Source organism: Nuphar pumila, chromosome 11 (assembly GCF_984573655.1).
Source record: "Nuphar pumila chromosome 11, dmNupPumi1.hap1.1, whole genome shotgun sequence".
Lineage (NCBI taxonomy): Eukaryota > Viridiplantae > Streptophyta > Magnoliopsida > Nymphaeales > Nymphaeaceae > Nuphar > Nuphar pumila.
Window position 1 is genome coordinate 38,583,500 of NC_143259.1, and position 72,089 is coordinate 38,655,588.

Genomic DNA, 72,089 nt, shown 5'->3' on the forward strand with positions numbered 1-72,089 from the left:
TTGCTTGTAGAGCTTTCCATGTTCGCTATTGCGAGACGGGATGTTGATTTACTTACTAAGACAGTGGTTGGTCTCATCCCTGCTTTACTTTTCTTTTTCAAGGTACCAATGGTTAGGTGCAGTTTGGTAGCAATGGATGCGAGGATCTAGTATCTCTAGAGCTGAATCATGGACCCTTCTAGTCTTAGGACCGTTGTGCATTTTGAGACTTCCATGTATTGTGAATTTTGTAATTTTATAACAGAACTGTGTATAGATGAATTCTATTTTTAATGAAAAGAAAATTACTAATTGGTTTTGAATCTTGAGTTTAGTTTAGAGTTGACAATGCTTTATGTTGAAATCGATTTTTACAAACCAAGTCTTCTTTCATTGTGTTTTCTTTTCAAAATCATTTAAAAAAAATCTTCACAGATTTTAGAGCGTCATAGTTAGTGGTATCAGAGTGAAAGTTCTTATAATAGTCCATTATCTGATGTAGAAGCTCGAGATTCGTATGCAACCAATTGCCTAACCCGATTAGCATGGGAGTATTTACTATGAGATATGAATGTGATTGATGTTTGCTTGATACATGCATGCATAGATTGTTTATTTTTATGCATGTAGCTCGGTGATCCCTGTAGTGATTAGAATAACTTATGCATTTTTAGATGTTGAGATACCCGAGTGATTAGATGAGTCAAAGAGATTTTATCATGGAGGCCCTCTCGACCTTGACTCAGTCCATGCAGACGTAGACGTCACAGAGGATGGCATATAAGAAGTTCATAGACATAGATCCTCCATCATTTATAGGTACTTCTGATATGGAGTGAGTTGAGTTTTGGATCCAGAAGATTGAGAGTGTGTTTCAAATTCTCAGTGTGCCTGAGGAGAAGAAGACCTTGTTTGGGTCTTATTATTTGATCGATGATGCCACGAAACAGTGTAAGACCACCAAGGAGATTCGCTTCACTAGAGTCGCCCTTATCCCATGGGAGGAGTTTAGAGTAGCCTTCTTGGAGACCTACTTTACTGACTTTGATATGGATAAGGATCCCAAGAGTTTTTAGAGGTGAAACATGGTAGCTCTACTCTGTTGGAGTACATGAGTCGATTTTGACACCTAGAGCATTATTGTCTGAATATGTTTTCGATGGATAAGGCTTGAGCATTGAAGTTCACTCGAGGGCTTTATGATGGGATCCATAACAAGGTTCTTGCTGGACAACTTGAGACTTTACTTGATGTGATTGACACAACAAATATCTTGGATGAGGACTAGAGGTCCTCAAATAAAAGTCAAACTAGAGCAGATCCACCACCATCAGCATTAGGAACTAAAAGAATTCCCATAAATCCTTCAAGAAGCATTTCCAGAAGAACCAGTAGAGGAAGGACCAGAGGCCAACCCAGTACTAGAGGCAACAGAGGTTCATGGGCAAACAACAACAACAACAGAGGGAGCCTGCTGGGAGATGTCATATGGGATGACCTTATCCCTGTGAGACTGGCGCATGTTTGCATTATGGCCAAAAGGTCCACTATATTCAGTTTTGTTCGCAGAGGTTGGCTTCACCATAACCCCTATAGCTGTATCCTATACCATAGCAGATTCAACATCAACCGACTTAGAAGCAGCCACAAACTCAGCAACATAAGAGGACTGCGGGTCGTGTTTACGTAGCTACTGCTGATGAGGCAGGCCCGAGTCACCAAGTCATCAAATGTACTTTGACTATTGTTGATTTTTTTGCACAAGTCTTGTTTGATTTCGGTGCAACCCACTCGTTTTTGTCAAGTGAGTTTGCTAAGATGTTAGACATACTGACAGTAGAGATGGATAGTTGTGTGGCGATAACCATACCACTAGGAGGGAAGGCCTATTGTGTGTTACAACTTCCGAGGGTTGTTTCGATTAAGGGTCTAGTGTTTCTGGCAAACCTTATCCTCCTTGAGATGATTGGCTTTGATGCCATTTTCGGGATGGATTGGCTTTGGAACACTTCATCAGTTTGAAGTGTCGTGGGCGTAGAGTCCTGTTGGAGAAACCTGGCCAGCCCATAGTGGAGTTTTGCACAGTTCAACCTTCCAGTGATGGGTGAGTGATCTCTTCATTGAAGGCTTCGAGGTTTGTGCATTATGGATGTTAGATGTTTCTTACTAGCATAGTTGCCTTGGACCACGTGGACGTTTCGACATGGAGGTTGTTCGGGAGTTCACAAAAGTTTTTCTAGAAGTTTTTCCAAGATTACCACCACTAAAAAATATGGAGTTTTTCATCAATTTGGTGGCGGATACAACTCATATATCTAAAGCACTATATCGTATGACACTAGTCGAGTTAGTAGAGTAGAAGAGGCAACTAGAGGAGTTGTTGGACCAAGGTTTTATTTAGCTGAGTGTATCATCATGGGGTGCTCTTATTCTTTTCATCAAGAAGAAAGATGGCTCATTACAATTGTGCATCAACTATAAAATGCTCAATCAAGTAACAATTAAGAACAAATATTTGTTACCGAGAATCAAGGATCTTTTCGATCAGCTTAAGACTGACAAAGTATTCTTGAAGATAGATTTGAGGATGAGTTATCATCAGTTAAGGATCAGAGCGAAGGATATGCTGAAGATGACTTTTCGGACTCGATATGGGCACTACAAGATATTGGTGATGCCATTCGGGTTGAGGAACACACCTGTAGTTTTTATGGATCTAATGAAATGTGTTTTTACCAGTATCTAGATTAATTCGTGATCATGTTCGTAGACAATATTTTGGTGTATTCTGATGATGAGGAGCAACATAGATCTCATCTTCGCATTATGTTGAAGACGCAATAGAATAGGCTTTATGCTAAGTTATCAAAGTGTAATTTTTGGCATGACTGTGTGATGTTTTTGGGTCATGTTATTTTTTAGATTGGTATCAAGGTAGATCCAGTGAAGGTTGGAGCAATAATGGCTTGGAAGCATCTGAAGAGTGTCACTGAAGTTCGTAACTTCTTGAGCTTAGCAGGCTACTATAGGCGATTCATACAAAACTTTATCATAATAGTAGTCTCGATAATGAAGTTGTTGAGGAAGCGAGTCAAGTATGTGTTGACTCCGTAGTATGATGAAAGCTTCAGGATTCTTTGAGAGAAGCTCACTTTAGGATCCCCATTTCACTTCGCAATTTTGCAAGCAGTTGCAAAGTGTGGTTGGTACGAAGCTGAGGTTCAGTATCATTTTTCATCCTCAGATGGATGGTCAGTTAGAAAGGGTTATTCAGACCTTAAAGGACATGCTTCATGTGTCTGTTTTGGAGTAGTTCGAAGAGTGGGATAAGCATGTTAAGCTAACAAAGTTTGCATATAGCAACTATCATGCGATTATTCAAATGACCCCATATGAAGCTTTGTACAGGAGACCTTGCCAATCCCCGAATTGTTAAAGTTAGTGAGCAAGCTCTGGAGTCACCAGAGATCATTCTGCATTACCCGGATCAGGTATAGATGATTTGTCAGAGGTTGTTGATAGCATAAAGTTGATAAAAAGTTATGTTGACAAGACACACAAAGATTTAGTTTTTGCGATAGGAGTTCACATCTTCGTGAGGATCTCTCTAACTTAGAGTATTTTTCTATTTTGGTAGAAAGGGCAAGTTGAGCCCTAGATATGTCAGACCTTTTGAGGTTCTTGAGAGGATTGATGCATAAGCTTATTGAGCGGCTTTACCACCATATTTCATGTTAGTTCACGTTGTGTTTCATATTTCGATGTTGTGAAAGTATGTCAACAATCCCTCTCATTTGATCTGATATAAGGATAGCGTGGTGCAAGAGGATTTGACAGTGGAAGTGAGCTCTGTTAAGATTATAGATCATCGAGATAAGATCATGAGAAACAAGGTGGTTCCTTTAGTCAAAGTGAGATGGCAATACAATGGTATTGAAGAATGCACTTGAGAGCCAGAAGCAGATATGTGAAGTCATTACCCTTATTTGTTTGCTTAAATTTTGAGGATAAAGTTTTTTAGTAGGCTAGAATTAATGTAATATTTGGCAATTTCTTGACTTTTTAAATTTTTTTTAAATGGTAATATAGATGGATTTTTCGTGCATTGATGTGTCTAGTTATATTCTTATGAAATTTTCAAGAAGAACTGTCTTTGATCCATCAAAATCGGAGTTGAAATGAGTTTGAAGCACGCCCAACAAGTTTTAGGGGTATTTTGGTCAATTTTAGGATGTTTTGAGGGTATTTTCATCTCGAAGGACATAGGTGTCCAACCTTGAGTTGATTGAGTCAATCAACTGCATGAAGGGATATATTTGGCATTGTTTGCATATCATTATTGTGATTTTGTCTGGAAAAAAGGTAGAAAATGAGCCATTTTTGCAAGAAATTCTTTTTAAGGGAAAAATGATCATTTTCATTGGCAGCTACCGCCCAACTCAACCAACTCCAATAGCTCAGATCTTCCAGGGTCAACTAGGTCTTGCCACATGGCAAGGTCCCTTTTTTGGTTGATTGTCTTTTGGTTAGGTCAACTAGGTGGGGACCTAGTTAACCCAACTACTGGGCTAACTAAGAGCCCAAGCCCCTTCGTCATAAGGATTTAGTTGGAACCCAACCGGGTCTAGACCACTTAGATCAAGTCTTGCCCAGACCCATACCTTGAATTTTTGGAAAACTATTTAAGCTCAAGAAGGGGACGAGTTTTTCTTTTTTTTCTCTTGTGCTCTCTCTCTCTTTAGTTGAATGATCCACCTGTTCCACCCTTGCCCTGTGCTTGAGTTGTACCTATATTGGAGGTTTGCCACAACTGGAATGTCGCATATAGGTATTCTAGTCTGTGTTTGGGCAGTATTTAGTGTGGACAACTCTTTAGTTTGTGTGTGTGGGAGCCGTGTATAGATACATTAGGAGTGTTTAAGTTGTATTCTTTGTGGACTTATTCTTGTCGAATAAATGTTTCGAGGTAGGTGCTCAATTTCCCATTTCATAGGTAGTGAGCATGCTAGGACTACAAGTAGTTTTGTAGTGTTTTTTATGGAAAAGCATACTTTTAATGTTCTAATGTGATCTTGTGAAAATAGCATGCTTAGGATCATGTTTAGAATGCTTTAAATATGTTGAAAATTCAATTATTGATGATGTTATGGTGTTTATTAAACTATTTTTTGATTTTAAATACCCCAAAATGTGTTGTGGTTGAGTTTCAATCAAGTTGGGTGCTTCAAACCCCAAGATTTCAGAATTCAGAAAGGGTAAAACCAAACTAGAAAGTTTCAGGGGTCGACTCTTGATGTTCAACGGATGACTCCTATGAAAACTGTGAGTTCTGTTGACCCAAGGGCCTACTTCTGCAGGTCAGGAGTTGACTCATATAGTTTGTGCTCTATACAATACTTTGAGAGACGACTCATCCGGGTAGTGAGCTAACTCCTCAGTGCGTGAGTCGACTAATGAACCATGTGTGTCGACTCAAATATGTGCATTTAGCATAATTTGGTCTGAGGTTCAACTCCTAAACCAAGAGAGTTGACTTATAGGCATTGTTATGCTATGTTTAGCTCAAAATTGACTCTTGTGCTTGGAAGAGTCGACTCTTGAGTGGCTTTTGCGATGAATATGGTGGACAATATGTGATTTTTGGGACGGTTTGACTTAAGTTTTAGTGGAACCAACCCAAAGCAATTGTGCATTAGTTGGTTGGACCAATATTGTATCTTTTGATTTGCACTCATATTTTTCATGGATTTTCAATTTAACTATGTATTTTTGACAAGTCTTTCCTCAAGTTATGCATTAAGAACAAAAAATATGTTTTTATAACTATTGAAAAAAGTGTATATGAAAATCTGTATCAGTTTCTATTACATAAAGTATTCATAAACTGGTTTTCTGTAATGGTTCTTTGAACTAAAATTTTCAATAGCTCCTTGTGGTCCAAAGTGTTTACAAATCTATTTTTTGTACATAAGAGATAACAAAAATTTTTGTAGCCGTTTTTATTACAATGTGTGTTTGAAAAATTGGTTTTTATACTCAATATATAAAATAAAATTCTATTTTAACTTAATGGTTGTTTCAAAGAGTGTTTTATTTGAAACCAAAACTGTTGTTTTTAAGGAAAACTCATGTTCTAAAGATAAAATTTTCAAAAGCTGAATGTGCAACATATTTCATGTGATAATGAATGTTTAAGCATATTTTTTGGTTTTACATGCTTCTAGTGGTGTTAATGTTTTGGCTTTTGGGTAAAATCTGGCTAGAAATGATATGTGTTTGTTTTAAAAATGAAATCTAGTTGAAAATTTGTTAGAGATAAAATCTTGGGTTGAAATATGCATATGTGCTAGTTTGAGTAGCTCAAGTTAGTATCCATGTTATGTTTGCTTAAATTAATGTTTTATGTGTCAGATTTCATGAACCATGTATTTTTTGGTTGCTCATTTTTGTTACTTTGTATGTTGGAATGCTGCTTGTTGGGTTAAACCACCTTTTGATGGTGTTTTATAGCTCATACATGGATTTTTGGGAGCTACCCAAATTTTCAAAGGAGAGGAGTTAACCCCTGCTACTTTATAAAGGTTGGGCAGACTTGAGGGTCGACTCCTGCTTCTGGGTATTGACTCCTCTCTAGACAGAATCAACCCATGTTTTTAAAACAAGAGTTGATTCTTATTTCTGAAGAGTCAACCTACTTCTAAATGAGTCAACCCTTGTTTAGAGAAGTGGACTCTTCAATTTAGAAGAGTCGACTCTCTTTCCTTTCAAAAGAAGAGTTGAACCCCCTTTTCTCTTTTGAGTTGACTCTTTTCAAAAGAGTCGACTCTTACTCACTATTGAGTCAACCCTTACTCACTGCAGGATAAACCCTTATAGAGAGTTGACCTTTCGTAGTGAGAGAGTCAATTCACTCTGTGAAGAGTTGACCCCTGTAACCTACGAGTTGATTCCTAAAAGCAAAGTCGATTCATGAATGTGATATATGTTCTGTTATGCCTATAAGTCAACTCTGAAAACTAGGAGAGTTAACTAACGAGGGGACTTGAGTTTTGTTTGGCCTCTGAGTTAACTCTTGTACTCTAAAGAATAGACTTATGTGCCCTAGAATGTGTTATATTGATGTTTTGAGCTCAGGTAAAGTGAATTGTCTCGAGAACAGGTTGGCAGACCTGTGATTACTGTATTTTTAAGCTTTATACACTGATATATATTGGATAGTCCAAGGAGAGACCCAATTTGTGTTGAAATACATATGTATGTTAGCATGCATGCATGAGATGGTTGTACACGTTTAAGTTCGTGCTCTTTTCCTTTCAGTTTAGCTGATAATAGTAGTTGTAAGTACATGACAATGACATCATGTGGTTTAAGCATGCATGGTCGTGTTTGGTACTGACAATAACATTATGAAATTATATTGATGTTTCTCAATCTCTCTCTCTCTCTCTCTCTCTCTCTCTCTCTCTCTCTCTCTCTCTCTCTCTCTCTCTCTCTCTCTCTCTCAGCTAAGGTAAGTTTAAGAGAAGGTTTGGGTTTAAGGTAAAGGTTGTTTTGACTTACTATGGCTCAACAGACGTATTGGGAAGTGTCTACCATTAGGTTGCAAGTATGGTAGGTCTTCTTGGGGAAGGTTGGTTCGGGAAAGGGTCGTTGCTTGATTGAGTCCACCATTCAACCTTTGGGAGCATACAACAGCCAAGGGTCCGAGAAGAGTGACTAGGGTAACTTAGAGAGAGAGTGGGCCACACCCAATAGAGAGAGAAGAGAGGAGAGAGAGAGAGAGAGAGAGAGAGAGAGAGAGAGAGAGAGAGAGAGAGAGAGAATATTCACTTCATATTAGCATGATTCAAATAGGATTTTACAAGCCTATATATAGGCTCAAGAGAAGGTAGTAACTTCACTTCACAAGTTACAACAAAGGTAAATGCAAATCTAAAACTAGTTAACACCTCCTAGACCTAAAACTAAAATTAAGTACACCTTAGGACATAGGCTATGCTTAGAAAAAGAATCTTTGACTTGGCCAAAATTAACCAAGTTATTTCTAACCACTCTCTACCATTGTTAGACTCTCCCACATGTCCTTCCATGCTCAAAAAATAGGAAAAGTCACCCTCTAGGTGAGCCCTACAAGGGCTGGTCAGTTCTGGGGTGGGTTGGTGGATCTGGGTTCTATTTATGCCTCCAATGCTGAAATGAGGTGGTACCCTGGCCAAAGGTCCCACTTAACTGAGGTGACTACAGTGCTGATGTGACATCTTGATTATGAGTCCCACATAGATCTGATGGGGTCACACCTCGTGAGTCCCACAGCTGAATGGATCTTGAAGCTTGGATATAGAGCAACATCAGTTGGATCCACTATGAGATCTTGAGGCAACGGATACACATCAGGGTCTTCAAGAATTGAGTCCACGTCACAAAGCCCTCTTGTTTTTGCATCACATGAACCTTTTTATCTTAGATTGCTAACCTGTTTTAGCAAATTCCATAAAAGCGTTACTTTTTCAAACTTTTAGCTATTCCCTACATGTAAACATCAATCGTGATAGCCCACATCACTCATGATGAGCCCACAATGGCTCCACACATCTGGTAACAGTGCCTTGTAAATGTCACCAAGTTGATGGGACATCACAAGGTCGAAACCCATAGGTGGCATCCCTTGCAGCAAGGTTGAAACTGGGGGTAATCCCCAGTGGGCAGGGAGGGACCTCAATGGTTTACCAATAGGAGGCCAGACAATGTGTGATCAGTGATGGGATGGTGTTTTCCTTGAATTATAAAAAAAAAATCACTTCGTGATGTTTTTCCAAATGAATGATGGTAGCAGCCCAAAATTGACTCCAAACATAGAAAATTGAACTAGGCAGTTAATAATCACCTTGTCAGGCACAGGCTTCCGACCTTATTTTTGCCGGACCATCAATGAATGAGATAATGACCAACACTTTGGAAATAATGAAAACAACAATGAAGAACAAGGTAATTCAGCAAAGGAGCCATCAGTCTTCACTGCTCTCATCCTTGCCAACAATTGCAGGCTAAATCAAAACAATCTGAAGTGCATATGGCTAATCAAACATCAGTCTTCTCATAACAAGGGTCTTAACAATGCCAACAGTTACAATGGCAGTTATGATGATCAAAGATTTTTTTATAACTAACCAAGGAAACTGTTTTTTATTGATTTAGAGAAGGCATACGATAGAGTACCTAGGGACGTTCTCTGGTGGACAATGATGAAGAAAGGTGTTTCTCTCAAGTACATTAGTATAATTAAAGATATGTATGAAGGAGTAGTAACCAATGTCCGCACTTGTGGAGGGGTGACAACCAATTTTCCGATAACGGTTGGGTTACATCAAGGATCTGCTTTAAGCCCTTTCCTATTTGCGATAGTGATGGATGAGCTTACGAGATCAATTCAAGAAAATGTACCGTGGTGTATGTTGTTTGCTGATGATATTGTTTTGATTGATGAGTCTAGAGCTGGGGTTAATGCTAAGTTAGAATTATGGAGACAGACATTGGAAGCTAGAGGTTTTAAGTTGAGTAAGAGTAAGACTGAATATATGGAATGTCGGTTTAGTAAGCAACGAAGTAGGGATGGGAGTGTAGTGAAGCTTGGTGAGCAAGATATACCGGTGAATGATTATTTCAAATATTTGGGATCCATCATTCAAAAGTATGGAGAAATTGATGGAGATGTAAATCATAGGATAAAGGTTGGGTGGATGAAATGGAAAAGTGCTACTGGAGTGCTGTGCGATCGTAGAATGCCATTGCGGTTGAAGGAAAAGTTTTATAGGACGACTATTAAACCCGCTTTACTATATGGTACGGAATGTTGGGCTGCCAAGAGACATCATATTCAAAAAATGAGTGTAGCTGAGATGCGGATGCTTAGATGGATGTGTGGAAATACAATAAAAGATAAGATTCGGAACGAAGAGATACGTAAGAAGGTAGGTGTTGCACCCATTGAAAATAAGATGCGAGAGAATCGTTTACGGTGGTTTGGACATATTTGACGAAGGCCTAATGATGCTCCAGTTAGAAGGTTGGAGAAATGGGAAAATATATTAGTTAAAAGAGGTCGGGGTAGGCCTAGGAAGACTTGGATGGAGATGATAGGAAAGGATATGAATGCTTTGAACCTCACCGAGGACATGGCGTTGGATAGAAATGATTGGAGGAAAAGGATTCATGTGGAAGACCCAAAATGAATTTCTTTTTTGGTTCATATCGCTGACCCCAATTGTTTTGGGATGAAGGCGTAGTTGTTGTTGTTGTAACCAAGGAAACTGTTTTTTAATCTTTCCACTATGGTGCTAAACTCTCCACGACAGCAGAAGGAATATATGATTATGATCAGCACGAGTTAGCAATTGGAACCACACAATCTCTCTACAAATTCCGATAAAACCAAATAGGATTGACCTCCAAAATCAACTCATCTGCAACCCTCCAATAAAATTGCCAAATATCATAAACCATGTCTTTCGAATGACTAATTCATGATATAGAAAGAGGACGACAATTACCAACACCCGACTCTCAAGCACGAGATCTGCTTCATGCAAACCCCGATGCATAGAGAGGTTGCCAAGAAAAAACATACTAAATACAAAACCGTCCCTTTTATCTCTAAAACAAAAGGGAGAAAACTGAGTAAAGATCCTAAAGAAGACTAGCATCAATGAATGCTAAAAACACAAACATTACAATATAAAAAATTTTAATCCTACAAAAGGACGCAACCCCTTAACCAAACTCAAATGCCGCATGAAGGGAGCTATTTGCAGGAGAAGCAGCACCAAGAGATACAGAAGCCTTTCTTTAAAAATTGGAAACCTCTGCTTAGAATGGAACGTAGGAAGCCATAATTGGTCACTAGTGAGCACCATTTCTCGGATTAGGGATGTACTTCAGCTGGCTGGTTTTTGCAAAGATTGATTGTGATCTGGGTTTTGATGCACCGCTTGTACCACTGTTCTGCTCAGCACTGTCCAACCGGTTTTCAGTTGTGGCAATGACAAGGACGCTCCTCCCATCATGGTTGAAACCCCCATGGTTGTCCTTGGACTCAGAGTTCTCTGGATCAATGGTTGGGGATGGTTCTGCAGATGCGATCTGGGGATACACTGATGCCAGGGATACCTCCAAGCCAGGGGATATCACAACCGTCACATGATCACCAGATACTGCTTCCTTCCATCCTGCAAAAAGGGGAATGACAATCTTACAAACCTTGACTTTGTTCTGGTAATCTACATGTGATAAACCTGAAGATGACCATCAGTCTATGGCTTTAGAAAATTATAGACTTCAAAAAGAAAGTTACTAGCTGCAATTAACCATGGACCAACCAAAGCCAATCCACTCATCACACCATTATGCACCAAGTTGGTTACAATTGGATAGATCTAACTTGGAACTGGCTTAGGAAATGGGAACGACAATAAGCATAAACTATTTAGCTGTATGGTACAGAACCTATCTGAAATAGTGTGAATATATTGGTCCACGCAGCCAACACTTCTTGCCGGATGACCTAAAAAGACATTTTATATGAGAGGCATTGTTCTGCCAGTGCTCAAATCCAAATTTCCAAGTAGGTTCATGTTATTATATTTAACTGCTTCAATGTCATACCACTGAACCACTTTTAGGATGAAACTTGCGATCAATCACTAAAGAAAATAGATAGATCCATCACTTTGTGTTAAGTACCCAACCTTCTTTACCCTTAGCTCCACGCTTAATTCCTATAACTTTTCATGGTAAACTCATGGCTTTGCAAAGCATTTTGACCATATGGACGAGTTCACATGCATCTGTGTGTTCATGTGTATAACTCTGTCACAAAGGCACGAAGATACGAGGATGCCGGACACAGATTCCACTTGCAAGTTCAAATTTTTTTTGAAAAAATATGACACAAGGACAGAATTTTTTTAGTTTTTAATCAATAAAAAACTATTTTTTGATATTTTAATATTAAAATTGATTTTTATTGAAATAATACTTAAAATTATTAAAATATTACCAGTACAAGTCGATATCGGTGTCTGTGTCCGCTTGTGTCATGGGGGACACACCACCAAAATGGCGTACCCCAACGGCATAGGTTTTCCTTGAGAAATAAAGGATCAAGCCATCAACAGCTTGATGTGTCATGTTAGATGATTCTGGAAGAGAACTAGGATGGAGATGAGTATCCTTACTCTGGTTGAGGAAAATCTCAGCAGCACGGCTTGAGAATAACGTCACACCAATCTGGTTTACAGCATCTGCCTCCTCCACTTTCTCCAAAGAATTTTCACACCCATCAAATCTGTCTCCTTCAGTTTCAGGCTGTCTATAACAGTTCCCAATTGCTCCACTACTGTCTACTATCTTGTCCGAAACAGCAGTTTGGTTTGTCTCCCCTCTGTCACAGGGCAAACCATTACTTTGTTCTGCAGTGGAACCTCCCCCTTCATTCCTGGAGCCTCCAACCGTCCCCACTGGCCTCCAGAGCTTCACTTTGGAATTGTTGACAGAGGTCTGACCAAAATCTGGCTTACTCAACTTCTCAGAGATGGGATTCCTCTTTGTAGCTTGTTCATTAGCAGTTGGTCGTGCAAACAACTGATTGTTATTGGTACAACCTCGGTGATGTGTTTGAACAGCTACAGTAGTATCAACATCATCATCCCTAGCCCCATTACTTTCAGAAATTGCTACAGAGATGGAGCCAATCAGAACCTCACAATTCTTGCTTTGCTCCAATTGTTCACGTACTTCTCTCTTTCCTTTATTATCGAAATCCTCTCTCTCTCCTTCCATCTTCGATTTCCTGGTCCACACCTTATGACTGTTTGTTTGTGAAGCAATCTTTTGATCCTTCAAGCTGCCATGTTTCTGGTTCATAACTGATTTAGAAACAGTCTCTGGACCTGAAGTAAACCCATTTGGCATATATCTTGATTGCCTAATGGCTTGGCGACGATCCATATTTGAATGCTGCTTTCCAAAAGCATATGGTGCCTTATGATCCATGCTATGAGAATCAGATGGACCCTCATATGCTTTGTGATCTGTGTTATGAGAATCAGATGGATCCACACTTATTGGGCCATCCAAGTGGCTTCCGCCTATATCACAGGATGCTGCAAGGTATCCAGCATTTGCTCCATTATTCTCACCATCTACATCTGTTGACAAGGCAGGTTCTAGTGGACAGATGGAATCACACGTGGACTCTGGGCATTCAAGGTCTACTATACTAGGAACTGCCAAGGATGGTGTTTCCACAAGAGGAGATGAATCATTAGACAGATTCAGCAAAACATCCTTATTTGCTGTGCCTTCATCAGCTAGATCCCTCACTTTCTGCTCTTTGTGCTTCAGTTTCTTCAGCCTTTTCTTCTCCAAGAGCTCAGCTTGCCTATAAAATGTAAAAGGATCGAAAATCATTGCATACAAAAATGGCAAATTTACTGACATGGGAAAAGACAAGCATACAGACCTAAAATGTCTACCAATAGGTTGCATGGAAGCACTTTCTAATTTTTTCCACAAATGTGGCAGAAAAATGTTGCAGTACATGTATGCACACATGCACATATGTTGCCAGTGAAAAAGAAATTTAATAGATACAAGCACGAAAGGACATGTGATTAACCTAACAAGGTAACCTGAAGCTAAATGAGATCTATCACGGTTAACTGTAGTTGATAGAACATGCCAAGACTGAGCTGATCTTTTACCAAAATGAATTAGATTTTTGTCAAATGATACAAGAAGCCACACATAGCAGTCTGTACCTTTTTTGAGCAGCTTCTTCTTCTTCAACAAGAAGTTTCTGACATCTTAGAGCTTCAGCATCTTTGTCAGCCAGCCATGCCACAACCTGCAAAAACAAAAACACTGTAAAAACTAGTCTGTCAAAGACCCTGGTGAGGTCAAGATATTCTTTGACTGGATAAACAGACCAATATTAGAGCACCAAGAATAACAGTAGCTGTGCTCTATCAAAGCAAGACCAAATCAAGTCCCTAGATGGAGGATAAAGAAAGTTACTTGCAAATCAGTAGGCTAGGAGTCAACAATCATCAAAACAAAACAACTAGTGTCCAGGTTATTAGAGTGATAACATATGCTATGCAACTAATTTAACTTGCCAAGAAAAAGGAAGTAAACATGATTATTCAGATTCACAGATAGCAAAGAATCTAATACCTACCAGCTTCTGTTCAACAAGGAAGCTGGTGCATGCAACAATATTCCTTGTCTCCGTTCCAATCTTTGCAGCTTCCCCATCAAACACAAACCTATGCATTGAAACAGCTGTACCAGCACATAAGAAGGTCCGTTCACTGGCATCATCAAGTATGACAAACAACTCCTTTGAAGAAATGGGCAGCCTAGAAGGCCTGGCTTGAATGATATCCTGTACGCAAGGATAACAACAGATAAGATCCTTATCAAATACACACCAAGTTGCAATTGCAAGGAGTATAAAATAGAAAGAGCAGTGAGGAAAAAACAGAAGGAAAATGCAGAGAAAAAAGGATGATAAGAGAAAAGGAATGCAGCTCTACCAGAAGTGCAGCACCAGCTTTTATGTAGGATTGTGGAAGAGAAGTGAAACCAGGTTTTCGAACAAATGCTGTCAATGTTTTTATGATCGACGACCCGGGCACCTCCTACACGATACCAAGTATGTCATCGCATGACATATATCAGTAGGTGATAGATGCTGTAGAGCAAACTGATTATTAAAAACATTTCCATAACAAGAAAATGAAAACTACAATGTGAGTTTTGGATTTTCGCATGACTATCAAGTTGCTACATTATAGCCGACCCCAATTGTTTTGGGATGAAGGCGTAGTTGTTGTTGTTGTTGTTGTTGTATCAAGTTGCAACATTCTGTCCCAAAATTTTATATTCCTGCAGGTCAACATGACATGACCGTGCTAATGCATAAGTCAAGCCAACCATGAACCAGAGAGAGCCAGTATCTCCCCAGTGAGTTAACTGAATAATAACAACAGCAGCAGCAACAACAACAAGGAAATAAAAATCTCCTCAGAGAGTTAAACTGAATAATAACAGATGCAGCAACAACAACAACAAAAGAACAGAAAAAAACAAAAAAACCTGTGTGCAGATAGTTGCACAAGTATGCCCTGTTTTATCTATCTATCTTCTAAAAACCGAAAAGAGCACAAAAATAAAATAAGAACAAAAATGCAATTTATTCTGGGAAAGACCAAAGGTGATCAAAGATAAAGAACTCTTTTGAACATGTATTTATTAGGCAAACTTTGACAATGAAACAAGAAAAAAAGACAACAGAACCATCACCTCCAGTGCCATATTCTTGAATGACATAATTTCTGTTGCTTCTTCCAAAGATAGCTGGAAATAAGCAAATCAATAAATCAAGGTCGAGATAGAAATCACACAAAATATGGTTTCATACAACACATTCACAAACAGATACCTTATCCCAGAATGCACCCAAGTAATCTCTGTTCTTTGATGAGTCCTACAACAAGTAAGATGAGAATCAGACAGTTATGCAAAGAAAGATAACAAAGATGATGATAAGCACAATTGTAACTATTTGCACATTGCAACCACCACATTAATTGTTTGAGAAAGGCCAAAGACCAACAGTGGTTGCATCAAATGCATAAAATATTAACTTCAAAAACCATAAGCACTGTCGATAGAATATGAAAATTTTCATATGGCATACTGCAAAAGCAGAAGGAATTCCTTTAATCATGATGACAAGATGCAATTTTAAGTGACAAGTGAAGCAACATTAGAATGTAGCATGTAACCAATCAGACAAAAGTGCTTTTTGAAGGTTGATTGATTAAGTAACTGGTTCAGCATAATACCTTTTGGACAGCAAAGTTAAAACCAACACAAATTCAGAACAATACTTTAAAAGCCAGGATGAGTCTAAAGGTAAAATACTTAAATCATTTTTCTGATACTTGTGGTCTAAATCTTAAGAGTAGAAAATATTTCCATTACAGATAGTCACAGAGTTCGGCTTGTGAAAGAGCACTATTGTTTTATTGGTAAGTAACAAAGGCCAAGACCCCAAGTTTAGTTTGACAGAGACAAACCTTATCAATGTTCAAAGAACGACGATGTATACGGATGTGCCTTCTATAGTTGATTGGTGAACAGAACTCCCGTGAACACTTATCACATTTTTGCATCTGCACTTTTGAAGGTAATGACAAGGGCCATCCAGGAAAATCTGCCATAAAGCACCCACATTCAGCACCAGCTAAATACCTTTGCTTCAATATGAAGCAAAACCTATTTACATCTACCAAGGTACCTGATATATGATAGTGACATACATTTTTCACTCTCACCGTTCGCCTTTCCAGTTGCCAAGGCAACAATTTCGGGAAGTTTGTGATGATGGATATGTTCAGGAGGAAGTTTTGTCCCTTTTAGAGGTGATCCCGTTCCCTTTGAGTGGATGGAGTCCTTAAACCCATTCATTTCAGATGAGAGCAAGCTGATGCCATTGCAGTGTTCCTGTGTCCAGTCCTTCCCATCAACCTCATTCACAGCCTTTGAAGCCTTAGAGAGCTTGTTAGTTCCTTGTTGATCCAGAGCATGCAGTAACTGAATCCACTGAACATGATTATCACCAGCCCTTGAAAATGATATAAATGGCTCCTTCCCGATTGCTTGCTTGATAATATTGTCAAAAGGGTCCTGTCCTTCCTTCTCAGGTTTGCAAACCTTCTGGTCGGGCTTCATCATGTCCGAAGAGGATCTTGGATTTGCTAATGGCATCACCACTATGACAAGCAGTGCATTTACAAAAGTCTCCTGCATCAGGGGAAAAAAAGATTTGGTAATTGGTACCATGGATTATAATCACTGCATATTCTAAAGGCAATTAAACCTGCATCCTCTACTATTTTTTAACATTTATTAGGGAAAGAATGAACCTTTTCATATTTTGAGTTCTGTTCTAACTGATAGTGTTTAGACAAAAGTAGTTTTCAGCCTTGGAAATCTTTCACAGAGTGGACCAAATCAAGGTTTGACAAGTTTGTGCCCTAATCAATTCTCGAGTCAAGATTGCAATATAGCTGTCACTAAATTTTAATCGAGCAACTTTACTTGTAATATGCATGGAGCACACACTGCAAAGGTTAAGGATCAAGTTCTTCCTTATACACAGGGATACACATGGGCTAGATGGGTAAGGAGCCCATCAGGCATCGAAGAAAAGTATGCCAAATGAGCTCAGGCCTAGTCCCTTTCAGCTGGCCCATGGCCAAAACACAAGTGCATCTACATGTATTATCAGTCTAGGTCTATTCAACACTTTTTCACATCCAAGCTTCAACACGCATCAGACAGCACCTTACTTGCACGTGGAGCCAAATTTTGGACCTGAGCCTGGTTTCCAAGTACATAACCTGTTGCCCCCACTAGTTATAACACCCATGCCTTTTATGATACTGTTAATGTTATTCCCACAAAAAATTGCTAAGACTGCATCTTATTGAGCTAAAGTAGGAGTTTATTTTCCATATTTAGGCAAGAACAGCTATCCTTTGCAAAACCTTCACAGTTTTATCAATGAGTGGAAAAAACTTAGCAGGCCTTTCCATGGTATTTACGAGGTTGACATCTTTCTTTCTTCTTATGCTTGCCAGAGCACTTTTCTTGGTCCAAACTCCAAGCAGTCCAACCTCCACACACCGTCACCAACAAGCAAGTTCCATTGTGACCTTCCCATGCCATAAATATGCACAGCATTAGGATTGCTTTCTTAGTGTTACTCTAGAGATTGAATTAACATGTTTCTATAAAGACTAGTTCAGCATTCTAGAGAAGTACTAGATGAAGAATGTGCAATTAACAATCAGACCAAATTTGATCTTTTTTCCATGGCCACTAAATCTGTAACTTTAATATTAGAAAGCATATTGTTTGAACCTATGTCGCATGGGTGTGGATGCGGGTGCGGGGATGCGGCACTTTAAAAAAACATGGGTGTGGGGGTGCGGCAAAAAAATCGGACCCGGGTCAGATTCGGATCCGACCCGGATCCAAACCCGTGCTTATTTAAAGCATGCAGGGTAGGGTTCTCATTCGAGAAACCCTCCCCCACGCGGAAGCAGATCAGGTCATGCTGAACATGAGCGTCATCGTGGCCGTTTGTTCGCATTTTGGATGAATGCCACGTGGTTTGTTGACTTTTTAGCTTTTTAAAATGCAAATCGGATGGCCACGATGTCGGCTTAAGCAAAAACGCTCACGTTCAGCATGACCTGATCTGCTTCCCCCTCCCCCACACTGCTCACTCTCTCTCCTCGCTCGCCTTCTCCCCCCGCCGCAAGCTCCCTCTCTCTCGTTCGTTTTCCGGCCACCTGACGCCGGCAAGCCCCACGTCTGGCGAGCCACCCGACGCCGGTCCTTCTTGTGCCAGCGATGCGCCCTTCGGCCCCCTATCAAGTGAGCTCCCTCTCTCGCCTCTCTCTTTCCTCGTTGTCTTCTTCTTCAGGCGAGCCTCCCTCGACATCGTGATTTTCATTTTTTTTACATAGGGTCGGGTTGACCACACCAGGTGCCGCACCTGCACGCGCACCTGCGTCGCGTCGAAGCGGGTGCGGCACCTGGTTAGCTGAATCCCTGTGACATAGGTTTGAACATGTCTTGCAAGAAATCTGGCACCAGGCCGATGTATGTAAATTAACATATCATCAAGTTTTATGGATCTGTTTGAATTGTTTGTCTGGTGTACCATTGTCTTCATACTGCCAAATAAAAAGGGCATAAAATCATTGCAGTATTAGTGTCCATATAAAGTGACCTACATTTTACAATTTTGCTTTCTTTTACTGCACCTGAGAGAGATAGCATTGTAAAATGCGATCTTTTAAAGAAGCTTTGTTTTGCAATATGAGAAAAGGAGGGACCTGAAGTTTGGTATATTCTTTTTATACAGTACCGTTCTCAAGGATATTTTCAGAATTACTTAACAGAAGATATACTTATAAAATTCCTAGCTTTAAAAATTTTCTATAGTAATTGGTTGCACTATTTCTACAATCAGGATGAATAGCTAAAAGTCATCAAAAGAATGAATGAATAAAGAATTACAAGTTCAAAGGTATTGGATATGTCTAATTAATATAAATGGTGACAAGCGGCTTTTGAATACAACAAGGTAGACCTCATTTAATCGCTTTTTTAGTCAGCCTCCCCTAACTTAAATTTGCTTAGATCAATTTTCTTTTTCTCACATTTTTTTGGGGATGGCACTATGGCAAAGGGCTGCTGTTGTGCATTGCTCTCTCTCTCTCTCTCTCTCTCTCTCTCTCTCTCTCTCTCTATATATATATATATATATATATATATATATATATATATATATCAACAAACAACAACAACAACTACGCCTTCATCCCAAAACAATTGGGGTCAGCGATATGAACCAAAAAAGAAATTCATTTTGGGTCTTCCACATGAATCATTTTCCTCCAATCATTTCTATCCAACGCCATGTCCTCGGTGAGGTTCAAAGCATTCATATCCTTTCCTATCATCTCCATCCAAGTCTTCCTAGGCCTACCCCGACCTCTTTTAACTAATATATTTTCCCATTTCTCCAACCTTCTAACTGGAGCATCATTAGGCCTTCGCCGAATATGTCCAAACCACCGTAAACGATTCTCTCGCATCTTATTTTCAATGGGTGCAACACCTACCTTCTTACGTATCTCTTCGTTCTGAATCTTATCTTTTATTGTATTTCCACACATCCATCTAAGCATCCGCATCTCAGCTACACTCATTTTTTGAATATGATGTCTCTTGGCAGCCCAACATTCCGTACCATATAGTAAAGCGGGTCTAATAGTCGTCCGATAAAACTTTCCCTTCAACCGCAATGGCATTCTACGATCGCACAGCACTCCAGTAGCACTTTTCCATATCATCCACCCAACCTTTATCCTATGATTTACATCTCCATCAATTTCTCCATATTTTTGAATGATGGATCCCAAATATTTGAAATAATCATTCACCGTTATATCTTGCTCACCAAGCTTCACTACACTCCCATCACTACTTCGTTGCTTACTAAACCGACATTCCATATATTCAGTCTTACTCTTACTCAACTTAAAACCTCTAGCTTCCAATGTCTGTCTCCATAATTCTAACTTAGCATTAACCCCAGCTCTAGACTCATCAATCAAAACAATATCATCAGCAAACAACATACACCACGGTACATTTTCTTGAATTGATCTCGTAAGCTCATCCATCACTATCGCAAATAGGAAAGGGCTTAAAGCAGATCCTTGATGTAACCCAACCGTTATCGGAAAATTGGTTGTCACCCCTCCACAAGTGCGGACATTGGTTACTACTCCATATATATATTCTTACAATCGATTGTACCTATAGTCTACTTAATTAAAACATTTTTTTAGCAAATCCAACCTCAGATGTGATCAAGATGATCCATTTAGTAGGAAGTGACTTATGGATTTCCAGAATCGTGTGTACTGTAATGAAATGGTGGTCTTCAACAAATGCACAAATAACTCACAAACAAGTGTCTATTGGAGACACTGCAAGCATGACCCTTGAAAGGGTATAAAGGGAAGAACACTTGAAAAATAAATAATACTTTATTCACGAACAAAATGCTTAAGAAGCATGGTAATTTACATTGAAGGGGTTCACCCCTATATATACAAAACAATGGGAGAGAGAGGAGAGCTCATTTTGAGCTCTCCAAAAAGAGACGTTGGATTCCAACGTCTCTTAATATAGCTGTTGGACTATAGTCCAACAGCATTTATTATTATAGCTGTTGGACTATAGTCCAACAGCATTTATTATAGTTGTTGGACTACAGTCCAACAGCTACTTGCACAGTCAAGTTCCAACAGGAACTTGACTGGATCAAAATATCTAGTTTCTATTGAACTAGATGCTAAAAAAGAAAATAAAAAAATAGAAAAAGAAAATAATAAAAGAAAATATAATAATATTAAATAATATATATATATATATTGCAGTTTACATTTTAACACTCCCCTTCAAACTTACGGTACAATGAGCGAAAGTTTGTCTAAGAGGAAGTGAAATCTGGGAGCAGCGAGAGGCTTGGTGAAGAAGTCTGCTAATTGATATTCTGATGTAACATATGGCAGATCAATGGTTCCATGTAAGTATTCCTCTCTGACATAGTGACAGTCCATCTCAATGTGTTTAGTGCGCTCATGGAATGTCCGGTTGCTTGCAATGTAGATCGCACTTTTGTTGTCACAGCACATCTTTGAAGCTTGTGTTGCTTTAGCTCCCATATCTGCTAGCAATCGTCTGAGCCAAACAACCTCCATAGTGGTGGTTGTCATGGCTCTGTATTCAGCTTCGGTGGAGGAAAGAGAGACTTTTTGCTGCTTCTTGCACCTCCACGAAATTAAGGTTTCACCTAGGAACACACAAAAACCAGTAGTTGAGTGTCTATTATTGGGATCACCTCCCCAGTCAGCATCAGTATATGCAATTAAATTTGATGAAGATGAAGCAGACAAGAAGAGTCCTCATGAAAGAGAGGATTTTAAGTATCTAATAATACGCAAAATCGCTCCCATGTGCACAGAGGTGGGAGCATGCTGAAACTGACTAACTGTATGAACCGCATGAGTTATATCTGGCCTAGTAATGAAAAGATAAGAAAGAGCTCCAACAAGTTGTCTATAAGGAGTAGGATCATCAAGAAGTTCTCCATCATCAATTTTCATTTTAACATTGACAACTTCTGGAGTGTCTACTTTCTTATCATCTGTAATTTCAGACCTGGAAACGATATCAAGAGCAAATTTAGATTGAGATATCAAATACCCCCGAGGGGAATAAGCAACTTCAATGCCTAAAAAATATCTTAATAAACCTAAGTCAGTCATTTCAAAGTGAGTTTTAAGAAGAGATTTGATATTTGCAACTCCCTGTTTGTCGCCTCCGGTGATGATCATATCGTCCACATAGAGAAGAAGAATAATGATGCCTGCATCAGATTTCTTAACAAACAAAGCAGTGTCAGTTAAACAAGGTTGAAAACCAATATCAAGCATAACATGACTAAATCGGTCATACCAGGCTTTTGGAGCCTGTTTAAGACCATAAAAAGCTTTTTCTAGACGAAGAGCTTTACCCTTAGGGATACTAATACCAGGTGGGGCTTCCATGTATACTTCTTCAACGAGATTCTCATTCAGGAAAGCATTTTTGACATCTAATTGAAAGATAGGCCATGTTCTAATGGAGGCCAAGGCTATTAAAGTTCTAACAGTGGTCATACGGGCCACAGGAGCAAATGTTTCTTCATAATCGATGCCATACTCTTGGGCATATCCTTTTGCTACTAAACGGGCCTTATATCTTTCCAGGGTCCCATCACTTTTGGTTTTGACTTTGTATACCCACCTACAACCTATAGGTTTCTTACCCGGAGGAATATCTTGTATCGTCCAAGTATTGGCCTTTTCTAGTGCATCCAATTCTATTTTCATGGCTTCTATCCATTCTATATGATTTTTTGCTTGAGAATAGGATGATGGTTCAACATATGATTGTATTAATGTAATGGCGGCCCTATACGTGGGTGAAAAAGATTCATAAGACACAAATTTTTCTGGAGGTTTAGAGATTCTAGACGTTCTTCTAGGTGGGACTTCAGAGTATTTTTGTAATGCACATGGAAGATTTTGCTCTCTACGTCTTGAATATTGTAGACTAACATCCCTATGGATTTGCTCTTCATTATCATCATTTTCAACAACAATAGGACTTTGATCATTGTCAAGGTCACATCCAACATCACATTCATTGGATTTTGAAGTTGGATCAATTAAAAACGAGTATTCAGTGACATCCTTAGATTTTTCAAATTCAAAGAAGCTTTCTTTTTCCAAAAAAAATACATTTCTTGACACATATAATTTGTCATTTTGAAAATCGAAACACCTGTAGCCTTTTTGATTATCAGCATATCCTAAAAAGGCACATGGGATTGCACGAGGAGAGAGTTTATCATTTCTGTTGGTGAAAACAAAACATTTGCATCCAAAGACTCTTAATCTAGAATAATCTGGAGTTAAATTAACAAGCTTTTCTATTGGAGTTGTATTCTTTAATGAGGAAGATGGCATCCTATTAATGAGGTAGGTGGCAGTTAGGACCGCTTCAGCCCAAAAACTTTTTGGAACTTGATTTGCAATTAGCAATGTCCTAGTAGTTTCCATAATGTGCCAATGTTTGCGTTCGGCTAGGCCATTCTGTTGTGGAGTGTGTGGACATGATCTTTGATGTGTAATACCATGTAAATTGAGATAGTCTTTGAATTCGTTGGACATAAATTCTCCCCCTGAATCAGTGCGAAAAACAGAAATATCATTTTGAAACTTATTTTTAACCATTTTATGAAATATTTGGAAGTTAGCAAAGACATCAGATTTATTTTTAAGAAAATAAATCCAAGTATGTCTAGAAAAGTCATCAACAAAAATGACATAATATGTATAACCACCTTTGGAAATAACTGGTGCGGGGCCCCAAACATCCGAATGTATTAACTCAAGTGATCGTGAGGAAACAAAAGTTCTACTAAGAAATGGTAACCTTTTCATTTTGCCAAGAATGCAGTCTTTACAAGAAAAATTTTCAGAATTACAAAATTTTTCCAAACTTGGAAAATATTGAATTTTAGACATATGAGGATGGCCAAGCCTTTTGTGCCATAAATCCAATTCTAATTTCTGAATATTATAACAAAATGCATTCTTGGGTAATTCCAAAAAGTCCAGGTAATAAAGTTCTCCTTCTCTATGGCCTTCCCCAATCAGCTTCCCTGACTGGCGATCCTGTACCCAACAACCATGAGAAGAGAAGGAGATATTACATCCATAATCAGATATTTGCGAGACAGATAAGAGATTCAAATTAAGTTTAGGGATATATCTAACTTCTGGGATAAAAAATCTTTTGGATTTTTGAAGATTTTCAAAACATCCTATTCCTTTTACTTCGAGAGATGTGCCATCGGCTGTAAAAACCTTTGACACACTTGAGTCATTTTTAAGACATTCAGATAGACTATTAACATTTGGGGTCATATGAAAAGAAGCACCAGAATCTAAAAGCCAAGGAAAGTTACCTGGACCGGAGAAAGATGCAACTGCCGCTCCAGTTGAGGCTTCGGTTGAGGAGGATACCCCTTTGAGAAGAGGTTGAAGGATTTCCATCAGTTGAGCCATAGACACAGGTGCATCTTGATCTTTTGACTCAGATTCAACAGATGCAACTCTTTTTTCTTCTCTTCTTTTTAACTTTGGACATTGAGGCCTATAGTGCCCCGGTTCATGACAATGATGACAAATAACTTTTCTTTTATCAAAGTCGCCATTTTGCCTTCCAAAATGAGGCGGCTTGTAAGTACGAGTATGATTCCCGGGTCTAGATACAGCTAAAACGGAGTCATCATCAACTTTTGGAGTACTTTTTCTAAGTCTATTTTCCTCCATAGTGAGCTCTTCTATAGTATCAACAATAGAAGGAATTTTTCCACGATGTAAAATGGCCGATTTGGTGGATTCAAACTCCGGCCTTAGACCATTCACAAATTGATAGAAATGTTCCATATCGAGTTGCTTTTGGCGAAGCTCGATGTCTTCGGCACAATGCCATTTGGGCTCAAGAAGAGCCAACTCTTCCCAAAGTTCGGACAACTCATTATAATATTCCCGAATAGTTTTATCTTTTTGAGTCATTGTCCGAACTTTATCTTGTAAATTGCATACATGTGCAATATCTTTAAGAGAATACATGTTTTTGAGGTATTCCCAAGCCTTATCGGCATGCTCAAACTTAGCTAGACTAGAGCATTTTTTAATGTCTATGCTATTGATGAGCCATGACATAATTTTTGCATGCCCTATCCTCCATTCTTTCCATTTCTTTTCATAAGTGGCTAACGCCTTACTCTTCTCTTCTTCCGTTAGAGGAACCTCTTTATCACCCTCTTTCTTGGTAAGAGATAGTTTAGGTTCCAAATCGGAACCATCCACTATACCCCATAAACCTTTTCCCCAAATGTGGTGTTTCATAATCGAAGCCCACATTACATAGTTAGTATCATTTAGCTTCATAGGAATGATGGTGATCTTGTCATTGTCATCCATCTTTTACAAGGGTAAGAAAGGAATAAATAGGAGGAGAGAGAGAAAAATAAAAAGAAAAGAAAAAGAGTAGACAAAGGAATAAGAGAGGATACAAAACCAATTTTTTTTTTAGCACAAGTTCGCCTTTCTTCAAACAAATCTTCTTGAGACAAGAACAAGGTGATGAAACACCTTTTGTAAATGTGGCACGAAAATCGAGGCGGAAGCACTTCAAGATCTAAGGATTTCGTAGCTCTGATACCATGTAATGAAATGGTGGTCTTCAACAAATGCACAAATAACTCACAAACAAGTGTCTATTGGAGACACTGCAAGCATGACCCTTGAAAGGGTATAAAGGGAAGAACACTTGAAAAATAAATAATACTTTATTCATGAACAAAATGCTTAAGAAGCATGGTAATTTACATTGAAGGGGTTCACCCCTATATATACAAAACAATGGGAGAGAGAGGAGAGCTCATTTTGAGCTCTCCAAAAAGAGACGTTGGATTCCAACGTCTCTTAATATAGCTGTTGGACTACAGTCCAACAGCATTTATTATTATAGCTGTTGGACTATAGTCCAACAGCATTTATTATAGTTGTTGGACTACAGTCCAACAGCTACTTGCACAGTCAAGTTCCAACAGGAACTTGACTGGATCAAAATATCTAGTTTCTATTGAACTAGATGCTAAAAAAGAAAATAAAAAATAGAAAAAGAAAATAATAAAAGAAAATATAATAATATTAAATAATATATATATATATATTGCAGTTTACATTTTAACATGTACAAGTTCTCAGTGAGGCAAAGATAATTGGCCACAAACTCACCACATTTTCCTGACTCAATAGAACATGTTTTTCATCGAACAAACATGATTCAAGGGTTGATTCTCACTAAATGGAACACGTTGAACACATCTACGAGGTTAGATTCCATGAAAAACACTTGCATTGTTAGAATCCATTGTAGGTACAATTATATATATATAGAGAGAGAGAGAGTCGGGTGTAGCTGCGTAATCCATAGGAGCACAACCCTAAGTGGAACGACGCTGAGCATCCATCAAGGGAGTGATGGACGCTCAACGTTTTTCCCGCAAAAAATGCTGAAAACAGCATAAAATGCAAAAACAAACCCTTTTACCGGTGGTTGAGTAAAGGTCCCAACGGAAACACGGACCTTTAGCGGCAGTCAAAAACCAAGATTAAAAACGCTTTTAGCATTTTTTGCACCGGCCGTCCAAGCTACTATATATATATATTGTAATTTCTTTGTATTGCCCGATAGGAGCATTTTGGTCTTTTTACTTGTATAATAATTTGTTTATTAGAAACAACTTATTCTTTTTATTTTTATTTATCTTTATTTATCTTTTTTTTCTTTTCTTTCTTTCACCTTTTGAGCATTGGGCCCCCCACCATGGAGTGGTTGGGGCTTGCCCCAACGGTCATAAATATGACCGTGTGACGCCCCAAAATCTCGAACTTGTAATCTTTTTAGGAAAAAATTAAATGTTTTGCAATCAATCCTTTTTCAGAATTTAAAATGGCAATTCAATGGAAGAATAGTGTTTGAAGTAACAAGTCAACGGACTTTGGGCGCATTACAGGCGAACCTTCCTCTACACAATGGATTTGTATCTTCATATAAGCATTTAAAACCACATAGATTCAAAACAAGGTTTTTTGATAATTAATGTTTATACAAAAGAAGAATTTCAAAAGAAACCCTTGTGCAAAATTACTAAACGTGCTCAAGAACGAAACGTCAAAAAAATAGTGGGATCTCGATATCATCACGTCATCGCACCATCGCATGTCGTACCGACCTAATCATCACCTGTACCTCATAAAACGGGTCAGACTTATAAAAATCTAGTAGGTGGATAAATATCAAAATTCAGAACAAGACTAACACATGTGATATTGCTTTCGTGATGTGCAATTTACAATAAGTAAAATGAGCATGATAATCTTGTTTTGATATTAACCGTTCTGAGAGTACACACAAGAGAAACATAGAAACAACTTATACTACCCGAGGGTTTGTTATTCTATGTATTTTGATACCTCGAACAACTAGTTGAGTTCATTCCTAAGAGGACGACCAGTGACCGAGAGAGAATTCCCCAGATGCATTCATGGCAAGGGATGCATCCAAACTTCTATAGAAGCTCATAGGATCTACCACCTAAGATAATTTTTTGTAGCCTCATCCCCTAACTCTGATGACCAGGGACACCGAGTCAATTGCTACTCGAGGAGTCAAGCATCTTACTTGTGAAGGCGATAATCACCATTTATGTGATTTTCTTTTAATCATCATGCATTTTCATGCTACGAGGTAACCATAAATCTCTCATCCAATCATCATAGTACTAGCATGTCGTGCACGTCTTATAGTACCACTACGATGAGAAGGATCTTAGTTTCTCGGAAAGAAATCCTAACATCATTTAGAAATTTCAAAGTCATGTGCTTTAGGCCGGGAATATCCAAGTCAATTTGAATATTAAAACGAAGAACCGAACATACGTACCACCTAGGGTTACGTAGTCGAAGCCTTTCCGTTATATAGGTTCGAGGAAAAGACTCAATTGCGAATACGCAAATATCAAATACCTGTTTTTGCTTTTTGAGACAACGAATGATACAAGCTTTGAAATCTTGCATGTGAAAACCTTTTTTAAAAAATAGAGACTTGGCGAGGATGCACAAATCTGCGTCTTTAAATGTGCGTATAATCTAAAGTAGGCAAGAGTATGCGTAACTTATAAAGTCATATATATATATATAATACATATATAGTAAAGCGTAAGCCTGTGCACATTACAGTGCGGCGACAAAGTAAATGACATAAAACAAGGCCCGATGTGCGAAACCACACATCAATATAAATAAATTGCGTAAGCAATGCATAATGTATGAAACTGTACATCGGCTAAATAAATTACGTAAGCAATGCATGATATACGAAACCATACATCGGCTAAATAAATTGCGTAAGCAGTAGACTGTGCACATAACAACATGGTGGCAAAATAAATGATATAATTTTAAATGGACAAGAATACACAAAATTGCGTCCTTGAGTTAAAAGCATATATATATATATATATATATAAGTTAGAAGTATTCTATCATTTGTATTAGTATGCAACTTTTTCCTACCTCGAAGATGGTCGAACTCGCTGACAATTTCGAGAGTAGGTTTTTAAAGGCTCATGCCTTGGTAAGTATGTCACGTCCGTTGTGCCGGTGTGGAGTGCTAAAAAGATTACATTGCGTTGCATAAAGAATGATATTAAAACCTTGTTGTGACGATGATTGCATCGCAAGGGTCAAACCCGAACTCAGTTCGAGCCAATCGGACTAAGCCGAGCTCGGTACAAGAGGCGGGGGGGGGGGGGGGGGGGGGGTAAAGCTCAATTGAGCCAGCTCGGTCTGAAAACAGAGACCGAGCTGAGGTCGGCTCGGCTGGCTACGCGACCAATAGGAGGGGGTGGGCTCGGTGGTCAGGCCGGGCTCGGCCTGGTCCCCATCTTGCAACTAGAAGGGGGGCTGACAGGGGTTGGCCCTGTCGAGGGCTCAGCTCGGTTGAGTGGGAAGTGAAAAGAAAGGGAGTCCGAGGAAGAGGGGCCAGCGCAAACTTGCTTTGAGCACACTAATTTCTTCAAAGTAATAGTACCAGAGGCACGACCCAGCCAATTAAGGCCAGAAACGCATCGCTGGTAGAAGGGACGAGACAACCAGCGCATACCCAAAGGTGGACCGGTCGGCCCAACCCGTACTTCGATCCCGAAGGCCAACACAATAGGACCGAAATCCTGTGATGTTACCCCAGGCTAATAAACTATTTTTTTTTTCTAAAAGCACAAGTCCTACACCCAATGGCTCCTCCTCTTGGTTGTGTATATTGTGAAATTGTCTACGAAGAGACAATACGCATACAAGCATAAATACTTAAAAAAGAAGTGCACAAAGACACTCTCACAACACTTGAACACAATACGCAAAAAGTGTATAAATAATAAACATGCAATAATGCATGTATTTCATAAAAAGGAAGCAAGTGCTTGAGACTCTCAAGCTTATTTTACAACAAGGGGGAACACCCCTATTTATACAAGAAAGAAGAGGTGCAAGAGGGGGCTCCCCAAAGGAGTCGTTGGGGAGCTCCCAACAGTCACAATTGTGACCGTTGGGGGCTCCCCAACAACTCTATTGGGGAGACCCCCAATGCACCTTTTTGAATATGCAAAAAGGAAAAAAATAAAATAAAAAAGAATTACAAAAATAAAAAGGAAAAAATACAGCATATTCCAAATGGAATATGCGCAAAATGTAAAAAGACTGAAATACCCTTTTCGGGTAAAAAGAGAAAAATGTATAAATATATATACTTATATATAGAGATACATATACATATAACATATGTATACGTATCTCTATGTATATAAGTATATATATTTATACTTACAATAATGTTTTTTAGTATACATTTTAACACCCCCCCTCAAACTTACGGTGTGATAACCGCAAGTTTGTCAAGAAGGAAATGAAATCTAGGCGAACAAAGAGCTTTTGTGAAGAAGTCCGCAAGTTGATACTCAGACGTCACGTATGGTAGATCAATGACCTTCTTCAAGTATTCTTCCCTCACATAATGGCAGTCCATCTCTATATGCTTTGTTCGCTCGTGAAAGGTGTGGTTTTTGGCAATATAGATTGCACTTTTATTGTCACAGCACAGCTTTGTTGGTTCTCTGATAGGCACTCCCATATCTTCCAAAAGGCGTCGAATCCATACAATTTCCATGGTAGTGGATGTCATGGCTCTGTATTCGGCTTCAGTGGATGACAGAGAGACCTTCTGTTGCTTTTTACATCGCCATGAAATCAAAGATTCACCTAAGAAAACACAAAAACCAGTGGTGAAGTGACGGTTACTAGGGTCGCCTCCCCAATCTGAGTCAGTATAAGCAAGTAATTTTAAATCAGAAGAAGAAGATAGAAATACTCCCTTATTTACTGTGCCCTTCAAGTATCTGATGATGCGAAGAACAACACTCATATGAACGGTTGTGGGAGCGTGCTGAAACTGACTGGCGATGTGTATAGCATGTGACAAGTCAGGTCGAGTAATACTAAGATACATTAACGAACCTACCAACTGCCTGTAGGGGGTAGGATCGGTTAAGGGAACACCATCGTCAATTTTCATTTTTGCTCCCACAACTTCAGGAGTTTCGCATACTTTGTCATCAGAAATCCCGGATCTGTCAATAATCTCACAAGCAAGTTTAGAATGAGATAGAAAATAATCACGTTGCGAATAGGCAACCTCAATTCCAAGAAAATATGTCAGAAAACCCAAGTCTGACATCTCAAATTTTGAAGTCAAGACGGACTTAATACCCTTGACTCCTTGAACATCATCACCTGTAATTAACATATCATCAACATAGAGCAATAATATGACAATCCCTGCCTTAGATTTTTTAGTAAATAGAGCAGTGTCAGTATAACATGAGGAGAAACCATTTTCCAACATTACACTGGTAAATCTGTCATACCAGGCTTTGGGAGCCTGTTTCAAACCATAGAGAGCCTTTCGAAGACGAAGAACTTTATCTTTAGGAATCTTCATGCCTGGTGAGACATCCATATACACTTCTTCGTTAAGATCACCATTTAAAAAAGCATTTTTCACATCCATTTGAAAAATGTTCCAATTTTTAATAGATGCAATAGTAATGAGACATCTAACTGTAACCATTCGATCTACAGGAGCAAAAGTTTCTTCATAATCAATTTCATACTCTTACCCATACCCTTTTGCAACTAAGCGAGCTTTATACCTTTCCAGGGATCTGTCGCTTTTAGTTTTAACTTTAAAAACCCATCGACAACCTATAGTTTTCTTTCCTATGGGTAGAGTTTGGAAATCCCAAGTTTCAGCCCTTTTGAAAGTACTAAGTTCATTTTGCATGGCTTCTTGTCATTCTATACATTTTTTAGCTTCTTCAAAATTCTTTGGCTCAAAATAAGAGTGAATGGCACTAAGACAAGCCCTATACCGGGGTGAAAAAGAATCAAAAGAGACAAAACGAGTTGGCGATCTCCTATTCCTCTCAGATCTTCGGTGATCGAGAGTAGGTACAAGCTCACTATATTGGTCAATGGCACTTCTAAAGGTGTCTTGGTTTCTACGGGAGTAGGTTATCGGATCACTTGAAATCCTGTTTTCTTGATCATTGAGAGGATTATGTTCTTCAACATCACCATCATTTTCCTCATCGTGATTTGATGATACATCATCATCACTAGATATATCATCATTACTAGCCAATAAATCAAAAAGGAATGAGTAATCAAAAATTTTTTGTTGATAAACATTTTTTTCAAATCCACTCTCATTTTCTAAAAACGTTATATTTCTAGAAACATATAACTTATCATCTCGAAGATCATAGCAACGAAACCCTTTTTGAGTTTCGGAATACCCAAGAAAGACGCAGGGGATAGCTTTGGGAGAGAGCTTGTCATTTTTATCCGTAAGTATAAAACATTTACACCCAAAAAACACGTAACCTATTATAATCAGGTTCAAGTTTATATAAGATCTCAAAAGGGGATATTTTTCCTAATATCCTAGATGGTAAGCGATTTATGAGATAAACAGAAGCGAGGGTTGCTTCAGCCCAAAAGTTCTTAGGAATGTTTTGAGAAATAAGCAGGGTCCTAGTGGTCTCAATGATGTGCCTATGTTTTCTTTCGGCCAATCCATTCTGTTGAGGGGTTTTAGGACAAGACCTTTGGTGAATAATTCTGTGATCCTCAAGATATGTTTTAAATTGGTTGGAGAGATATTCTCCTCCAGAATCACTTCTAAAAATCTTTATATTACTGTTGAATTGATTCTTGATCATTGAGTGGAAGGTTTTAAAACATGTAAAAACTTCATGTTTGTACTTTAGGAAATAGATCCATGAATACCTGGAGAAATCATCCACAAAAATAACATAGTAAGAAAAGCCTCCTTTTGAAACAACAGGTGCGGGTCCCCAAACATCGGAATGAACAATTTCGAAGGTTTTAGATGAGAACATAGTTCTTTGCTCAAAAGGTAAACTTTGCATTTTTCCGAGAATACAATCATTACAGGAAAATGAACTTTTACATAGATCCTTTGCAAAATGTAAATAAGATAGCTTGGTGATATTAGGATGACAAAGTCTTTTGTGCCATATGGTTATATCTTTGTTCCGGGCAACATTACAAAATGATTTTGGAAGTTGGAGAGATTCCATATAGTATAAGTCTCCTTTTCTAAAGCCTTCCCCAATCAATTTCCCGGACCAGCGATCCTGTATTGAACATTTGTCACATGAAAATTTAATATCGCATCCATGGTCCGAGAGTTGAGAAACAGAGAGAAGGTTTAAGTTAAGTTTAGGTATAAATCTAATTTTTGGAATGGAAAAATCTTTAGTTTCAAAATTACTTATTCCTTTAATTTCAAGAGAGGTTTCATCCGCAGTGGAAACAAAGGATGGAGAAACATTTTTTGAAAAATCGGAAAGTGAAAACATGTTTGGGGACATATGAAAAGATGCACCTGAGTCAAAAAGCCAAGAGACTTTACCTGGAATGGAAGAGGTAGACACGGCGGCACCGAATGTAGCTCCATTGAGAAGAGGTTGAAGGGCTTCCACTATTTGATTCAACGAGAGTGACCCACTTGATGATGCCTCTTCCTTTTGTGGTACACCGGTGGTGGCCATGGCGAGAAGCCTCTTCCATTTGGGACATACGGGCTTGATATGCCCCGGTTCCTTACAAAAGTGACAAATAGTCTTGCTATAGTCCCTCTTTCCTCTTTGTCCACCATCTCCTCCTTGATTTTGGAATTTGAAATGAGGAGGACGATAGGTCTTTACATTATTTCTGGGTCTTGATACGGCATTGACCTCATTGTTTTCTTCATGATTACAAGGAACCACAAGAACATTTGATCCTTGTTTACATAAACTCATACGAGTCTCCTCACCACTTAATTTGGTGAGAACATCTTCAAGAGATGGAGGATTAAATAAGGATGACCTTATTTGCTCAAATTCCGGTCTTAACCCATTCAAAAAGTTGAAGAACCGGTCGTCTTCAAGTTGCTTGTGGCGGAGTTCAATTGCCTCTCCACTCCATTTTGGTTCAAGCATGGAAAGCTCATCCCAAATGGAGGAGAGGTCGGCATAATATTCCCTAATGGACATTTCACCTTGAGTAAGGGAGAGGGCCTTCTTTTGAAGGTAATACTTATGGGATAGATCTCTTGATGTATACATTTTCTCGAGATAATGCCAAGCTTCCGATGCTTTCTTGAACTTGATAATGTTGGCATTAATCTTTGTTTCGACGGATGCGAAGAACCAAGAAAGAATCTTGAAGTTCTTCATTTCCCATTTGTCGTGCTTCTTGGAGTATTCTTTAAGAGCTTTGATCCTTTCCTCTCCCTCAAGAATCTTGATTTCATTTCCGTCCATCATGGTTATTTTGGGTTCCGGTTCCGTAATAGTGCCTTGCACATAACCCCATAATCCTTTACCTTTTATGTGAGCCTCCATGTTCCCGGCCCAAATACGTTAGTTGGACCCATTCAACTTGAAGCCAAGAGCGAAGTGAGACTCTTTTTCACCCATTAAGGAGTAAAGAAAAGGAGAAAGAGGTGTACCAACACAATGCTTCAACTTCTAGCTTGCACAAGATCCTTCTAAAATATTTGAGAAGCAAGATCCACCACTTCAACTTCTAAGAATCCGAAGGCACGGTTTTCGAGGCACTCGAAAAAAGAAGAATCCCACGATCCTTAATCACCAACCGAGCTCTGATACCATGTGAAATTGTCTACGAAGAGACAATACACATACAAGCATAAATACTTAAAAAAGAAGTGCACGAAGGCACTCTCACAACACTTAAACACAATACGCAAAAAGCGTATAAATAATAAACATGCAATAATGCATGTATTTCATAAAAAGGAAGCAAGTGCTTGAGACTCTCAAGCTTATTTTACAACAAGGGGGAACACCCCTATTTATACAAGAAAGAAGAGGTGCAAGAGGGGGCTCCCCAAAGGAGTCGTTGGGGGCTCCCCAACGACTCTATTGGGGAGACCCCAATGCACCTTTTTGAATATGCAAAAAGGAAAAAAATAAAATAAAAAAGAATTACAAAAATAAAAAGGAAAAAATACAGCATATTCCAAATAGAATATGCGCAAAATGTAAAAAGACTGAAATACCCTTTTTGGGTAAAAAGAGAAAAATGTATAAATATATATACTTATATATAGAGATACGTATACATATAACATATGTATACGTATCTCTATGTATATAAGTATATATATTTATACTTACAATAATGTTTTTTAGTATACATTTTAACATATATATAAGGGTGTTCACCCTTCATTTTGTAAATAGTTCTTTCTCACTCATTCTCAATAATATTTAGCTTTTTGCCTTTTGGCATTATTCCTTTCTAGATTTATCTGTGTGCACTTAAAGTGCTTGTATTCTCTCTTTGTTTCTTGTTCATTGTTGGACTTGTAAGTGTTCTACACTCGATATTTGTATTTTCACTTACTTCATTACATGGTATCAGAGTCATTTGGGTTCTCTTGATCTTGGAAGCCTCTCTTATGATATTTAAAGATCGTGACAAAGGTACTATCATTCTCCTTGTCTCAATCTATCTCTTATCGTCATGAAGCATGAATCAAGGGCGGAGCCTTCCTTCAAGCTTAATGGATCAAACTCATTGATGTGGGCACCGGCTATGGAGAATGACCTTAGAAGAAAGAAGCTTTGGGGCTTTGTGATGGGAACTTCTCTTAAACCATCATTGAAGCTCACCAAAATCGAAAGTGTTAAAAAAACTCTCATTGGGGAGGATCGCCTTAAAGTCATTCATGATCATCAAGTAAAGGTAGAAAATTAGAAAAGTAATCATGTTAAGATTTTGGTGTAGTTTATGAACAATATTGACATAAGAATTTGTGTCAACATTACTAAGTTTAGAAGAACCAATAAAGCTTGGTTCTTTCTTAAGGGTATATATACCCAAAAAGATTTTGCTAGACAATATTTTTGTCAAGATAAAAATAAATCCACTAAGCAAGGAGACATGTGTGTCTGTGATTATTTTAGTATTTTATTCCCTCTTTGGGATGAATTAGATCTTTTTTAGCCTAAATGGGTGGCACCCGAAGATATTGAAATGAGAAGAGAGTAAATTGAAAAAGAACACTTTTTTCAATTTCTTCATGGTCTAAGACCGGAATTTGAACAAGTGAGGGCATCTCCTCGTCACATAAGCAAGGTCATGCCTATTGAAGATGCTCTTGCCGAAGTATGCCAAGAAGAAACCCGTCTTGGCATGACTCAAAAGAGTGATGATATTTTGGTCGTTACTAAGCCAGGTTCCAATGTAAAAACCTATAATCCACCTCACTTTGCAAAAACTAATAACTATGGAAATGGACCCAACTATAATAGTGGTTATAGGAAGGGTGTTACTTGCCATTATTGTAATGAACCGGGATATATTAGACTGATATGTCCTAAGCTTAAAGGTAAAGCTTAGACTGATAATAGTGGTTACCGAAAGCGCCTAGCTAAAAGGGGAAGCGCGCTTCGGAAGCGCGAAACGTCGCACTTCCGAAGCGCGGGGGGGAAGCGTCCCCCTTTTTTGGGAAGTGTGCTTCCTTTTAATGGGGGACGTGTTTCCCTTTAATGGGGGACGCGCTTCCCTTTAATGGGAAGCGTGCTTCCCATCACGCTTCCCCCACGCTTCCCCCTCACTTCTCCTGTTTTTTTTCAATTTTTTTGTATTTTTTATTTTTATTTTTATTTTTTTATTTTTTTCGCTTCCCCCTCACTTCCGAGACGCTTCCTAGGTCGCTTCCGAGACACTTCCCGAATCGCTCCTAAGTGGTCCCACGCTTCCCCGCTTCCTAAAACTTTGAAAGTGCCTCGCTTCCCGCTCCGCTTCCCGTATCGCTTCCCGCTCCCGCTTCCTCAACTGGCAACCATGGGTGAAATCACACCTAAGAAAGAAGAAGCAAGCACAAATACAGGAGATATTAAAGATGCACATAATCAAATATCGGAGGCACTTCAAAAACTTCTTAAATCATCTTCAACTTTGGGTGCCTCCATTGCATCGTCTTCATCTCCTCCAGGTATGTGGATTCTTGACTAGGGTGCCTCTTTTCATATGACACCTCATAAGAATGTTCTTTCTAAAGTTTATTCTAATCCCTCCTCATCTTATGTTTCAACGGCCAATGAAACTTCTTTGAAAATAGAAAGTATTGGAACACTTGATTCAAAACATTCTAAAAAAAATTAGTTCTAAAAATAAGGGTGATTCAAAAAATAAATTTAAATATCTTTTTCGTCTCTCAAATTTTTTATCATGGTTGCAAAGTCTCTCACCTAAAAATTGCATCATACAGTATCTCCAGTCAGGAAAGTTGATTGGGCAAGCCCATAGGAGAGGCAATCTTTATTTTATAGATTTTTTTTGTCTCTTTTACCCAAGTCATTTTGTAAATGTCAAAAGTATTAATATTTGGCATAAGAGACTTGACCACCTTTCAAAGATGTCTCTTTTCTCCTTTTTGGAAAATACATGTAATGAAAAAGACAGCTTGTAAAGATTGCATTTTTGGAAAAATGAAAGCAATTATCTTTCCTCAAAAAACTTTTGTGTCTACACGACCTTTTGAATTAGTACATTCAGATGTATGGGGTCCTTCACCTATCATATCAAAAAGAGGTTACTCATATTATGTGATTTTTGTCAATAATTTCACTAGATACACATAGATTTATTTTCTAAATCATAAATCTGATGTGTTCTTTTTCTTTAAAGAATTTCATATAATGATTAAAAATCAATTCTTAAATAATCTTTCTATTCTAATATCGAATTCAAGAGGAGAATATATGTCTAATGATTTTCAAAACCACTTAAAACAAAATGAAATTTGTCATCAAAGGTCTTGTCCTAGAACTCCGCAACAAAATGGTTTAGCAGAAATAAAACATAGACATATAATAGAAACCACTAAGACTCTTTTTATTTTCAAGAATATTCCAAAAAAAAAATTGGGTCGAAGCCGTTCTAACTTCAACTTAATTAATAGACCTCCTTTAATCTCTTTAAACAATGTTTCTCCATTTGAAAATTTTTTAAAATGACTCCAAATTTTAAAAGGCTAAGAATCTTTGATTGCAAGTGTTATGTTCTTACTCATAAAAATGACAAACTTTCTTCAAAAGTCATGGAGTGTGTTTTCTTAGGCTATGGAGAAAATAAAAAAGGATACTGATGTTTTGACCCAATAAATATCAAAGGATGTTTCTTTCCTTGAAAATGAAAATGGGTTTGAGAGTAAAGAATCAATGAGAAAACATTGATTATTCATTTCTATTTGATTTATTACCAAGAAATGATATGTCTAACTCTATTGAGGTTTTTGAATCTTTTGACAATGATTCTAATAATGAACATTCTCTTGATAATAATGATAGTAATCAATATGAGAATTTGAATGAACATATATCAAGTAATAGACATGTGTACACTAGACGGGGAGAAGGTAATCATCCGTGTGCTCTTGACAAATTCTCTCAAAACATACCTTTAGAAGAATCCCAACCTAGAAAATCAAATCGTATTTCTAATGCACCAAGTAGATTTGTATCCTATGAATCATTCTCTCTAAATTTTAGAGCATGTTTAATAACTCTTCACTCATACTATGAACCATCTCATTATAATAATGTCAAACAATATCCTCATTGGAATGAAGCTATGAAATTTGAACTTAATGCTCTTACGAAAGTCAACACATGAGAAATTGTTAATCCTCCCCTAGGTAAGAAACCTATAGGACGTAGATAAGTATTTAAAGTAAAAACCAAAAGTGATGGGTCATTAGAAAGATATAAAGCAAGGTTAGTTGCCAAAGGGTATGCTCAAGAATATGAAATAGATTATGATGAAACCTTTGCTCCGGTTGCTCGAATGACAAGTGTTCGATCTCTTATTGACATTGCGTCTATTAAAAATGACATATTTATCAATTAAATGTTAAAAATGCTTTTTTAAATGACAATCTTTGTGAGAAAGTTTACATGAAACCTCTTACAGGGGCGAATTTAAATGAAAAAGTTTTAAATTAAAAAAGGTCTTGTATAATCTTAAACAAACTCCTAAGACTTGGTTTGACAAATTCAGTAATGTGTTGATTAATTTGGGTTTTATCTCTTGCTATACTGACACTGCTCTCTTTGTCAAGAAAAGAGGTGACACTATTGTGATTCGTCTTCCATATGTTGATAATATAATCATGGAAACGATAAAGAATGAGTGATTAAAATTAAAACAATTTTAAAGAAAACTTTTGATATGTCTGACTTGGGTTTCTTGAGATACATTTTAAGCATTGAAGTGGCTAATTCACCTAGAGGATATATTCTCTCAAATGAAATTTGTTGTTGGCATTTGTGCTAAGTCAATGCCAAATTAAGACTCAAAGATGGTGTACTACTTGAAGATCCTACTCCATATCGTCAATTAATTGAATCGCTTACTTATCTCTCCATCACCCAACCTGATATTGCTCATGTTGTTCATGCGGCAAGCCAGTTTCAACATGCTCCTACCACAGTGCACATGGTAACAATAATGAGGATTGTGTGCTATATTAAAAACACTATCTCAAAAGGGCTTTTCTTATCCTCAACCAAATATTTTGATTTAACTGCTTATAATGATGTTGATTGAGGAGATAATCCAAATGATAAAATCTCAACTACTAATTTTTGTAGTTTTTTAGGAGATTCGCTATTTTTTTTGAGGTGCAAGAAACAACAAAAGGTATCTTTATCCTCAACTGAAGCCGAATATCGTGTCATGGCCACTACAACAATGGAGATAGTGTGGCTTAAAAGTCTTCTCAATGATATGGGTATCATCATCTCAACTCCATCAAAGATATGCTACGACAACAAAAGTGCAATCTATGTTGCAAGCAATCATACTTTTCATGAGCGCACCAAATATATTTAGATGGATTGCCATTGTGTTCGTGATGAATATTTAGGAGGAACTATTACATTGCCATATGTCACCTCGAAGTATCAGTTGGCCGACTTCTTCATCAAAGCTCTTCCTACTTCTCGTTTTTTCTTTCTTCTTAGCAAACTTTCGATTCTTTTCTCGTAAAGTTTGAGGAGTGTTAATATATATATATATATATATATATTTCTTTATATTGCTCGATAGAGGCATTTTGGTCTTTTCATTTGTATAATAAGTTGTTTATTAAAAACAACTTATTCTTTTTATTTCTTTTTTTATCTTTTCTTTCTTTCACCTTTTGAGCACTGGGGCTCCCACCATGGAGTTATTAGGGCCCCCAACGACTCCATGTGTGGGGAGCTCCCAATAGCTCCTCCTCCTCTTGGTTGTGTATGTATAGGGGTGTTCCCCCTTCATGCTGTAAATAGTTCGCTCTCACTCATTCTCAATAATATTTATCTTTTTGCCTTATGGCATTATCCCTTTGTGGATTTATGTGTGTGCACTTAAAGTGCTTATATTCTCTTTTTGTTTCTTGTCCATTGTTGGACTTGTAAGCGTTCTACACTCGATATTTGTATTTTTGCTTACTTCATTACACAAGCCCCGGGATGGACAGCAACGCAATTAGGCTGGTAGTTGCGCACCTAAGGGTTGTGCAGCTATATATATATACATATATATATATATATATATATATATATATATATATATATATTCGTCAATCCTCAAAAAAGGAAGTAAGCAAAGATTCACCATTGAACGAGAAATGAGAAATTCATAGAAAATAGCAATCCCCACCTATACGTCTTCATCAACAATGTTTTTTGATTGGAAGACCTAGAGCTAACTATCAAGACTTTGGGCTATCCAGAAACATGTATATATATATATATATATATATATTAGTAATTGAGCACCTACTCTCACCTAATAGAAGCTTCAAAATTTCAGAATTTTTGAACCTTTTTTTTTCGGATCATGTGATTATGGCATACATGTAGGTTTTTTAAGATACTCAAAAATCAAGAGCTCACAATGTACCAAAATTTTATGACTTAAAAATCCTATTTTTATGTCCAAAAAACATTATTCAAGACATGATTCCTATCAAATAAACTATGTTAAATACATCCATAAGGTCTGAATGAGAAGATGCAACCTACAATTTCTAGTAGGTAGGAGTAGGTTCTCTAGGAACATCAAAGCTTACCACATATATATATAGAGAGAGAGAGAGAGTAACCCGTATCTTCAAACACATAAATTGTTTAAAGATATGTTGGATGAAGAGGCGCCGTTGATCGTGCCCGATCAAACAGCGATGATTCGTCGCTTTTTATTTTTGCGCTCACGAGACTTAGCGGCGGTCTTGACTGTTGCTAAATCTCTGGGCGGAAAAATGACATTTAGCAGTGGTTCAAAACCGCCGCTAAATGTCACTTTTTTGAAAAAAAATATAGAACGTGTGGCGTAATGCTGCACGTTCGAACGTGTTCGAAGATACGGGTTTTCCTATATATATAAACATTCTTATTTGACAAATCCTCCACTAATCTTTTATGCTTAGATGATTATTTAGACATTATTCAAGACAAAGTCAAAGATAGAATTAATGTAAGACCTACATTCAATATACAAGTAGATAAGCATAAGCCTACTTAGAGTTGGCCAATAAAAACTGTCTCAGGCTTATACTTTTTCCACTGGCAGCAAATAAAATGGCATCACCAAAGTTGCAAATTATCCTTTTCCTGTAACATATTCCCAGGGAAAAGCGTTACTAGATTGATCTCGTTAACTATTTCATATGACATTATGGGTCTTACTAAAACAAAATATTTACAAGATTAGCATCCACTGCATGCATTGTTTTGCAAATGGTATAATTTTTAATAATGAAGAGGCAAACAATAATCTGAAGTATTGTGGAGAACCTCGGCTTAAAGGGGTCAGAAACAATAGTAGAATAAATGGAATGCAAGTTTAGTGTTAAAACAAGCCAAGGATGTCATCATTAAAATAGAAAACTTTAAGCATTTTTCCTCAACAATATGACGTGTTTAAGAAGACATCAACAGGAGGACTGTTTGTCTGGTGTATACAGTGAAGAGAAACTAGCGTGATATGCGATAAGTGGGCATTTCTCTGGCCAAAGGGACAACTTATAAGATACATCACAGAAGAATTGGCAAATAAGAAACTGTGAAAGGATAGAGTGCATGTGGCTAGGGATCACTATCACCATCAATTCACAACATAAAGAAAGATCATAAATGAGCCTCTTAAAGAAAGGTTACAGACAAAGCAATCAAAGAAGAACTAGGTCGGAAGTATAGAAAAAAAAAAAGTAGTACAAATGGCTAATGTGACGCAAGATAAAGGAGCTACGAGAAGGGGGGAAACAACAACTTCAAGAAAGACACTAGAACATGGACTCAAGGTATAGCATTAGACAGGGAAAAAAAGTGCAATAAGACTCGAACAAGTTGAACCTACTAGATGGTAAAGCATGATGATGATACTAATGATTATCGTGCCACTTAACTAGTGTAATTGCACTTTAGGTTGTATGAAAATTATAAAACCAGAGTTACCGGAAGCTTCTTAGGTAGGTGGGGAAGTGCACTTCCTAGAAATTTGCTCAAAAGCGCGATACTCCCCGCTTCCGAAATTTCATGGGAATCTCGATTCTTCTATGCTTCTCTTATGCTTCGCACATGCTTGGTCCATGCTTCCCTACTGCCTTCCTATATGCTTCTCTCGTATTTCTTTACATGTTTTCATGTACTTCCTCTCATGCTTCCACTCACTTCCCATCTACTTTCTCTAAATTGGTAATATCATTGTTAGATTTTAACAAAAATTTAAATCTAAAACTAAAAAAATTGAAATATAAGAATAGTCATTTTTATTTTAGTTTTTATTTGCTACCTGTTTGATTTCTATTCAAATTCCCATATTGCTTCCTTGTGTATTTCTGTTTCGCTCTTAAATTGATTCCTCATTTCTCACTTCCTATAAATTTTAAAATGACACATTTCTCGCTTCCGCTTCCTAGTCTGGCAACCTTAGATAAAACCAAGGTAAGGTTAACACAATCTAGCCAAATGTATTAGAAGTTGTGATTGCTACGTGGGGCCACATAACACATGCTCTAATTTTACCCCCATATACTATTCCTAAGAGAAAACTCCTTAAAAGATAGACATAGCTGGTATGGCCCTACCATCTGATATGTCACAAATATTGGCATTAAGACTTTGTGGGCAAGGAAGACTCTGGGCATAAATTAAAACTTTTTGTTTCTTTCAGGAAAACCTTGGGAAAGAGTCAACCAAAATAAAACATAAAAAATACAAATAATGTAAAAGAAAAATACAAAAACCTTCAAAATTTTAAAAGGTTATCAGGTCATATTAGGTTCATATCATGATATCTTAAAAACTATGTCACATAGGTGCGGGTGCCAAAGCGGGTGTGGGTACGGGTGCGGATGCGGCACTTTAAAAAAACTTGGGTGCGTGGATGCAGAGAGGGTATATATATATATATATATATATATATATATATATATATATATATATATATATATATATATATATATATATATATAATTTTTAACAGTTTTAAGTTAACACTACGTGTATGTGTGTGCATTTATGTATTTATATATATAATATATAGATAAAAATGGACTTGATTAGGGTTAACTGAATCTACTTTTGGATATAAATGGACCTCAGTGCAGTGGACTTCACCTAACACAAAGGTAGTTGTGACCAAGTGTCGCACCTGCCTGGGTGCGGGTGCGGGTGCAGTGCCCTGTTAGAAGAGTCCGTGTGACATAGCTTAAAAAATGTATTATTTTCAAATACCATGATATTTTTGGGATAATAATCAGTGCATGAAAATATTGTGATAAAGTTGTGGCTTTTTTGAAATATTGGCAATACTTGAGAAATCGGTTTTAAGAAATATTGCTTTTAGAGTACAACATCTGGAAGCTTACTCAAGAATCTATATTGGCAATTTTAAAATCTCTGATTCCAACAGAAAGTAAGGAGTGCAGAAGCAAGATGATTTATTTTAATACAAGGCTACACTATTAGCATTGAGAACCAATTTAGATTAATTTATGAATACCTCTAGAGCTGTCTTCTAGCAAAAATCCGTGTTAACTTATAGCAAAGTTCCCAAGTAATATACGCCTTGATAGCTACCTCATCGCTACTTGGGTTGAGCATTGAACAACAAACTTTCTAGTTAAACATTTGTTATCTGATTCAGGGATACACTCATTTGACAGGTTTGCAACTTCCATAGGTCTGATAATGGTGAAGAAAATGGACAAACAATGCACTTTAAGAGTTGCAAAGGAAGAAAAAGATGAAAGTGCAAGCTAAGATCTCACTAAAAAGATAATTCCTCAACTGCATCAATTGAGCACCACATCGCATATCAATCATCATTGATAAATTAGCCCAAGCATAACGATTAATCATGTTTTTGGGATGTTCTTGACAAGAATCTTTCTTATAAGACTTTAATCTACTGGTTTCTCTATTAAACTCTTGGCAAATCTCATAAAAAAGAAGGAAATGAAAAATGGCAAAGAAGGGTAATTTATTTTTTTCTCTCTTCCTATAAATTTGAGAAAGTCTGCAAGTATATTGCAAACACAGTAAGATACTACATAGAAGTTTTCAGTCTGATTGCCAAATCGGCCTCTGATGCCAAATACCATCTGAAAAGCCCTAGTCTTCACACCATAGACACAAATACCATTCTTGGCAATTTCTCCACAAGGTTCTTATTAGTTCTCTTTGTTTTTCTTTTCCAAGAGCAGTTTTCCTCAGAAATTTTTCAGATGGTTTAAAAAATGTAAAAAAAAATAAAAAAGATAAGAAATAATATGTTTTAGCAGTATTTTTTATGAAAACATAAAAAAACAATTAGAAAAGCTTACAAAATAAAATAAGCAAAAAAATAGGAAATCTTTTTCAAGTACATAAAATAAGATTTCTTTTATAATATTGTGTATTATCACGATAATATCATGATACTTTTGTTATAGTCGATATTTTGAAAATATCGGCTGACCTATATTTCCTGTAAATATCATGATATTTTCACAATATCAGCAATATTTGTGGCTATGTTTGGTACATCCTTAAAGATGTTATTCTCCCTTTTTGGCTGTTAATCCAATGAAAGGCCTAACCGATCTGCACAGATAGTTTCTAGTAAGTTCCTTTTCATTTTGTTGCTCACCTATATGTTAACAATGACTTAAGATCAGTTTGTCATGGAAGCAGACTAGTAAAGTGGATGTCATGAATTCCTTGCCACCTACCAAGGTTGACAACTTTGAAATAGATTACCACTCCGTAAAAAAATTCAAACCATGGATGTGGACAAGGCGATGTCCTAGCAAGTCACCCGCATTTGATGGTTTAGAGACATGAGAAAAGCAAAGGGTAATGACAAAAGAAGGTCAATGCAATTCCAGTATGCCTTCAAAGAATCTTTTTCTTTGCAAGATTTAGTGTCAACTGGTTTTACTAGAGCCAAAATAGGGCAAGTATGTCACCAGCTTGGGAACTAATGGAGATTTGGTGATTTGTCCCTACTTCAGTGTGTTTTAGAAACTACATGAGACCGACTTGAGTTAGGCTTACAGGTTAATTTGGATTCTAACCCAACATCATATGCAAAGAGATGAGACTAGGGCCTTATGTCTAAAATTCTGATGTTTCTTTGCACGGATGTTATTTACCTAAAGCACAAAAGAAGAATCCTTCTGGTGGCTTCCTTCAAGCAAGTGGAATTATAGCTATTGATATCCAGACAGATGAGTGGTCTACCTGAACAACAAACACACTTGCACCCTTCAAAGAGAATGACGCATTTTTCCATCAACAAATTTTTATGTCAAAGTACCAGATATTTGCACTGAGTTAAAGGAGATATAGGCATTGTCTGAGAATTAGGAAAGGGATGCTTTGACTTTTATTAAGGTGGTGATCCGCTTACAAGTTCATCTGGATAAGGGACACAACACATTCAATGGTGAATTAGACATGGAAAGGGAACTGCTTGCAATATCTAATTTCATTTAGAAGGGGCATTGACCAAATATTCTATGTCCAACCAAAATCTTTCTAAGGACAAATCACTTATTCATTGACCATTGAGCCCTTCATGATGAGAGTGCTCAAGCTTGTGGTACTGTAATTTACATTTGATGCTAACAGCCAATCTATGTTGATAAGTAATTAGTGCTGCCAGTCCAACACACCTGAGCAAATTATCCTCTCAAACTATGACGAGTTTATGATGTGGGGAACCAATTTCCTGTCCAATCACTGTTCTATTTTGTATTTTTTTTTCTCTTTTCCTTTCCTGTTATCGCCCATTCAAACTGCATCTTGTGTAATCATCCACCATCAATGAATTCCATCCCCAATCATATGCCACGTTCATGAAAATATAATGCTCATTATATCATCTTCTTACGTGAGTAATTTAAGGAAAAAGAAAGCATTTTGTAGAAATATATCAATGATATAAAAAATAGAACAAGTACAGAAGCCACGTCTTCACGCTTTCACCAGAAGCTTTTGTTCTCGCCATGCAGACACACATCCAAGACCGATTCCAATCAATACATTCAGATGCACTACTCCTTCATGGACATTTCATAACAACCATCGAGTAATCATGAAGGGCTAAACAAAAAGTGCATACCATGTCAATACATGATAAACAAGTGAATTAGAATTCTCTGATGATTCACATGAAATCAATCAATGCAATAAATAAATAAATAAAATGCTGCCAAGAATGTGCAAAACATTCAAAAGAAAAACAGAGCACAGTGACTAGTTGTCTGCTTTTCTTTTGAAATTTTCTACATTCTTCATGCATTTTTTAAATTTTTATTGCAATAAAAATTTAAAAAAAAATGCGCAAGACCGTAGAAAACATGACAGGAACTTCACATATAAACAGCTTAACGCCCATTAAATGCAGTCACCTAGTGATGATCTGCACAGAAAATGACCCCCTAAGTTTTACCTAAAAGTGCTAATGCCGAATCAGTAAAAAACCAGAATTCAAAAAACTCATATGGCTTGGTAAAAGAAATGAAAGAATTCACAAAACATAAATCATGCATTCACATAGAAGAATTACAGGAGAATGAAGTAAATAAAGTAGATAATCTCATCAGATTCAAACCAATTCAAACTTCAAAATAAAAGAGAGAGAAAAATAAGAACGGAAGACGACAAACAGAAGCGAAACAACAAGAACCCAATCAACAGCGGGGAAAAGAAAACCCTAGTGTTTCATTAATTCATTCCCGAAAGAATGATGAAGAGAAAGATGCAACAATCTCGTCGATCGGAGATCGCAGACCTCGAATTTCCACTCCAAAAAAGAAACAAAAAAAACAGTCTGTCCGTGATCCTCTACGGAGAACGCAGGAAACGGGAGGAGAAAGGAGAGGCAGGAGCGATCACGAGGAGGACACGTACCGGAGAAGCTTCGGGGATCGCCGGACGTGTGGCCGGAATCCGGGATCGCGAGGGAGGTCGCCCGGCCGGAGAGGGAGAGGGAACGCCGGAAGTTGTTCGGCAGGGAGGAGGCAGAGGAGGGGAAAGGTGAGAAGGAAGAGGAGGTGGGGAGAAGAGAGTTGGGGCTTTATAGCGATGGTGAGATCCGAATGAGAGAGAAATAGAGAGAGGGAAGGACTCTGAGAGAGAGAGAGACGCGGAGAGAAAGAGGGTTCTCGAAGGAAAATGTATCCTTGAACTTTAGTGCTCTTAAAAACAAGTGATGGGGCATATTTGGCCACATATAAAAGACTGGCACTGTCTCAAAAAAAATTCTTTGTCTTCTTCGTCAATGACTAATTGCCCCTGAACGTAAGCAACCAGTTGGAGAGCTTGATATTTAGCTATAGTCTATTGTCACTTTATGAGGACGACTTGCCCGAGAAACTGTTGGTCGAGAACTCCGACTGATGATTCGATCTATCGCCTGACCCATGAGAGAGAGAGGCTGAAGCGGGTCTGAGTTCGAGTAAGTTGAACCGATATGGAGGTATAACTTAATCCAACTTAAATGGATATTGCCTCATTGAATCTCGGAAAAGCTCATATGAAATCCAGGTCCAACTAGCTTAAATAGTAGTCTGATTTGGATTCGGACTTGGACTCACATTCGTTTAGATTCTGATGTAAAACTTACCTAATTCGAACCTTATTATTTTTCAAATGTTGTGTACTTAATAACTGGATTCAGATTAAGTTGAATATCCTACCCAAACCTGCACAGCTCACCAGTAGAAACTGGATCGGTATTAGGTCGGAATTGAGATCGATATTAGAAATGGGTCAGTCCTTGGGTAAGAAAAGCGAAGACTCGAGTTAGTTTTTACCCAACCTGTTTTTTCATGCCCGACCCAAACAGTCCTATGCAATTTGCACCCGAACCAATCGTGAACTTGAACCTGGTTCATACTACTCTAATGATCCTCAACCATCCCAAACGTAAAACCACGTATCGTCCAAACCAACCCAAACCCAAAACCGATTTAAAAATGAATATTTACCCAACCTGCTTATACCCAAATCCATAATTCATACGGGTCTATAATTTCAAATCCAAATCAAATTGGGTCACGTCTGTGTTCAATTTTTAGACCTAATAAGCCATTGGGCTCCAATTTTTAGACCCTATAAAAAACGGATCTGTTCAAAACCCAACCAGAATATACTCAACCCAATTTATACCTGAGTCACTGACCCATGCATGACCTACCCAGACCTGGACCTAAACACTCGAACTAAATTGAACCGGGTCTTAGTTCAATACTTAGACCTGTATTCAGAAAACGGATCTGACAGAGCGAGAATGATTGTCTACTTGATTTCAAACCCAGGGTCTCAGTTTTCATTTTTTTTTCCACCTTTATAGGCAAGCTGGGGTTGTACATCATTCCATTGGGTTTTGAACTTGCAACGTCCCCCAACACAAAAGTGACGTGCACTAAGAGCTCCAACCAACAAGCGGAGGAGACATCGGGATAAAGACATCAAGGACACATCGATTTGGACGTGTGGTATAGGAGTGTCAACGGGTTGGTTTGGTTCGGACTTAGGTAAAACATTGGATCTTTGTCGAAACTCGGGTCAGTTTCTTATCTGGAATGAAATTTCACAAACCATACCCAGCTCCATATATTTAATCAGACCTTATTTATCACCAAACCCTTACCTTATAAGATTGGGTACAGGTCAGATCCGGGTCAAACCCGACCCATTGACACCTATTGTGGTATAACAGAAAAAACTCTAAAGTAATGTTTTTGATATTTTATAAATAGCTCATTGTTATTTATGTTAAATTTAAATAATTTATTGCTACGTATTTGGTGGCCATGTCTTTATTATTTATGTATAAATTATACAACAACAAACAACAACAACAATTACGCCTTCATCCCAAAACAATTGGGGTCAGCGAAAAAAAAACTTTTCTTAATGAAGCTAGATTTTTTTAGCTAAAAAATCATTTTAAAATCACTACTTTTGCACATTCTACCTTTTAATTCTTCACTAGAATGTGTCAAATAGAAACCACTTGCAGTTCCTCATGTTAATCTTGAGTTATGTATAATAAAAGTACTTAAGTGCCTGTATTGTATGTTAGGCAAGAAAAAACACAAATTTTCAAGCCAAAGGCCAAAATGGTATTTCATACAGATCTCAACCTTTAAAATAATCTTTAGATCTCGAGAGTTTCAATAAAAAGTTGAGCCTTGAAAATTTTTCTACAAAACTACTTATCATAGTTGTCAAAATAAAGGTAAAACCCATAGTTTTTTTAAGCTTCTTGCTATATGAGAAAGCTTATTCTTAGGAAGCGGGAAACTCCACGCTTCCCCGAAAAGAGTTAAAACATGACTTTGAAATCATTTTTTTTCATGCTTTCCAAACTTCATGATCATTTTTTTTTTAAATAAAAAGCCTGTTTTTTCTAGTATAAACAAAACTTTCTAGAAGCAGAAAAAGCATTTTTTGTAATAAGAATTATATTTTTTCAGAAATCATAGTTTAAGTAAACCTAGATATATATATAATACATTTTTAGCAAGTTTTATCTACTTCTTTTATGTCATTCCTACTCATCCATTGTTGCTTCCCCTCTTTATATTTGTTAAATGTTTCACAGCTTGGTACATTAAGGCATTCCTAAATACCCAGGACCAGGACCCACTCCAAACAGAGTAAAGGGTCGTGTAGGGGTTGCCCAGGCGGTAAGGATATTAGGCCTACTCCTGGCTGTGTCCTTCCTAAGCGCAAGAGACCAGCAGTCAGCAAGGGTGTTCATCAAGAGCTTTAGGACTCAACCTCGACATAAGCCGAAGGAGAGGAGGGAGATGTTGGTCATATGTGGTCATGTTTCACGAAGAGTCTCACTCGTTGAAGAGAGAGGTGGGCCCACTCTCTCTCCAACGAGTGAAACTGCCGAGTCATTTTGGATAAGCTTAGAACGTGAAATGGTTGCCACCAGTGTTGTGAGAGACGTACGCCTCAGTACCTGAAGCGTACGCCTCAGAGGCGAAGCGCACGCTCAAGGTACCGAGGCATTGCAGTGAGGCGTTTCAGGCTTGAAACGCACGCTTAACTCATGTGAAGTGCACGCATCAAGTCGAAACGCGCTTTATTTCTTAAGCGTATGCATCTGTGTAGTCCCTACAAACCGCCGCTTTCCTGCCAAAATCCGCTGCTAGGGATGGTGACAAGCAGGTTGGCGCCGTTGTCAATGGGCTCAGACCACTTGCGGGAGAGCCGAGGTCAAGTTCGTAGAAGGTGAGATGCTTCTGAGCGTCAATGGCAGCATGGCCGGAGGGGTCTTGGTCGGCTTCGAAGTAGTCGAGCTCGATGGCGGCAAAGGCGGAGTTGTCGCAGTCGACGACAACGATTGAGTAGACGAGGGTGTGGGACTTATGAGCCTCGAGAGGAGAGGAGATGGTGAGGCGAGCAGCGGTGTCGCGGTTGAGGACGTAGACGAGCTTCTGCTTCTCGCAGGCACCGATCATGACGGCACGACCCTTGGGGTCGACGGCGAGGAACTGGTCGGGGATGATTCAGCGACAGCTGGACTTGCTGAAGGTCTTCTGGTGGACCTTGTCGAAGGTGTTGCACTCCTTGTTGTACTCGAGGATGACGATGCGACCGGAGTCGGACCCAACAACGACGTAGTCCTTCTGGGAGCCGGTGAGGCAGAACTGGGCGAGGGAGCGGACGACGCCGAAGACCTCGACGAAGAGGAGGGTCTGGAGCTTACCAGTGTCATTGGGGATGAGGAGCTCCAACACCTTTCCCCGCGCCACCACGATCTCCTGCGTCTTTCCACCCACGAAGCTGCCATGCATCGCACACACCACTCGAGTCGCCCACTGCAGCGTCATGTTGTACAGATACATCATTCCTTGAGCCCTTCTACCCTCCCAAGATTACCTTCACTTTACTCCCTCCTTTTCTTCTTCTTTGTTCTTTGTTTCTTTTTTCTTTTCTTTAGGGAAGAAGAGAATTTTGTCATTGCTTCCTATGAGTTGTTCAGAGAGAAAGCGAGAGAGAGAGAGAAGGATGCCCTAGGGGTCGGGGACTTGGGGGTGAAAATGGATCGGGTTCGATTGGACCCTGATTGATCATGAAGCTTACGCTCTAACGCCTCGCTTCATAACGTGCTCAATGCCTTGCTTCACCTCATCGCATTTAACAACCTTGGTTGCCACTTTCACGTTGGGTTATTGGCTACCCAAGAGGGAGTAAATCTCCAACACCATATCTCTCTTATTTAAGCAAGAGAGGGCTTACTCACCGATAGTGAAGAACGAATGAGCGCAAACCCCTCTTGAAGCAGGCCATATAAGTCATCCTCACACACATTTGTTTTCTCTTTTGATCCATCAGGTTGGTAGTTAGAGCAGGACCATCTCTGGATCGTTGTTTGATGCTCGGAGTCACGAATCACCGATCACCAAAAAATCAAATCGGCAAAAACATGTCAGTGCTCTTTTTTAGGCACATGAGATGGCGACCCTTGTCCCTCTTTACAAAAAATAACAAGGAAAACAAACCTTGACTCGGATCTGCTAGTGATATTAAAAAAAAGGGGGGGGGGGTGAGAATCAAACACAAATCCCTTCTACTTCCGATTTCAGACCCAGTTTCTTTTGGAAGGTCGCCTTTTACAGGCGACCTCAAAAAAAAAAGGAAGAGGAAGAAAGTTTTCTTTTTAGAGGGTCGCCAGTAACTGACAACCTCTCTCTCCTTTGTTTCTTTTAAAAGAAGGCCACCGACATCGGGCAACTTTGGTAAATAAAAACAAAAATAAAAAAAGAGAGGAAGAAAAAAAAATCCAACAAGATCAATCAATCTCAAAGGGGCTTATTGGAAAAAAAAACAAGAGGGGATAACCTGTTTTTTTATCTCTGGCAACACATCTTTTTTTTTACAATCCAACCGACAGATCGAACGACGGCCTCATCCGGTAGGACGATTGATCTATTTTTTCTTTCATCGCTGTAACAACATGTGATGACCTCTGGGTAGCTCCGACGCCCCTGAGGTACCATTGTTTCTATATTTTTCGGTGACCCAACATGCTAGCTGCATAAGTTGGCTGTTCAAAACCCCATCGCCCTCTGGAGAACAAATATGAGAGTTTTTTTTCCATCTTCCACTCCTACTATAGCGGGCAACGTCGCTCCAGTGACCTCTGGGCAGCTTCGACGCCCTGAGGTACCATTGTCAGCTTTCTTTTCCCGATAAATGAACCAACATCGATCAACAGTTTCTCGTTGACTCAAAAAAAAAAACACAACAGAAGCTTTATTGAGAAGATTCCAGTTTTTTCAAGAAAGATGTGTCCCTTTTATATACTTTTACAGGTGAAAATACGATAGTGCGCCAGGTCTTTTTCAAAAATTTTGGTCATATCCTTGTCAGGTAATATTACAATTTGCCCGAGGTCTTTTCTAAAATATTCGGTCAAGTCCCTAAATGGTTGTATTACTTATTTATCCCTAGTCTTTTTTTTAATTATGGTCATGCCCCTGCACATGTAAGTTACATTTTTGTCCTTGTCCTTTACGGTTAATACATGTTCTATCATGTTGTTATTAAATTACTACACTAGCATTAAACTTTGTTGTATTTGACATCTATATCCCTAAATTATAGCAGAGGTTCTCAATTTTTATCGTAATTCTAGAAATAGACCTAAACCCAGAAAATATTATCTAGAATAGGGTTAGTTTTCTGATTTTTTACAGAAAACCTCTCTTTTTTTAAATGTTTTTTCTTGATTATTTTTTTTTTGCAGCGCTCCTTTCTGATTTTTTTTTAAATTACAAGAAGTGCTTAGAAAGTGAATATTTGCTTAGTACTTGCATAAAATAACAGGGTAGTTTTCTGAAATTATAGAAAGTGCATAGAAAGTGCATATTTGCTTATTTTTCTTTAAAAATCAAACAATTGATTATCATACATATTTTTCAGCACTTACATAAAATAATAGGGTAGTTCTTCATGAAATTGCTAATTGTGAAAGTTATATTTCATGTGTTTATGAATAATGTTCTTTTATTCATCTACTTGTTGAATGTTGAATTTATTCTTATCATGTTTTGCCATCTTAAAATATCTAAATTTAAAAAAATAACGAGTTTGTGCAACAGAATTAACCAAAACTGACAAACTTAATAGCATAAATTTTCACATTTGTAGGAGGAGGATCCCTCTTGTTTTAACTTTAGAGGGCATCGAGAATGCCCTCACTACTAAAATTAGGAACCCTGGTGTTGGAGCTACCGAAGAGGTCAAAGCTGCTTTTATAAAATATAAAAGGGACATCATGTTGGCCAGAACCATCATGCTCACATATATGGATGATTACCTTATTAGGGTGTTTGAAGATTATCCTACAACTAAGTCAATGTTTGATGCAATTTCTAAGAAATATGACACTACTTCTGAAACACACATATAATTACTACTAGATCAATATAATTTGTGTTGGATACAAGAAAATGATAATGTTGTTGATCATGTGAACAAAATGCTTGTTATGGCAAAGGACCTGACGATAGTTGGGAATGTAATCCCTGACCGTATGTAGATATCCATTATTCTACATAGTCTCCCATCTTCATAGAAGATTATGCAAATTGTTCTTAGGGTGAATTTGAAAAGGCTAACCTTGGAAGAGCTTTATGTTCAACTGAAAATTGAGCAACAACATATGCAACAAAATAGGGAAAGCGAATTACACTTCGTGAAAGATGCTCCCAATCGCAGTTATAGCCGTTTTAGACGTTCATATTTTAAGAAGAGATTTTTTAAAGGCAATGTCAAATTTGATAAGAAAAAAGGTCAAACTTTTCGCAAGCTACAGGTAGTCGCTTCCCAAGCCAAGTGCTTCAAGTGTAGAAAACCTGGATACTTCAAGAGAGATTGTAGAAGTCAAACAAACAATAATAATGACAGGAACAACAAAAATGGCTAGCAAAAGGAGATGTGAGATATAATCTGCGTGATATCAGAATGTTCTTTTGTGGACAAAGCGCTTTTTGGATGGTGGGTAGACTCTGAGGCAACACATCATATAGAAATGATCAAGGAAGGAATGGTGGACATGGTCGAGTATAAGCCTAGTGAATATCGAGTGTACATGGGCAACAATACCTACTTTGATGTTATGGGTATCAAGACTTATCACATTAAAACTTCTAGAAACAATGTATTATTGTCTAATGTCTTGCTTATACCGTCCATGAGATGTAATTTAGTATTTGTCTCGGCCTTGGTTGCCAAAGGTTTTAAAGTTAGATTTCTCTCAAGAAAAGTTATTATGTGAAAACATGGTCGAGTCTTGTTTGATGGAGTTTTTGATAAACATCATGTATTGTTCAAAATTGATGATTCTGATATGAATAAAATTCTTTCATTTTCTGCTTATATTGATATTGTCTTTAATGCGGATGTAAATGTTTGGCATCAAAGACTTGAACACATTAACTTAAAAAAGATAAAGAAACGTTTTGAATTAAAATCAATACCTGACTTTAATATTTCATAGATGTGAACCTTGTATTTATGAAAAAATAGCAAGAAAACCCTTCCTACAAAATGTTATTAGAGCATTAGAATTATTGAAAATCATACACACTAACATTTGTGGTCCTTTCAAGACTCAAACTCATAAAGGAATATAATATTTTATATCATTTATTGATAATTTTTTTAGATACAGTTATGTATATCTTATAACTTATAAGTATGAAACATTAGACAAATTTAAAAAATATCGTCAAGAAGTCGAAAACCAATTTGGTAGAAAGATTAAAGTTTTACGATCTAATCGAGGAGGAGAATATACCTCAAATGAATTTTCTGAATATTGCAAAACCAATGAGTTTAGATCATGAACTATAACTTCTAACGCACCTCAACAAAATGGTGTGGCTGAAAGATTTAATAGGACTCTCCTTGATATGGTTAGATGTATGTTATTTAATGTTTTGTTACTTAAAGTATTTTGGGGAGAAACAATACATACAACAACATATGTTTTAAATATGGTTCCTTTTAAAGTTATTGTCTTTACACCTTATGAATCATGGATAGTAAAAAAAACTAATCTAAGTCACCTTTGTAGATAGAGTTCTGTATCTCATATAAAGGTTATAGAGCGATCAAGAGATAAACTCGATATCAGATCTATAAGATGTATATTCATTAGATATTCCAAAGGATCTAAAGGTATAGATTTTGCCACCCAAATAAGGGTTTAATCGAAAGTAGAGATGCTATCTTCTTAGAAGATCAAAACATAGAAAAAATTATTTTTGAAATAAATAGAGATGGTCTTCTTGATTTGTATTATGATTATGATGACTTGCAAGAACCTATAAGTAATATCAAAACTTTTGAAATCTCTCCATCTTTTTCTTCTCATCAGTATTAAGTTGAGCATGAAAGGTCTAGAGCTCCTTCATCTTACTTAGATGACTATTATGTCTACATGTCGGAGGAACTATATTATGCTTTAGACATGGATGATATAAAAGTTAACATGTCATATGGTGAGACAATAAACTCATGTAAGTCAATAGACTAGGTAAAAGCCATGGACAAAAAAATTGAGTCTATTAAGAAAAACCAGGTCTGGAAATTGACTAATTTACCTAAGAAAAAAAAAGTCATTGGATGTAAATAGATTTTAAAGAAGAAATTCAAGTCTGATGGTAGTATTGATAAATTTAAAGCAAGATTAGTTGCTAAGGGTTTTTCTTAGAAAGAAGGATTAGATTATATTGACACATATTCACCAGTTGCAAAATTCATCTCGATAAGGATAATTCTTACTATTGTAGCTCATTATGACCTAGATTTACATCAAATGGATGTTAAAATCGCTTTTCTTAATTATGAGCTTAAAAAAATAATTTTCATGGAGCAACCTGAAAGCTATATAATTAAAGGCAAAGAAGATAAAGTATATAGGTTAAAAAAATCCCTATACAGACTCAAGCAATCACCATGTCAGTGGTACTTAAAGTTTCACAAGGCAATTACATCATTAGGGTTTGTGGCAAATAAATTTGACCACTGTGTTTATGTCTGAAAAAGTATGAGTAAATTTGTTAATCTCTCATTATATGTGGATGACATTTTTCTGACTGAAAATGACAACGATATGATTGTCAAAACCAAGTCATGGTTAAATTCTCAGTTTGAAATGAAAGACAAAGAAGAAGCATCCTATGTTTTGGAAATTAAAATCACTCGAGATAGAAACTCTAATCTTTTAAGCTTAAGTCAAGAAAGGAATTTAAATCATATACTCAAGAAATTTAAAATAAGTAATTATAAGCCTATTAGAATACTTGTGGTAAAATGTATCAAATTGAATAAGAATGATAGTCCTGGTGATGGACAAGAAAGGCTAAATGTCCCTTATGCACAAGTTGTTGTATGCTTGATGTATGCTATGCACAAGGCCTGATATCAACTTTGTTGTTGGCCTCGTTAGTCGCTACCAAAGTAATCCTGGTTGGCCACACTAGCAAACAGTAAAAATAATATTTTGATATTTAAAAGGGACTATAAACTTGAAATTATGCTTTCAAGCTAATTATTTAGAATTAACTGGGTATTCTGATGTTGACTTTACAGGCAACAGAGATGATAGTAAATCCACTTCTGGATATGTTTTTCTCCTCAGAAAAGGAGCAGTTTTCGGGTCTTGTAAAAAATAAGGTTGTGTAGCTCAGTATACTTAGGAAGCTGAATATATTACATGCAATGCAGCTACCATATTTATCGTTTAGATAAATTGCTTCATTAATGATTTAAAGCAGAATATAACCAATGGGCATGTCCAGATTTATTATGATAATCAGGCTATCATATCTTTTATGAAGAGTGTAGCAGATAATTCTAAAAGTAAACATATAATGGTAAAGTACCATTATATTCATGATATGATTGAAAGAAATGAAATCAAAGTCATTTATTTACCTATATCTGATATGATTGTTAATCCTTTAACAAAGGGTATATTAGAGAAAATGTTCTCGAAATATGTATCATGTATGGGATTAAGATATGTCTAATAAAGACATATGTTTGTATGAGAAACTAAAGAATATAACTCATTCAAGGAATGTTGATGCAAGTGAAATACTCCAATAATGGGAGGCAAAATCTTGCATCATGATTAGTTACACAAGAACAAGTGGGAGATGTTGATCATACATGATCTCCGTGACTATTTTTCACGAAGAGTCTCACTCGTTAAAGAGAGAGGTGGGCCCACTCTCTCTCCAACATGTGAAACTGCCCATAATGGAGCTTTATCCAAAATGAATCATGCTTTATTTTGGATAAGCTCATAACATGAAACAATTGCCCACTTTCACGCCGGGTTATCGACTATCCAAGAGAGAGTAAATCCTCAACATAATATCTCTCTTATTTAAGCAAGAGAGGGCTTACTCACCCATAGTGAAAAACAAGTGAACGTAAACCCCTCCTGAAGCAGATCGTATAAGTCATTTTCATGCACATCCGTCTTCTCTTTTAATTCATCAGGAGAACGGCCAGATCTATCAAAGATGAAGTCGCTTTTCAGAAACCTGCAAAAGGAGACGATAGAAGCGGAATCGCCTAAGGTTCCCAAGTCCAACGAGTTGGGGTCATTTTTTTTCCTCCATCTATTTTCAATAATACTTCTGTTATGGAACATTAGAGGCATGGGTGGGTGTTGGGCTTGACATCAAATTCAAGAAGTGATGAGAAGCAACAAAGTAGAAATAGCGTTCCTCCTTAAATCCAAGATAGTTGGTTGCAAGATTAACCAGTTGGAATGTGACTTCTTTGGATTTAATGTAATATTCAAAAAAGTTCAAGAATAGTTAAATAAAATATTAAGAAATTTACAAGTTCAAAATGGGTCTACATAGGTGAATTTCAAATATTTAGTGATTTATTATTATTTATTTAATTATTAATTATTAATTATCATTTAGCAAATTTGATTTTTTTTAAGTCTAAAAATTGAAATTAGGTTTGGATCTCGATAGGCGATCCAAAAGGATGAACACACATAAACTTAAGTTAGAAACATTCAGTTGGAACACATAGGATCCATTGGATCTTCACTTTTTGAGAGCATCTGAATAGAAAAAAGGTTGTTTCCTTTTTTGCTTTGCCGATAGCAAAAAGTAGGAGGCTCTAGTTGCCCGTCTGCTTTCCTGAATGACCCGTTCTTCTGAGAACATAGAGATGGTGCTTCCTGTTCTTTGGCTTTTACCTTGGTCATGAATGAAATGGTTCGACACTACTTTTGGGCATCATCATCATCATCCTCGATCTTTATGCGGGTTTGATGGGCCAATGGGTTGAATTTTTAACCCAAAACCCATCACTTCACCCCATCTCCTCGGCCGCATAACCCCTTTTCCCTCACCTAACTCCTCTCCAATCCCGCATTCAATGCATGAAATCATACACCAAACCCTATATAAACCCCCTCCTAAACCTCTTCTCCTTCTCACACTGAAGCCACTCCCTCTCTCAAGTCTCTCACACACTTTTGTATCACTCTCTCTCTCTCTCTTACTACTTCCCTCGTCTCCTTTCCATTTTAACGATGGGGTGAACCAGCCTCACCACTACCATCACTTCCTTCCACTCACCTCCATCACCATCACAACTTCTTCTTCTCCTCTATTTTTTTTCTATAGACAGCCACACTGCCACTGTCTGCACCTCCTCTCCTTCTCTGCAGGTGCCACCCACTACCATGAGTAGTGGTCGACCCAACCATTGTCTCCTTTTCTGCTTTTGCAGACCCCCAATCGAGCACCTCCTCTCATTCCTCTTTTTTGCTTTTGCAAATCCTAGTCGAGCTCCGCCCTGCTTATCCTCTTCTTCTGGTTTCCCTTTTTATGCAAAACCTTAGCTACCTGACTCTTCTCTTTATTTGTTGCAAACGTAGCCGACATCACATAGCCGACTGCCCCACCTCCTTTCTTCTTCTATTTTTTTTGCAAATGCCAACCATAGTCGATGCCTACCTCCTCTCTACCAGAGTTGTTGCTCAGTCGAGAAGCATTTAGCCAAGAGCTGCCCAACGTGCTTTGGGTGTTCAGTTTGACTGTTGTCTCCTTTGATGGTTTTGTGCAAAATTGTGGGGAGGGTGTTGTGTGTTCTCCCCCGAAGATGCACTGTTTGCTATAGTGTGTGTTCAGGGGTCCGAATGAGCACCACGTATATAAGCACATGGGGCTTGTATCCCCATGTGTGTCGGCATCACTTAGCATCAAAGTCTGGTACAGTTGCAAAGACTTAAATACCCTTTCCTATTATTCTTGCCATGAAACGATGGTTTGAGAAAAAGACAAAAATGTTCTTTATCCAAAAAAGGGAAATGATAGTTCAAGAAAAGGACAAAAATGTCCTTCATCCAGAAAGTCGAGGATGATGTTAACTCTTCAAAGTCGAAACATTCCATTTGCACCATCTGCTATAACAGGATCTCCTTTTGATGATGCACTCTTTACTATCATTTGCTACTGTCAGAGCACCCTTTGTCGTTGTCTCGAGTCCATATTTTTGCCTTGGTTTTTAGCTTGTGTTACAACACATTGTCGCCTTCTCGTTCCAGCCTTGTGTTATAAAACATTCCTGAGTTTGTTCCTACCTCATGGAGATAACTATAAATCGATTGACTGGTTCGATCATTGGTGGGCGTCATAGGGGCATTTGTCAGCCATCTCTTTTTACAATCTTCTCTTCTTTTTTGTTTTTGTTAGGCAGTATGGAAAAAAGCAATGAAGCACAAACATTCCAACAAGTGCCATTAAGGCATCGTGAGTACCTTTCCATGTCATCATGCTATTATTGAAGAACATATGTCATTGTGAGTGTCATTAAGGCGTTGTTTTGTTATTGCAGGTGGATCTTATCTTTTCGATGGTTGGAAAATTAAAAATATTTGTACACTGGGACTTGTTGACAAGAATGCTTGTTTACAAATGCAAGGAAGAGCCTCTATCCCATTCGGTATCGTCCATTCACTCAGTATATACAATGTATTGCAAATCGCAGTTGTAGTAACATACTATCGATATGTGAGATATTCTTTTGTTTGTTAATATCGATTTGTAAGCTATTATGTTGAATTTTCGTATCAATTTGTAATATATTTTACGATATGTATATCGATTTGTAAGATATTATGTGTTTTATAGTGTTAATTTGCAAGCTATAATGCTGAATTTCTGTATCAATTTATAATATAATTTGTGATATATATATTGATTTGTAAGATATTATGTGTTTTGTAGTGTTCATTTGTAAGCTATTATGCTGAATTTCCATATCGATTTATAATATAATTTACGATATATAAATCGATTTGCAAGATATTATATGTTTTATAGTGTCGATTTGTAAGCTATTATGCTGAATTTTCGTATTGATTTGTAATATATTATGCAATATGTATATCAATTTGTAAGATATTATGTGTTTTCTAGTATCGATTTGTAAGATATTTGTAGAAAGAATTTTAAAACGTGTGTGTGCGGAAATACATTGTTGTGTGCTTGCGATGGCGATTTTCATATTCAAATCACTGCTCATTTAGCGATTTCTATTGAAATTGCTTCACAACGTCGTAGATATAATTAAATCGTTGTCACCTGAATCACTATCATCAACACACATATACAACAAATCGTTTCTTTTATTGGCATGGTAAGTAACAACTCGATGCATAGTATAAGCAAATAACAAATCGTTGTTGCTTTTATACCGTGATTCATTGAATCGTTTCTTTGACTTGGTTAACCTTATCAGTATTCGTTGTTATATGCATCTTAAATAAATAGTAGTAAACGTATGCATTGGCTAGCGCAAAATGATATCTTGCTTATGACAGTGGTGAGCTTATCATCTGGTTGCAATGAAGATGATCTATCTCAATCATTGGAAAGTTATGGAGAAGTGAACATCTCTACTAATGACGCATCTAAAGAAGTGAACATGTGCACTAATGATGCACATGATAAAAAGGGTGCAAGCATTGGATTCACTATTGACTTGAATGTTCCAGCAAAAGAAATGCAATTCGATAATGAGGTAGACGATCATGACATTACACTTAATAAAGGTGTAGGCACTAGGAATGTACATGATAGTATACTTGACTCTATTCCCATAGAAGAAATGCAGTTTAATAATGAGGAAGCTGCATATAAATTTTACAATGATTATGCCTTAAAACTTGGCTTCAGTGTTAGAAGGTATTCTTGGTCAAAAAATGCAGAGGGTGTCATGGTGAGAAAAATATATGTTTGTTCTAAGGAAGGTTGGAAGAAGTCAAGTGGAAATCCAACAAGGAGCAAGCCAGATTCAAGATGTGGATGTCCAGCGAGAATGGTGTTAAGAAGACTTCCAAATGTGAAATATGTAGTTCATACTTTAATCAATGATCATAACCATGATTTAGTAGCTTCATTTATGACTCATATGTTAAAGTTACATCGTAAAGTAACTGAAGCACATGCTGCAATTGCTGAAATAGCTGATAGCATCGGCATTGCACCAAGGAAAACATACAATTTGTGCATGCACATAGATAGTAGTCGCGAGAATGTGTCATTCACACCTATGGATCTAAGAAACCACTTGAGAAGGAAGAGGACAACTAACATGAAGAATGAAGAAATATGTTCTTTGGTTGATTACTTACAGAAGAAATCAAGCATTGACCCTGGTTTCTTTAGTGCAATGCAACTGGATGAAGATGAATATGTTGTGAATATGTTTTGGGCAAATTTAAAGTCAAGAGTAGATTATGAATGCTTCAATGATGTGCTTATTTTTTATATGACAGTGAAGAATAATAATAAATAGTGGCAATTTGTGCAGTTTATCTCACAGAGTTGTATATTAGGTGGCACTTTTTTATATGACTAGACCAAGAAAAGCTTTGAGTGGTTGTTCAAAGTATTTATACAGGCAATGAATGGGAAGCAACCTGGAGCTATACTTACAGATGGTGATCATGCATTTGCGACTGCAGTGTCTCATGCATGGCCAGATGCACATCGCTTATATTTGTGGTATATCTTTCAAAATGCAGCAAAGAACATAAGACACATATTTATTCAAAAGATAGGGTTTGACAAAAACTTTATAAAGTATGTACTTGTGAGTGTAGATGAGGTCACCTTTATGTCTGATTGGGAGGCAATGATTCAAATATATGACCTTGAAGATTGTATGTGGTTACAAAATTTATATACAAAAAAAGAGAAGTGGCATTGGCATATGAAAGACAATACTTTTGTATAGGTATGATAAGCACATAAACAGTTGAATTTATACATGCCACATTGAAGAAAACCCTGTATTCATGTTTAACAATGTTTCGCTTCATGGAACAATATGAATTATTTATAGACGGTCTTAGACAGAATGAGCTTGAACAAGATCTGAAATGCTTTAATACGCACCCTGTAACTTTGGACATGAAAATGTTGATGCGACCTGTAGATCTGTATACACTAACTGTATTTGAATGGATTAAGAAAAAGGTTATACAGGTCATGAATTGCAACATAGAAGGATGTGTGCAAATCGAAAATATGCACAAATACCATATTATATGGGAGAGCAAAGAGCATCCGAAAAGGCAAGAAGCACATGTTACGTACAGAATAGTTGAATACACGTGCAAAATGTATGAATTTAAAGGTATTTTATGTCATCATGCATTAAAAAGACTTAATCAAGAGAAGATACAAGAAATATTTGAGTCATATTTAATGCGAAGATGAACAAGACAAGCAAAAGTTGAACTGTTGGATACAGATAATGTCAGTCAATTTGGTGTTAATGAGAAGTACCATATAACCTCTCGTTACCAACAACTGTGTAGGTCACTTATGCATGTTGCAGATTTGACATCGAAAAGTGAAGAAGCCTATGTATGCATGGGAAAATTGTCAAGGGAGTTACTTGAAAATGTGCAGTTAATTCACCATCATTCTGTTGCAGCTCATGAAGGTCAGTCTAACAACACGGGATCGAACAACGAAGATGAAAATTATGCTTTTCTTGACACTCATGAGAAGTGTAAACATCATTTTCAACAAATCAAGAGTGAATGTTGTTGATTATGATGTAAAAATTCACCTAGCGATGGGTATCAAAAGAAAACTTGCCTCTGATCGCAGTCCTCGGAGAACAAAGAGTGCACTAGAATTGGTTGGCAAGAAAAGGTCTAAGAAACAACCAACCTCTAAGCAAAAGCAACCAAGCCTTTCGCATGAACATGTATGTAATACATTATATTGCTTCTCATGTAAATTGCATTATGTGTAGCTTATCAATATCTAACTTATGTAATTTTCAACATGTAGCAATACCCTACAGACGTGCATTATAACGTTGTAGCCTTCTATCCTCTCGACCAATTTTTTTGAAATGATAGCTTCAGTTTTACAAGTCTTTTGGTATGTAATCAATGCTGGGAGGATGCTTGCATTTCTTGTGTAACTTAATGTAGTGTCTTATATTGTTCTATTTCATGACAGACTCAGATCAATTCGAAAGTGAGTTATAAAACACAGGAACCACATATAAATTATGATTAAGTCTTACCATAAAGTTAGTTGTTATGCCTCTTTGCATGACCCAATTTCCACATTGTCAGATTTATTAAGAGTTTAACAAAACAGAAGTTGAATATGCTTATACACTGGATGGTATTATTAAGAAAGAGTTTTTGGATGAATCCATTTTCATGAATCGTGAGTCACAAAAATAGAATTGTTAATATTTTGCGGATCACCGTTCATGAAAATGACTTCATCCAAAAAGCTATGGAATACAAGAATGGCATGTGAATTCTGTTTAATAATGTATCTTTCACATGTATAAATCGTTGTAATATGTATCATTCACATGTATAAATCGTTGTCTCATCGCGGTTGTAGTAACATGGTATCAATTTGTGAGATATTGTTTTGTTTATTAATATCGATTTGTAAGTTATTATGATGAATTTTCGTATTGATTTGTAATATATTTTGCCATATGTATATCGATTTATAAGATATTGTGTGTTTTGTAATGTCGATTTGTAAGCTATTATGCTGAATTTCAGTATCGATTTGTAATATATTATGCGATATGTATATTGATTTGTAAGATATTATGTGTTTTCTAGTATTGATTTGTAAGATGTTATACCATGTAGTGTCCTATCACGATCTACACAATGACTTCTATGTCAGCCACAATTAGATAAAAATCGTAATGTGCATGAGTACAAATTACGATAAAAGTGCACGAACAAATCATTGTCTTATCTAGCCTTCAAATATACACATAATTGTACAACCCAATCCAATCACTCCCCCGCCTAAACCCATAATTACAAATCGACGTGAAATTCAATGAAAAAAATTAAGGTAAATTCGAAGTGATTTACAACATGATATCGATTTACGTTTTACACAGAAATAATATTTTAGTAATAGTTGAAAATCGATTACTAAATCATGATATTATATATCAATATCATTCACAAAGACAAACAAAAATATATCATTTTCGCGGTAGCTTCTTAAATACAAATCGATTTGTACTTTACTAAACCCTAAAACCCTAAATCTTAAATGCTAAACCCTAAACCCTAAACCCTAAACCTTAAACCCTAAAACCTAAACCCCTAAAACCCAAAACCTAAATCCTAAACCCTAAACCCTAAACCCTAAACCCTAAACCCTAAACCCTAAACCCTAAACCCTAAACCCTAAACCCTAAACCCTACAACCTAAATCCTAAACCCCAATCCCTACAACATAAAACCTAAATCTTAAACCCTAAACCTAAATCCTAAACCCTAAACCCTAAACCCTAAACCCTAAACCCTAAAATCCTAAACCCCAATCCCTACAACATAAAATATAGAAACCTAAATCCCAAACCCTAAACCCTAAACCCTAACCCCTAAAACCCTAAAACCCTAAATCCTAAACCCTAAACCCTAAACCGTAAACCCCAAACCCTGAATCTTAAACCATAAAGACTAAACCCCTAAAATCCTAAACCCAAATCACGATTGGGCATATGATATGTCTGTTTTCTTTGATGATGATGGTCATGTATGTATCTAAGCCAAACCATTGGTCATGATGTATTGTAACTAAATACTCATATATTTTGTAAATGAATGTGGTTGTAAATCATGGCGATTTGTAGTTATGAAGTTACCATGACAACGATATCTCTTTGTTTGTCTTTGTGAATGATGTCGATTTGTATTTATGAAGTTACGTCAATTTGTATTTATGAAGTTACCTCGATTTATAGTTTACTAAGTTTAAACATTATATTGATTTGTTTATTGTTTTTCCTTTTTGCCTTTTATGAATCAGTCATTGTGTAAATCGTGATATGACATATCCTTCACGTAGAAAATGCTCATAAAAGCAAATCATGATAGGACAACAAACCCTAATTCTGATTCTTACTAATATAGCATTATTGTGTAAATCATGATTTTTATTTATGAGTGCGAAACGTGAGATGACGATTTATAATAATGGGTTCTTACTAATATAGAATTATGTAAATCGCAATAGGACATCGTTCACATAGACAAAGCTCGTAAACTCAAATCGTGATAGGATAAATCGTTTCTGTTTTTTGTCTGTTGCTGTACAGATCGTGATAGAACACCTTCTATAAAATAGTGATAGCGATTTGCAACTTTTACTTAAATATTTATATCAAGTTGTAAATTGATTTATACTTTACTAAGTCTAAACGTCGTGTCGATTTATGTACACGTGGGTGAAACCCTATTCTATGTAAAACCCTAATATAGATCTGTGTAAAACCCTACCCTACCCGACCCATTGTCCATGTCTAAAACCCTAATCTATGTAACCGCTCTTCCTCTTTTCTGCAGCAATGCAGCTCCTTCTTCTTCTTTTTTCTCCTTCGCCTTCGTCTTATTCTTCTTCTTCTTCCTTGTATTTTTCTTTCTTCTTTGTTCTTCTGTGTTCCTTCTACCTGTGCTTGATAGATGGGGTTTTATGCTGATAACATAGTTGTTTCACGCTGTGAGAAAATATCTGTATAATCTTCAATGATGATTATGGTTGTTATCTTCTATGTATACATCGATATATTCATGACACATACAATTGTGGCATATTTGTCGTGAAGTATATCAAAGCTAACACATAATATAATGACCAGAATCATCTTCAATCATTGCCGCCATACCGGAGCAAGCACAAATATTCTGCATGATAGACAAAGGTGATGCTGATGTCCATCTATTTGATCTATTCCTATTGTCAGTCCCTCCATTGTTCGCAAACCATACTTCGCAGTTGAAAAAATATATGCCTAATCTTCGATATACTTCATGACAAAATGGTATAGTGGGAGTATCCTCAGCTGCATATAGAATCATTTTGAGCTCATTTTCTTGGAGAGGATGTATCCTCAATTGCACATAGAATCATTTTGTAGCAGGAAATGAACTCGACGAAGAACAATATGGATGTTTTGGTGATCTCTTCTGTAAAAATGAGAGTCTCTAAAAGATAGATATGCGTTTGACAGAAATGTTCTCCCATAAATAGCTTTCCATGATATATTGTAACTAAATACTCATTTGTTTGGATTGTTCTACGTGGGGTTCTATCTAGGATAAGAATTTGAGAACATTTAGAATCATTTGATTGAGTGTTAAATTCCCCTTTGTCTAGTAATAAATGCATGACCTGAAAGACTATTTGCTTTTGCAGTACATTCCTCCAGCCTTTGCAAGGCGTATCAAGTTAGATAAATGTGCTAATGTCACCTTAAACAACCATACAGACAACCCTTGGCATGTGAAAGTGCACGCTAAAGATGGTGCCATGTTCTCAAGAATGGTTGTCCAGCATTTGTCGCATGTCATTCCTTGCAATTTGAAGAATTTTTGGTGTTCAAGTATAATGGTAATTTGGATTTTGATGTTAAGATATTTGATAGAAGTGGATGTCAAAGAGCAGTTGCATATCTTGGTAAAAGTCTATGCATGGGAAAAGTCAAGCAGCTCTTATACGTTAGGAGGAACACATGAGAACAAGTTTATGCATAATCAAGAGGTACAAATGTGCTAAAAAAAACTTGCAAAGAGATAAAGACCTCCATTGGTAGATAAATTTGTCTTCTATCATTCCTAGTGACTAGCGAAGGTCACTCAATAAACTGAAGGTGCTAGTCGTGCGGGTTGCATCTTCTCTGCCTGTTATAATCCATACCTTCAATATACTTCAGTTCTGCTTGAAAGCAAGCTGGATTTCATGCACACCTGGATTGCACTTGAAGCACATAACTATTTGGACGTGGGGATGATGTTGATGATGACATCTGTTGTCTTTGATGATGATGGTCATGTATTGTAACTAAATACCCATATATTTTGTAAATAAATGTGGTTGTAATGTATCGTTGAAGTTAACTTGATTTATAGTTTACTAAGTCTAAACATCGTGTCGATTTGTTTATTGTTTTTCCTTTCCGCCTTTTATGAATCAGTCATTGTATAAATCACGGTAGGACATATTGTTCATATATACAAAGCTCATAAAATTAATTTGAGAGAGGACAATCGGTATCAAGCAAATTGCTATAGCAAGTATTGTTACAGTGAAATCGATTTGCTACTATTTCAAAATTCATAGTTTACTAAGTCTAAACATCGTGTCAATTTGTTTATTGTTTTTCTTTTCTGCCTTTTATGAATCAATCATTATATAAATTACGATGGACATATTGTTCACATAGATATAGCTCGTAAAAGCAAATCGCTAGAGAAAAAATATTATTATATTATGATACTTAAAGAATTGTAGTTCTAAGTAGATTTATATTTATTCGCCTTTTATTAGTCTGTGTAAATCGTGATAAGACAAATTGTTGTACATATAATGTATCTGAATTGTTATACCAGATATTATCCCTGAGCGATTTATACAATAACATATGTATCTTTGAAGTTAACTCGATTTGTTCTTTACTAAGTATAAACATCGTATCGATTTGTTTAGTTTTCTTTTCCGCCATATATGAATGTCATTGTGTAAATCACGATGGAATGTATCATTCGCTTAGACAAAGCTTGTAAAGGCAAATCACAATAGGATATTCAAACGGATTTGATTCAATTATTTGATGGGTTTTGGTGGCATGGCTGTACAGATCGTGATATAGCAAATTGCGATAGTACGTAGTCTTTATACGTACAAATCGTTTCATCCTTTTATGAATGTTTGTATAAATCATGATATGAAGATAGCTCGTAAAAGCAATTCATAATTTGTGCAGTACACAACGCTAAATGCTTCTTCAATTTTTTTTTTATGAAGGTCGAACATTACAACGATTTGTTCAGTGGCACTTGTGTGTTACACTTATTAAAAAAAGAATTATACATTTATACAATGTCACTTTACAAAAAATAATTATAGAATTACAACAAATAAATATCAAGATAAAAAAATCATATAATGTTTATTCAGTGGCACTTGATGAAATTCCACTAGAGGGGGGGTGAATAGTGAAATACGATGCAAGTTGATATAATAAAAAATAAAGCAATAAGGCACAACACAATAAACACAGGATTTATACTGGTTCGGTCAAAACCCTGACCTACATCCAGTCCCCAAGCAAACCATTTGAGCTTTCCACTATAACATCCGAGTCACCGGATAAATAGTACAACACCCTCTTCCTCAGAGGTCTTCTTCTCTCAACATAGAAGGGGCACACCCTCTTCCGCAGAGGTCTTCTTCTCTCAACAGAGAAGGACAACACCCTCTTACACAAAGGTCTTCTTCTCTCAACAGAGAAAGGCAACACCCTCTTTCTCAGAGGTCTACTTCTTTCAATAAAGAAGGAATACAGTGAATAACAGAAAGTTACAATACTTCCTATAGAACCTTCAAGATGATATGAATGCACGAATGAAGGATTCTCAGAATGTTCTGTTTGTCACTCAGAAGATACTATTTGTCAAAGAGTTATTTTTGACTTTTTCTCTTTCTTTTTTCTTTCTTTTTCTAGGCTCTCTTTCAAATATCCAATAGGTATTTTTCTCGTTGTAAGCTCACTTGTCTATTCCATTCCCTTCTGTCTTGAATAGTTCATTTGAGTGTATTTTTATAGCTTAAAAAAATAGTCGTTGGCTTTTTGAAATCGTAGCCTTTTTGAGATGTGAAATGTCATGTCATTTCAAAAAACATCTTTAGAGAAATTCGAGAAAGTCTTTTATCCATAAAAGTAAAATATAGGGTACACTAGTCGTTGTAATATTTTAGGTAATATATATTTTATGTAAAAAGTCTATTTCTTAGAATAGTACATTGAACGTTGGATTGTAGGTTGTCATGTGGTTTTGTCTTTATCCTAATTAATGATTTGTGGTACATAGGTACTTCTTTACTTTAAATGAGTGTAAGTACAATAAATGCTTTGAGATATTTATTTGTACATAGTCATGTCAAGAGTTTTCTTTATGTTGTGTTTTTCAAAGTCTACAGAGAGAATGAAGACTACAAGTAAGTCGACATTCTTGAGAAGAATATTTAACAAGGATTCTTTACAGAAGGTATTTAATGCTATACAAAGAGAATGAATGACTTCAAGTAAGTCGACATTCTATGAGTTTGTAAAAAGGTAACTAGAGTCTTTTCAAAACCAATATTATATTTGTTTTCTTTGTGTAGCCGATTTCATGCTTTGTCTTTTTCCTATATTTGAAATCCTTTCTTTAAAGAAGGTAACTAGAGTCTTTTCAAAACCAATATTATATTTGTTTTCTTTGTGTAGCCGATTTCATGTTTTGTCTTTTTCCTATATTTGAAATCCTTTCTTTAAAGAAGGTAACTAGAGTCTTTTCAAAACCAATATTATATTTGTTTTCTTTGTGTAGCCGATTTCATGTTTTGTCTTTTTCCTATATTTGAAATCATTTCTTTTCATGTTGTCTTGTATATGATATAAGTTACAATTATTACATTTTGAAATCATGTCAAAATACCTTTTTCATAAAGGGTTGTAAGAAGGTACAATTATTTATTTTCAAAAAGGAGCTTTTTGAAACTATCGTATACTTTTATGAAATAGCTTTTATGAGTGAGTATGTAATATGCAATATGCATCCTTCTGAAGGTTCTGTTACATATGACTCTAAAGAAAAAAATCTTCAACTTGTGGAAGCCGATCTCTTTATAAGGTCTTTAGGAGTGCATGGCTCAACAAGCTTTTTCTTCAAGGAGTATGATTGCATCATAGTTGTACTTGAACAAGAGGTCTCCATCCTTTTTGAGTGAGATATCCTTGCATCAAATACTCGTTAGATATATGGCAAAACATATGCAGTCATTATATAACATTTTTCAAGAAGACATATTATCATATCATATGAAATCAAATAAGACAGTGTATCATATTATGTGACATCAAAACAGAGTTTCTCAACATTCTCCCCCTTTTTGATGATGACAAAATATGCTCCCCTTGTCAAAAAGACATTATGCATAGAAATAATACTTATCATAATAATATTGAAAAAATGTTAAATACGAGTATTTTTCTCCAATAATGGAGACAGGATTTCTCCCCCTTTGTCGTGGACAAAAAAGAAGGGATCAAAGTAAGAGAGTTATTACAGACCAAAAAATAATGTAAAGTTATTACAAACCGAAATTAATTAAAAGTTATTACAGACTGAATAAACAAATGAGTTTATTCCGAAGGTGGAGAGGATTGAAGTGAACGGTTGGCTTGATCCGGCCGGAGGGTCTGTAGAGTTTGCTGCAACAAGGCTTGACGGCGAAGTATGCGATCCTGAGAACGTTGGACATCCATCAGTGCAGAGAAGTAATCAAAGTTGGATGTTGGATCTTCTTCATCAGAGCCGGGCAGGTGCAGGGACCTGAGATTGAAGGAAGTAGCATCGAGGACCTGAGAGGGATAGAGGATAATTTCGTTTTAAAGGGGTACTTTGAAGTATTTTAGAATAGGAGTTATAAAACACCCGAAAAAAGAGGCTGAAATTTTTGATAACGAATAAAAAGGTCGAAAAGAATGTTGGACCAGTTTATCGGAGTGAAAGAAAAAATTGCATGGAGAAGGAGCGAGATTTTTCTTGGTACTAATCCCTTGCGTGGAGGCTTGGGATAGATATTGTGGAGAAGAATCTGGGCAAGCAGTTGAGCATGAGGTTGGAGATTCCTCATGTGCCAGGGAAGTTTTGAGCAGTTGGTGCAGAGAAGAATTTTTCGAAGTACCGACCGTTCGAGTGGTACTACGTTGTTAAGATTTATGCCGGTGGAAGGAAGGTTAAGAATTTTGCCTAATGAGGAAGCATGAAAGAACATCAGGCGTCCGCGTACTTTGGTGGTGATGGTAGTTTGCTCATGATCAGAGGAAAAATTTGTGTAGAAGAGTCGGACAAGTTCGGGATAGTAAGCAGCTTGGGATGAAGATCCTAGTAAGTGTTTAAGTTCGGGGAGAGATCTTTCTAGGTCAAATAATACAAAGTCGTCGTAGTTAACCAATTTACCTTCATGAATTGGTCGAGAGCAAAGGGAGTTGTAGAAGTGAAATAGATCGGGATACCTTAGGTCGGCGACAATGATTGCAGTGTTTGAGGAGGAAGCCATGGCAAGAGCTTAAAAAGAATGAGCAAGAGAGAAAGACTTGGAAAGGAGTAAGAGTTTGTAAGAGAATAAAGAAAATCGTGGGAATGAGATATGAATCAATCTAATAAATAGAAGAAGAAATATAATGATGATAAGAAATGAATGACATTGGAAGTGAAGGATTTTTAGATTTTAGTGGAAAGAGAAAATGCGTGAGCTGTAAAATAAGAGACTTGTTAATGACAAATCAAATCAATTTTGGAAGAATGTGTATTATGTTAGTATAGATATTAAGGACATAGTTTCGAAATAATTTTTCTGTATATGTAACAAATTTACTATGGGCAATCTTGTTGGATAGTGAGAAGAGTCATGAATTGAGTATGGAG

General features: G+C 37.0%; 1 protein-coding gene and 1 pseudogene across 1 annotated transcript; both read right to left on the bottom strand.

Annotated features, from left to right (window-relative positions):
• Positions 1-10,417: 10,417 nt before the first annotated feature.
• On the bottom strand, positions 10,418-47,099 carry LOC149822281 (uncharacterized). The gene is made up of 10 exons (XM_089980965.1): positions 46,925-47,099; positions 16,362-16,845; positions 16,119-16,255; positions 15,479-15,523; positions 15,340-15,393; positions 14,571-14,675; positions 14,213-14,419; positions 13,794-13,879; positions 12,210-13,414; positions 10,418-11,201 (listed from the first exon to the last, which is right to left on the bottom strand). The coding sequence occupies exons 2-10, from the start codon at positions 16,807-16,809 to the stop codon at positions 10,876-10,878; spliced, it is 2,613 nt and encodes an 870-aa protein (XP_089837091.1). The 5' UTR covers positions 16,810-16,845; positions 46,925-47,099; the 3' UTR covers positions 10,418-10,875.
• A 3,445-nt stretch (positions 47,100-50,544) lies between these two features.
• Positions 50,545-50,883, bottom strand: LOC149822282 (spliceosome-associated protein 130 A pseudogene; annotated as a pseudogene).
• Positions 50,884-72,089: the final 21,206 nt, after the last annotated feature.

What these genes read in the sequence shown, in the direction of transcription:
- LOC149822281 (XM_089980965.1), bottom strand. Translation starts at nt 16,809, where the DNA reads ATGCCATTAGCAAATCCAAGATCCTCTTCGGACATGATGAAGCCCGAC. An exon ending in GAACGGTGAGAGTGAAAAAT is followed by an intron (nt 16,256 to 16,361) that starts GTATGTCACTAT and finishes GCTTTATGGCAG; the next exon opens with ATTTTCCTGGATGGCCCTTG. An exon ending in TGGGTGCATTCTGGGATAAG is followed by an intron (nt 15,394 to 15,478) that starts GTATCTGTTTGT and finishes GCTTATTTCCAG; the next exon opens with CTATCTTTGGAAGAAGCAAC.